The sequence below is a fragment of the Psammomys obesus genome, unplaced genomic scaffold (genome assembly GCF_907164565.1).
Source record: "Psammomys obesus unplaced genomic scaffold, mPsaObe1.curated_primary_1811, whole genome shotgun sequence".
In the NCBI taxonomy this organism is placed as follows: domain Eukaryota; kingdom Metazoa; phylum Chordata; class Mammalia; order Rodentia; family Muridae; genus Psammomys; species Psammomys obesus.
Window position 1 is genome coordinate 256,809 of NW_026590061.1, and position 72,089 is coordinate 328,897.

General features: G+C 42.4%; 1 protein-coding gene across 5 annotated transcripts; it reads right to left on the bottom strand.

The window, feature by feature from the left end:
* Positions 1-1,545: 1,545 nt before the first annotated feature.
* On the bottom strand, positions 1,546-28,169 carry Resf1 (retroelement silencing factor 1). 5 transcript variants are annotated; one of them, XM_055605635.1, is made up of 6 exons: positions 27,947-28,169; positions 27,217-27,276; positions 15,065-15,138; positions 7,356-11,733; positions 5,646-5,729; positions 1,546-2,380 (listed from the first exon to the last, which is right to left on the bottom strand). In XM_055605635.1, the coding sequence occupies exons 4-6, from the start codon at positions 11,674-11,676 to the stop codon at positions 2,223-2,225; spliced, it is 4,563 nt and encodes a 1,520-aa protein (XP_055461610.1). In that variant the 5' UTR covers positions 11,677-11,733; positions 15,065-15,138; positions 27,217-27,276; positions 27,947-28,169; the 3' UTR covers positions 1,546-2,222. The 5 variants fall into 5 exon arrangements, with proteins under 5 accessions (XP_055461610.1, XP_055461609.1, XP_055461606.1 ...); XM_055605634.1 differs by having other exon boundaries at positions 27,698-28,169; XM_055605631.1 differs by having other exon boundaries at positions 27,664-28,169.
* Between the last annotated feature and the right edge of the window lie 43,920 nt (positions 28,170-72,089).

Sequence of the window (72,089 nt, forward strand, 5' to 3'; positions counted from 1 at the left end):
AAACCCAAGGGGTTCCAAAACCTCTTATAACCTCAAGTACCAGGCAAACACATGGTGCACTTACATACAAGCGAGAGTAACACTCAACACACACCTAAATGGAAATATCAACACAATTTAGACCGAGGAACGGTGGAGACTGTTTTTTCATCTCTTCAAGTCTAATAACTTATTTACAACAGCTATTTTCATATCTGCTCGTACTTTTTTTTCTGTGGTTATAGTAAATTGTGAAGAAAATCTGACTCCATAAACACCTTTGCTTTCTCTTGATTTGGGCAAGATTTTACCCCCTAGTCCAGACTATCTTTGAAGTAGCAGTGACCTTCCTGCCTCAGCCTTCCATTTACATAGTGTTGTTTTCATAGAAAAATACATTAAGATTTTCAGATAATCATGTATATTCCTTGAAGAGTAATAAGGAGTTCTGTAAGGAAATAGTTTCAGCGTTCATCATTCAGTAAGGAAATAGTATACAGTAAGTTACTAGCAAACAACCCACATTATAGCTAAATGTTTGCTAGTTACTTACATACACAATTCTTTAAAATCCTTCTGCCTTATCAAAGGGTCAGTTTGATGGGCGCAAAGTGGCATACACAAGTAATCCCAGCACTTGGCAAGGCAAGACAGGCAGATTCTGAGTTCAAGGCCAGCCTGGTCTACAAAGGACAGCTAGGGCTACACAGAGAAGAAACCCTGTCTCAAAAACAAAACAATCAGTTAAAATGGCATCAGATATAAGCCTATTAGTACCAGGATTGTGAATTCAAAGCCAGCATGTTACACAGTGACTCTGATGACCACTTATCCTTGCAGTCTTAAGTTTATACCAGAAGCCCTGTCTCTAAACAAACCATCCAGAGGAAAATAGTTGCTGTGCATGGTGGCACCAAGCACTTGAAAGGTAGGGCAAGCAGATGAGGAGCCATGGGCATCCCAGCTACACAATGGGAAAGTATAAAGCTGCTAAAAAGAACAAGGTCTATCTACACATACTGACATACATCCTAAAATTGTCCTTCAAATGCACTAATGGCATGACATAGGACAAATACACACACACACCAATATTTTTTCTCACAATGTGTACAAGTTTTGAAACAAGACCTCACTGTATAACCAAGGCTGGCATAAAAAGTTGTTAAGTAGGTGTTTCCTGCATGATTGGTGGCAATACGGAAGATGAATGTCCAAGAGACTTTCTGCGTAATTCTATTAAAATCTTGATTACCTTCCACTCAATGTATTCCTTAAGTAAAAGTTATGTATACAACACTAGCATTTAAAGAAAGAACAGGACTGGGGGTAGTTAAGTGGCAGAGCACTTAGCATGCATGAGCTCTAGAATTCCATTTTCACCACTCAAGAGGGAAGGGTTTTCTAAAAATAACCAGTGTTCTAAAAGTAAACATTCTGCATCCACTGTAGCACAGGCTGCTTTAGCCCCCCAGAGTGTGCCACCATGCCTCACTTATCAACATCCATCCATTAGGGAGGGTAAGAAACCAAAGAGAAATGGAACTCTGAAGACTGAAACTGTAGTTCTTTAAAAAATAAATGTTTATTTCAAGTAAAAAAAGTAATGTCAAGACATCTTCCAACAACTCCAGTTTAACAAAAGTATAAAACAAGACTTCTGAAAAACCTTTACAGAAAGGTACAAAATACATAGGAATATACTTTTGACATTCACAGTAGACATTTTCTGAAAAATAAATTTTGCTAATGTGCTTAGAAACAAAAATATATTTACAGCCCCAGTCAAACAACAAAGTCCTCAGCTAATGAAGTTACCCAAGGATAGCAGCATTTCAAAGTTTTTCATTGTTGTTTTTAGAAAGGGTCTCATGGAGCCTCAAATGGCCTCACTATGCTGCTACAGATGATCTTGAATTCTTGATCCTGTTTCCATTTGTCAACTGTTAGGGTAACAAGGACGCACGACTATGACAACAAAATTAAAACCAGTAACATGGTTCAACAATGTGGATCACACTGCACTTCCCAGAGAAATGCAATCTGCTTCTGTTGCCTGCTCAGCAGCAGCTATCCAACATTTTAGTCACACAGCATCAGTGAAAAATGTAACATAAGCTGTGACTGGACTCCTTGGCTGAGAAGTCCAAATGTAATAGTCCTGAGTTATCTCCAGCAAGGGAGCCTGAAAAGAAAAACTAGGGATTTCCTGGTGGTAAAAGCAAAACCACTACATCCTGTGACTATTTTACTGGACTGCTCCCGAGGCTTCTGCTTCTCTTCTCCAGGTACATTTTTTTGTAGGTCCGGAACATGACATTTGAGTCTTTTACTGGGTTTTGTAGCATTTCAAATTCATCTGCACTGAAACTTCTTTTAGAGAGTCTTGAATCAGCATGATCTAAGGAAAAAATAGGGGGGGGGGGGGAGGGACAATGTTCAATACAAAAAAATACACAATAAAAAACGAGACAGGAAATGTAAAGTATCTGCGGGGACAGAAAGCAGATAGCTGAAACTGCAGTAAGTGCCTATAATCTCAGCATTTTTAAGGTTGAGGAAGGAGGATCTTCAGCTCAAGGCCAGGCTGAGTTTCACAGCAAGAGCTTGGCTCAAAAACCAAGAAAGGAGCTGGAGAGATAGTTCAGTGCTGGCTGTCTCAGTCTCAGTTCTTGGGAGGCAGATGCAGGTGAATCTGAATTTGAGGAAAGCCTGGTCTACAAAGAGTTCCAGGCCAGCCAAAACAACATAGTGAGACCTTGTCTCAAAAGAGCAAGAGGTAAGCTTGGTTCCCACACCTACATCATGAGGGTGCACAATTGCCTGTTAAGCCCCAAGGGATCGGATGTCTCCTTCTGGATCTGAGAGCACTGGGCCATATGCACATAACCCCTTCCCAACAACATAAACACAGAATTAAAAATAAAAACAAGCCAGGAAGTGGTGCTGCACACCTTTAATCCCAGCACTCAGGAACCAGAGGCAGGCAGATTGGGTTCCAGGACAGAGAAAATCCTGTCTCTGAAGAATTTTCTCTAAATCCCTGTCTCTACAGAGAAATCCTGTCTCGAAAAGACCAAATACATGTGTGTGTGTGTGTGTGTGTGTGTGTGTGTATACAGCATAAACAAAATGGAGAAAATACACAGAGGTGGTGTGTCAGGGACATGACTGTAACCTAAGTGGAGATAGGATGATCAGAGTTCAAGGTCAGTATCAACTACACATCAAGTTCAAGGCCAGCCTGGGCTATATAAGATACCATGTTTGAAAAAAAAAAAAAAAAAACAGAAAAATGGCCATTTCCAAACAGTGAATCAAAGGGGGTAACTTCTAGTTAATCTTCTAGTTCTGGTTCTCCAGCCTCCAGGCATCTAGCTACAACTCTCTCACTTTAGGGGCCTCCTCTTCGCTACACTTTTGGATCCTACTTTAGCCATTCCGTCAACCGGCTGGCACGGGTGTCAAACCCAGAGCCTCCAGATGTGAAGCAAGCTATTTATCCCAGCCCATTTTTTTGTTCCTTCTTTGCATCCCCTCAAGTATAGAGCTTACGAGCAGGTGGAGTTCCATGAGTCTTGGTCTACAAAGCAAGTTCCAGGACAGTCAGGGCTACAGAGAAACTTTGTCTCAAAAAAACAAAACAAACAAAAGAACCATTCTGGAGCTAGAGAGTGATTTAGAATGTATACCATTCTTGTGGTGCACACAGATCTATTCCCAGCACCCATGTTGGTGGCTCAAAACTGTCTATAAATCCAACTCCACGGGATCTAACACCTTTGATGGCACTCATGTGCACAGACCCAGACACCCACTGTAAAGGCTAAGCAAACTCCACTTTGAATTAAGGTTCCATTTTGTAAAAGGTACTGATCCAAGAATGAGCCTCCACCCACCCAGTTGCAGTAAAAACCACAGGATGTACAAACACGTAACCGCCAAACTGGGCCAGATGTTTCCTATAGATAGGCAACTTCCCTCAGCAACTCTGCCAGATGGCACCCACCAACAGAGTAAAGGTCGCCTTGCTTGCTCAACCCTTATCCAATCCTGTAACACCATGGCCTGGATTCTCCACTTGCGGTTTTTCCCCTTTAAAAACTCCGCTCCCTTAGACTCCGAGCTGCTCTCCTAACAGGCTTTTTCAACAGGCCCAAGCTCCAGCTTGTAACGAAAAGATCCTCATGTGTTTTACAATGGACTCAACTCCTGTTGGTCTTTTGGCGTCTCATGAATGGGGCACAACACCCACCAATTAAAATAATGCACTAATTAAAAATATTTTAAATTTAAATATCTTTTAAAAATATTCTATCATTGCTCCTAATAAAACTGTTCCCTATTTCATGACTCTAAAACTATCTTTGCCTTTTAAACTAAGCAAAACTAAAACACAACTCCTCAGTTCTATCTTCAAATCTCAATGCAGAACCTAGGATATTCCTTCCACTTTAGTTAAACAAATAATGAGGATCCAGTTAACACAGCTCTTGTTTAGCATGTACTGGGTCCTGGATTCTAGTCTCAGCAGCACAAACTTTCAGCATGTGGAGGTGGAAGCAAGAGGATCAAGAGGATAAGAAGTTCACGGAGAGTACAAGGCTAGCCTACCACATAGTTACTGAGCCCAATCTCCAACAAATAAAAGCTACCAGGAGGGCAACCTTTGGGCAGAGTGCAGGGAATCTTATGAAAGAAGTGGGAAAGATCTTATGAAAGAAGTGGGAAAGATCTGGAGAGGACAGGAACTCCACAAGGAGAGCAACAGAACCAAAATATCTGAGCACAGGGGTCTTTCCTGAGACTGATATGCCAACCAAGGACCATGCATGGAGATAACCTAAGACCCCTGCACAGATGTAGCCCATGGCAGTTCAGTATCCAAGTGGGTTCCATTGTAATAGGAACAGGGACTGTCTCTGACATGAACTGATAGGTGAACCACAAGGGGGATACAAAGTGAATAAAGTGTAATTAATAAAGAATTAAAAAAATATATAAATGAATAAATTATAAAAACTAAATTTAAATCACTTTAAAAATGAAAATAAAAGACTATGTAGAAAAAAAAAGCTACCAGGATAACTAGCTCTCTGTCCTTTAAAATATTTATACCACTATCCTCAATGAACTCTGAATAAAGAGACTAGGAGTAAGACCCTATCTGGCAACGTAGTAAGCCAGATGAAAAATAGTAATGTCCTTGCCTACCTTGTTAAGGGAATTGAATGAATGAGGCTGCAAATCACCAAGTGGAAATTGGCAGACATTATAATCCAGCCTGTCACAGATCTTAGTGAAGAGTTTAATTTCAATACTCTCATTTACATATCACCTGATACAATGTTAAAATTGAGGTCAGCTCAGATCCAGAAAACTCAATACTTTATCTATGTCCCAACTCAGGGAAAAGATACAAAACTCCCTTTTCTAATTCAGTGTGATAGTATTATTTTCCTGTTAAAAGGAACTAGATCCTAATGTCCGTCCTACTCCATCCTGACAGAGAAAACAGACCACTATCTTACCTTCAGAAACAAACACCAAGGGACTGAAAAAAAAGAATATGAATTAAACCATGCATTGTGGTAATACTGTAATTATATCCATGTTATACACAAGCTGGCAACTTAAAAACAAAACAATAAGGAAACAATGTTTACCTGTTTCTTGACTTGATTCTGGCATCTTTGTCTTTGTAGGGATGCATTTTAACCAGTCTTCTTTTGTACTTTTTATTCCTGAAACTGTTGGGATATATAACCTTTACTCCTCTATTTTAACATAATGAAGAAATAAAACACCTAAGTCTATATAATACACATCATGGAGCACCTTACTTTTTCTTTTTTGGTTTTTAGAGACAGGATTTCTCTGTGTAGCTTTGACTGTCCTGGACTTGAGTGTTGGGATTACAGGTGTGTGCCACCATGCTCTGATCTATGTAGTATCTTATGATACAGTATATAGACCCTATGTATATAACCTTTTTTAAAGGGCTTGAAAAATTATTTTTCCTGTGTGATAAAACTGAATATTTTACAACAGAAAAATGAATTGTTCTTAATTTTCACACTAGGAAAACATTTTCTCACCTTGGCTGAATCACCAACCTTTCTCAGGGCATTTAGAAGTATAAGAGAGGAAGTTACACCTCTGCTCAATCAAATTTCCAGCTACACTCACTTTCTCAGATGCTAAAAACTTAATAAAAATGCCTACTGAAATCACCCTTTCATTTTATTTGTTTTGAGACAAGGTCTCATTATGTAATTCTAGCTGACCAAGTGCTCACTACGTAAGCCAAGTTGGGTGTCTGAATTTGACACCCACCTGCCTCTGCCTCCTAAGTGTTAGAATAAAATGCCTGGCCTTGAAATCAGCCATTTTAAACAAAATTATTTTTGTATTCTAAACCTAACACCTTACATAAAGAAACACTGTGCTATAGTTTTATTCATCCCAACAGGTAAACAAAAACAACAGCAACAAATCACAGATAAACTAAAATCTTATATTTTTCCAATCTGAGTTTCATTGCCCTCTGTAATAGCAATGGTACCCACAACTTCAAGACCTCAAGACCACAACTACTCATCCATTTTCCCCTCTAATTCTGCAATTCATGGAGGTACTACCTGTGTCTCATGATTGCTATTCTGGCTTTTTCACTGATTTTAGTTTTTCTAATGAGGTCTTATAGCCAAGGCTGGCCTTAAATTCCCTATATTCTTCTGCCTCCAGCATTCCACATGTAACACATGTAACACTCTGCCCAGTCACCATTTAGGCTTTCGTGACTAATTTGAGATTAATTTGTTTCAAGCAATTAGAGTGTCCGCAGGCCTTCTATTTTATAGGTAGACTACATTACCATTTTAACTTTGGCGATAACATCTTCGTCCTCAGTGTCAAAGGTGGTACCAAGCGACCCATTATTAACAAGTACATTAACTCCCAGTTTTGGAACAAAGTTCCACATACAGGCTACTTTGAAATTAATAAGGACAAAGGGAAAGTAAAACCAAGTCTCTGGCTGTGGCTAGGATTTATTGCTAAAGTGTTGGGTTTGACCACCCATACACAAAATCCAAAACTTCTTGAAATAAATGCACACCTGATACTTTTAAATTTTTTACCACAAGCAATCACTCACCCACTCCTAGGAATCATGCCTCTATAGTGCTTCACACATAAAACCTATGGCTGGACCCTGTGCCAACTTTTCTACTACTTGGGAGATGGAGACAATAGGATCAGAGTTAAAACTAAACTTGATATGGTGGTTTAATGGCAGCCTGAACTGTGTAAAATTGTCTCCCCAATATCACCCCTCCCCACAACCACCTCCCAACACAAAAATTCTACTGGACCTTGCAAAGGCACTTGCTCCTTCCCAGGCCCAGGCTTTAGCTCATCCTCCTTGTGGGCAGAGCTTGTATTCCGCAATAACACATCTGGACATAATTTAAACTCCAACATCCCAGGTTTGTCTATGTCTGCTGTTTTGGGTGGATAGGTCCTATTCTTTTCCTCTTCAGTGAGCTTCTTGGATGCACTGTCCAACTTGGTGAGACATATGCTCTCCCCTTCAGTGCATTTGAACGCAACTCGATTCAGGTACTGTTTCTTTTGTTCCTTTACCTGGAGAGCCACCTGGCTGGACTCACTACTTGGCAATCTTTCTAATTTGGTTGTATCAATATAGGTTTTGTCAGGCTGCTTCCCATCAAATTTTCCTTTACTATTACTTGACACACTGCGTGTACTAGATTCCTCAGAATGGTGGATCTTGACATTTTTACCATGGCTGGAAGAATTATGTTCTAGTTCTGAGGTCTCTGCACTGACACTCTGGCTCTCTAACTTTGCCCAGCTTGCTGGTGCGGAATGCTTACTGGACTTCATGTATTCCAAGTCACGTGGCACAGTTTCTACACAAACGTTCTTAGAAGCATTAGTCTCGACTACGTGTTTGTCTTTCTGCCGCTGTAAATACTCCTGCATGGTTATAACTCTGGTATTCTTAGAGGCGCTGCTCTTGGAGTCTGAGGACCCAGAACTTGGCACTGTTTTTTCTTTAACACTGGCTCTTTCATTTGGTTCTTCTATCAGAGTACTGCACAATTTGAGTGTGGACCCAGAATGTTTGTTCTGCTCTTGTTTCTCATATTTCTTCTTTTTTATTTCTACATCTGGAACAATCACAAGGTCTCTCTTTCTTTTTTCAAAGTATTTCAGTCTGGAGCCGCCTGCTTTAAATTTTAATTTTTTCTTTTCTGGTGATACTGATTGTACCAAAGAGTTCTTTCTCCTGCATACATCTTCATTTGGCAAAAGGCCTACACGTACTTTTACTGGGCCTGAGTCCTGGGATATATGCTTTTTCTGTAGGCTTTCCTGAGAAGCTTGTTTAGAAAATGATGGCATATTTTTATCAGAGTTGGATGTTAGCACATGAAATATTTTGGAGGTTGCTATTTTATTGCTTTTTGAAGGATTTGGTTTCTCACATTTAGACGAAACATTTTTTAGTTTCTGCTCCATTTTCAGTGAGCTGACATGCTTCACTTTTAAATTACCTCTTTTATCTTTTTTGTAGCATTTAATTGAAAAATCACAGGCTAATTCCCGTTCCAACCTTGGTGAACTGCTGCCTTCTGTTTTGGATGTTTTTATCTTTTTACCATGTATCTCAGAGGAATGGCCTTTCTCAGGTGTTTGGGTCAGAGGAGTATCTGGGTCATTAGAAATAGGATTGATTTCAAAAATAGTAATTCCACTATTGCAGGACTGTTCTCCTTGTGTGCAACTGTTGTTCTCCGAAGAACACTGGTCCTTCCCTTTCTCCTCTGTAGAACTGCAATGACACTGTGGCACACCTTCATAAACCATTGAGAGCCAACCCAAGGCACAGCAATGGATTCTGTCTTTCTCCAAGTCCAACATTCCAGAGTCATGATTTCCTTCTCTGGGGACCAGGGAGTCACATGGGCTCTTTACTTCTGCAATTTTATTCTCCGGTTCTTCCAATTTATTTAAGTCGCAGGGCTGATCCTCTTCAGGAAATAATTCTTTGATTTGTTCGGAGCTTAATACTGTAATTTTTATTTGGTCTGTGCTATCCCCAGACGCATTACCAGCTTTATTACCAGTCTGACTTTCTAAGATTTCATGTGTCTTTTGTTGGTCCACAGAAACTTCATGTCTGGTAACAGATTCAATGCCATAAGGGAACTCTTTTAAAAGTTCTGACAGCTGGTCATGTAGGTATGAGACAGACTCATTTTCATCATTAATCTCACTTATTGCAGAAAGACTCTGGGCTGACTTACTGCTGAATGTATCAGTTTCCCGAGGGTGAGGATCCTGCTGAACAGCAGCTGATGAACACACATCCTTAGTCGTACTTTCCTCTCCAGTGGGCTCCGTACTGCTTTCATCTAGAACTTCTCTCTTTGCTTCAACATATTCACAAGATGCTGGCTCTAGAGGCTGTAGCGGCTCTGGCTGCTCAGGTACTTCATGAGAAGGATCTGTAGACTGTAGAACATCTGAAGTTTTCTGAAAACTAAAGTCTTTACTTTCAGTGGTGTCGCCTACTTGTTCTTGTTGACTGTTAATTACCTGATTCGGTGAAGATTTCTGAGGCTCATTTTGTACATAGTTGAATATCTCTGCTATCTGGGAATTGTAAGATACATCACCTTCTGCAAGAGAACAGATACTTTCGATCTGTAACATGGGTCCACTCACAATGGTGCTGTCCCTAGGGTTAGGCAGAGCTTCAGTGCTTAGGGAAGAGTGTTTTCCTAGGATGCTATCAGCTGTGTCTGGATTACCCTGTGTTAGTTTGTGCTGCTTTTCCTTATCAGCAGGCAGAGAAATCTCAGCTGATGCGGTACTACCTGCTAGTGTTCCCATAACATCAAAAGGCAAAGCAGTTTCTGCCTGTTGGTTTTGTAAGCTACAAACACTGCCTTCCTTAACAACTGGATATACAGTTTCAGGTAAAACTTGAGCTGCTAACTCTTTTCCAGGTAAGGTATTGGTGCCTGAAAGAACTAAGGGTGACACCACAGCAATCTGAAGCTCTGTTCCTTTTCCAACAGCTGAAGACTCACAACTTGGTGTGAGAACTGTTTGTGAGGAGCTCATCATTTTCTGAGAATTTCCAACCAAACAAAAATTCTTAACATGAACTTCATTTGTGGGATTTGAACTGCCAACTGCTGCTGTACTAGCTCTTGATGTGTTATACTGTTTTTCTTCTAGAGGTTTTGGAACATTTTCTTCTGTGGTTTTTGAAGGTTGGTTTTTCCAAAGAGAAAGACATGTTGCTAGTAATTCCATGGAGCACTGATTGTCACTTTTAGCAGACTTTTCTTTTGCTGAGAATTCTGAAGGCTGAGTTGGTTCAGTGTAAGAAGTATTGGCTGTTTTACTACAACCAGCTGCCATCAAAAGACTTTTATTAATTTTAATTTTTCTTGCAAGTTCTGAAAACTTCTTTTTGATTTCTACAAGTGATTTAATATCCCTCACTAGCTTTTCTTTTGTGGCATTTGTGTCTATTACTTGATTTGTATTTGGATTATAGGAATACTTTCTTTTCTCTTCATTATTCTGAACAGGAGTCTGAATACTATCACCAGAAGATCTAACAGATTCATTATAAGACTGTTTGGTGTTTATTTTCAACTCACAGAATTTTCCAATGGTGCTGACGTTCTCACTAGAGTTCTGCCACTGCTGTTTAAAGCCTCTGTAGGCATCTTTCTTTTCGGATGAGTGCATTTCTGAACTCTGAGGCACTTCTATAGGCAAGTGTTTAGAAACAGGCTGAGAATTCTGCATGTGCGGGCTTCCATATCTACAGCTGAAGGGAAGGGCAGAGAGTCCCTTGCTGGTTTCTGTAGCATACTGATATGATGACACAGATGCTGATTCTAAGGCCTGTGTATAAGTTGGAAGCTGATTATTTTTGACTTGTAATGATGTAGTAGATGGCACAAAGCCTTGTTGTAAGTAAGGGTATTGCTTTGGAGGTGGCCTGCATTCTGGGAAAGGAAGTTCACTGGATGTGTACTGCGTCCAGTCAACCAGCTGATCTGGTATCGAATGATTAAGTCCCTGATTTTCTTGATAATTTCCTTGACGCGGTATAGGAACTTTTAGAGAATTTGAAGGAGCCATCTGTAGTTGCAAAGAATAGGTACCTGATGGGACAAGCTGACTCTGTGGTGCATGTATGAAAGGCACATTAGTCCCTCCACCAGGATTATGGGACATGGCTCCCTCTGTATGAGAAGGTAGAAGATTCCTCACTGATGACTTCAACCAGACATTCTGCACAGCTCCTGAAGACACTGTTTGCAAATTGTGGCTTGGCTGTTGAAGTCCTTTAACAGTTGTACATATGACTCTTTCTACTGAAGACTGTGGGGCCACAATTGTCCTATTATGCAGATTAGAAACAGGAATCTGAGGAGATATATAATTTCTGCCATTCAAAAGTGGCTGTGAAACTAAATTTGAATTACTGGAATACATGCATGCTTCTTGATTGATGGCAGGATAGCTAAAAGAACTTTGAGCAGTTGTGGAAGTCATTAAAAACTGCTGCAATAAAGACGGGCTTTTGGAATATGGTGGGGGGTTGGCACCGCTCTCTGGTTTTGCATTCCAATTCATAGTTGATATGACTTAGTAGTAGTGCTATAAAAATCTGTGGTCTTGAATGTCACAAATCTGTAACAAATACAAATAAAGATCTTTTATTAGAACTTTTTTCTCCACCCCATACTTTTTGTTAGTTTTTGAGTTTTTTCTGGCCTAGAACTTCTATAGATCAGATTGGCTTCAAACTTGTGGTAATCATTCTGCATAAACAGAAATTCGAAGAAAAATAGAAGCAAGCAGAAGAACCTCATATTAATAAACTGCACTCTTAATCTGGAAAGAGAATTAGTAATGGAAGCTGCCACAATAATCGAGGCAATTGTCACTATCAATGGAATGTGTGAGGATCAACTCTGAACAAAGCAGCTGTCACTTGTTACACTTGAGTGGCACTTTTCTGATCTTACTTATTTTGGGAGGTGTAGGTGATGGACTGCAGAGTTTCAAGTATGCTAAGCATTCACTCTACCACTAATATATGTATGTATACACACATACACACACACGTGTATCTATACATACACATACAGATATATGTATGTGTCTGTACATACATACATATATCCATAGCCTGTTTTTACTTATTTTTATGATTTATGTATTCTATGCAATCCATGCTAGTTGTAAATCAAAGCTTACGGAAAAAGTTCTTATTGTACATCCTCAACACATAATTCTTTTGGAATGCACAATATTATTTTTTCATAAAATCCATAAGCATAAACAAAAGTTCATAAAGCTTCCCATTCTGCCTTCAACTACTCAAGAAGCTCAATGAGATTGTGAAAATATCTGGACAACGTGAAGAGACCCTACCTGAAAAATGAAACAAAATCTAAAACATCTTGTAAGACAAATAGAATCTCCTACCAAACACAATCTATTGGTTTACTTTCATTATCATACACAAGCAGGTTATTATATTTCACTAAAAACTTTATCTACCTGCAAGGCATTCCACTTACGGCTGTATCACTCCTAATATACAAAATTTATTTTCAGCCAGAACTAGTTGTGTATGTTTATAATCCCAGCACTCAAAAAGCTGAAATAAGCAAGTTTAAGGCCTATCTAAGCCATACAGTAAATTCAAAGCCTACCTAGGCAACTAAATAAAGGCCTTGTCTCAAAATGAAAAGTTAAAACTGTGAGCGTCAAGATGGTCTGTCATTTTTCTCAAGAAGAAAGCCTGACTGAGGTATGACTACATGACTTCATTCTTGAAGTGAAGCCACAGTCATAGTCCTTCCTGTGTCTCTGCCTATCACTGACTGCCCTCCTTTCCAGGACCCTGCTAGCCTACCCCTTAAAACAAAAAAGAAAAAAATTTTGATCTTTGTCCCTAGCACAAAACATTACATCACTTGTGATGCCCTGAGCAACAGGAGCACCTTTTCCTTCTTATGCCCAATTTGACTTTATACTACTGAGATAACAGGAAGAACACAGCACACATTCAGCACCAATGGGATAGAACTTCCAACCACACCCACAGTTTCAGAAAGGGCAGGAGGAGCCAGAACAGCACTCCACAAACAGCAGCACTGAGATTTGATACACAGTAGTGCTAAAAGGGTAGTATGCTCTGACTTGAGGTGGAGACCCTGCCTACTCCTTAAAAAAGGCTTGCCATATACATCTCATTCTCCAGGTTTTGTTGAGTATAGCAAAAAAAAAAAAAAAAAGGGGGGGGGGGGCTGTCAACAATGAGCCCTTTAATTTGATGACACAGGATTGAATGGGAGGGCAGGAAACCCAGAAGGAATGCACAGACTAGAGAATAAGCTGGCAGGAAGAAAATTCCCTGTTGTCACAAGTGTTTTGTGAATGTGGGAATATAGCATTAAAACCATGTGGGTTATGGAGACACACTGGAGTTGCTGGCAAACCAAAGGACAGTGCAAGGAACAGACCGTGAGGACAAAACTTTGGGAAAAGATACACACTTTAATTTTGAACTTCCAGGCTGCAGAGATGAGAATGCTGGCTGAGCATTTCACTGTGTCATATATTGTATAGTACAACAATTGTATCAGTATTTAACAACTGCCTCAGTTCTGGACAGAGCTCCCCATATACCTACAGACTTGAGATAGGATCTCACTCACTCTTTAGTCTTTTCTAACCTTAAACTTGTTATCCTCTGTACTCAGTGTAGGAATTACAAAGCATGTTCAACCATGCCCAACTAAAAACACAGCTATACATCCTGGTAACCCCATGTTGGAAGTTGGAGGATGGAAACCACTGGATCTGGGACTCCTCTAGCCAGGTAGCCTATCTGGGCGTGGCTTCTGAAACCACACCCTTCCCAGTTAGCTCTCTCTGCCTCACATTTATGGGCCAAGATACAAGCTCTCAGCTACTGTTCCAGCACCAAGCCTGCCTGCCTACTGCCACGTTCCCTGCCAAGATGGTCAGACTCATCCTCTGAAACTATAAACCCTCTATAAACTGTTATTTCTTTAAACTGTCTTTGCCATGACAGTTTAAAGAAAAGTTCTAAGACAGCATAAATTGGCTTTTAAAGTCAAAATATTTTACATGTTCAGGGATATAGTATAATTTGATGCATGTTATCAATGCACAATGGCTAAAAGTTAAATGAAGCAGGAAGCCCTTCCACCTGTTTAAATATTAATTATTATTTTGGAGGGAGCTTTTGTTCTTGTTATTTTTAAATTTTCACAAAAAAATTCTAAAAGATTAACTATCAGATACTGTTATATTTAAAAATTACTCTACTATGTTATGCTCTTATCAGTAATAAGGTAGGCATAGTGGAGCTGCCTGAACTCATAGCGCCTGGAAGGACGGCTAAGGCAAGTGCATCAGGAATTCCAGGCCAATGTGGGCTACACCTCACTATCTGGACCCAGCACACTCCTGCTGTCTCTGCCCTAGGACAAATCCTGAATTCCTAGCAGTAGCATTCAGAGGCCCTTGCACATGCTCCCTTAACTCCTAGCCCAGAACATTAAGCTTTTCCTGCATTACCACATTTTTTGACTTCCTAGCCTCTTTCCTTAACAAGCTTTCATTTTACAAATATGAGGTTTGTACAGGCAACACACCAATGTGGTTAAAATGAAAGCCATTTCTAATTTGCAATTAAAACACCAAAAATTTTAAAAATACATACAATTTCCAATCAAAATCAAAATTACAAATGCCAATAATTCAAGGTAATATCACTTTTCAGGTATTCCAAAAATATGATTTATTCCATCTACAGTATCTCTGGCCTTCTATACCCTTAATCACAGGGAAAAAAAATAGTCTTTGTATAATCAATTTTATGGAATTTTATATTTGTACTACAACTCTAGTCTGTAATGAACAGTTACCCTTTCACAGTTTTATATGTACTAACAACTGTATGTGGCAAAATAGTGCACACCTGTAGTCCCAGCATAAGAGGCTGCAGAAAGAAGGTCAGAGCTTTGAGGCCAGTTTTGCCTATGCAGCAAGATCCTGTCAGGAAAAAGACAGATAAATAAAAGAACTTAAATGCTTTCGCTATATTCCCTTTTTAACATATTCACAAAGGTAAGGAGTTCCCCACCGACAGTAGCACTTGGTTAATGTGGCTGGAGGTCTCTGCATTAACCTAATCATAATTAGAGAACAAAATACAAGTGTATAGAAACTGCAAATTTAAAGGATTAAAAACAAGAGAAACTGTGTCATGTTCCTACTCCCTAAACACCACAGCATAGAACTGTCTGCAAAGCACTTACTTTGTATTAAGCATTTTAAATAACCTAGAAATGAGGTGAAGTTCACAGAAGGATATGCAGAATTTCACACAACTATAAGTGTAAGCATCCTCTGGTTTTGGTACCTCAAGGAGTTGTAGACCACAGCTGAGAATGGAGCTCAATGGTAGAACACAAAAGGCATAGTTCCACAATAATCCAGGAGTGAGGACTAAACAGTCAAAACAAGGGCTACTGAAAAGTCAACTTAGGATTGAGCCGTTCTTATACCTGGGATGAAGTGGAGGCTTTAAGTCCCGTCAGCTGGAACTAGGGAGGCGGAAGAACAACCTGTGGCTGTTTCTCCAAGTCTTATTCTTGTGGTTCTAATAAGCTCAGGGACCCCATAATCCCCACAATGCATGAAGAACATGACCTACACTGGGCTGACCAACAGTAAGAGTAAATCACTATCACAACTCTTACCTCAAAAAGAATCCAACTACAATACAAATTCTATTCAGAAGTATGGACCACTTAACCACATAACGTCATAGACAATACCTCAGTTAACAACATTTCAGACTACATAGATCCCAGGCTGTGTGGTTTTACTCAACGTTGTACCTATCTATTACGGCTGTAATACTATCCTACCACTGGAATTAAACTTTACAGAGAACACATACAGAAATAAGACATCATTCTTAGAATTTTGCCCAATGTCTTCTTTTGGCATCCATCCCAAGGACAATGACCCACTAGAGAGGCAGAGATCTTTTAGAAAGACATTTATTGTTTATTTGTGTTTGTGTCTATGCAATGGATGTGCAGGTAGCCTCAGGCCAGAGGAAGGTATGAAAATTGCCTGCAATTTGAATTGCAGGAGCTTGCAAAGCTGCCCAATATGGACGCTAGGAACCAAACTCAGGCCCTCTAGAAGTACAGCAACTGCTCTTAACTAGTGGACTATCTCTCCAGCCCTAAAGAACTTTTTTTCTTTTGAGAGAAGGTCTCATTCTATAGTTGAGGCTAGCCTCAACTCAAAGAAATCCTCCTATCCAAGAACTGGAATCCTCCCTAGGATGCTGGGGTCAAAGACATGCACCACCATGCCAAATAAGCTGGTGGCCTTAAATATCTTTTAAGTCTTAACAGTTACGTCCAAATATACAGTAAGTTGCGGTATAGAGGGGAAATACAAGCCTTCAGAAACAACATTCCTGCCAGACCTGTAGCCCCAGCACCTGGTAAAATAGAGGCAAGAGAGCCAAAGCTAGAGACCACCCTGAATTACCCTTTCTCAAAAATGCAAGACAAGACAGACACAGTCAACTGACGGATGGAATACAAAACTGAGTTAGACATACAAAATTTTAGGTTATCAATCCTTATAATGAAAAAGCCGTCTGTGCCTCTTAGGGTAGATAGAACTCCTTGTGCAGAACTGAATAATTGCTGCTAGTAGGTCCAAATGGTTTCAAAGAGACATCTAATGGGATTGTTTTCCCTGTCATTTATAGGTCACTCCAGCCCACACTCCAGGGTCTCCAGGTAATTCGGATTCTGTTCAGTTAGCTGGTTACAAGAATGTCAGCACAGGCTTTCTGGAGCCTAGGAAGGAAAGGGACTGTAAGTATCTCAATGGTCCCACTAGCCAGAGTCTACCTTCTTGTCAGCACAGTAAACAGGGTAAGACAAACCCAGCCACACTGGGTGACACTGTAATCCAGAAGTCATACAGGGTACTTTCTTGGCACCAGAGACCATGGGAAACCATGACTAATAAAGCAAAGATAAGATTTTTTTTTTCCTTCACCTTACACCCATCAGAATGGCCAAGATGAAAAACTCGAGTGATAACACATGCTGGAGAGGCTGTGGAGAAAGGGGAACCCTCCTCCACTGCTGATGGCAATGTAAACTTGTACAACACTCTGGAAATCAATCTGGCGCTTTCTCAGACAACTAGGAATAGCACTTCCTCAAGATCCAGCCATACCACTCCTAGGCATATGTCCAAAAGAGGCTCAAGTACACAATAAGGACATTTGCTCAACCATGTTTGCAGCAGCTTTATTTGTAATAGCCAGAAGCTGGAAACAGCCCAGATGCCCCTCAATTGAGGAATGGATGCAGAAATTGTGGTACATCTACACAATGGAGTATTACTCAGCAATGAAAAATAAGGAAATCATGAAATTTGCAGGTAAATGGTGGGACCTGGAAAGGATCATCCTGAGTGAGCTGTCCCAGAAGCAGGACACACACGGTATATACTCACTCATATAGACATGTAATATAGGATACACCTACTAAAATCTGTACATCTAAAGAAACTAATCAAGAGAGAGGACCCTGACTAAATGCTCAATCCCCATCCCAAAAGGGAAAGAGGAAGGACATCAGAAGAAGAAAACAGGAAACAACCTAGGAACCTGCCACAGAGGGCCTCTGAAAGGCTCTGCCCTGCAGACTATCAAAGCAGATGCTGAGACTTATGGCCAACTGTTGGGCAGTGTGCATGGAATCTTATGTAAGAAGTGGGAAATAGTAAGATCTGGAGAGGACAGGAACTCCACAGGAGAGCAACAGAACCACAAATTTGAATACAGGGGTCTTCCCAGAGACTCATACTCCAACCACGTACCATGCATGGAGATAACCTAGAACCCCTGCACAGATGTAGCACATGACAGTTCAGTGTCCAAGTGGGTTACATAGTAATGGGAAGAGGGACTGCCTCTGGCATAAACTGATTGGCCTGCTCTTTGATCACCTCCCCCTGAGGGGGGAGCAGCCTTACCAAGCCACAAAAGATGACAATGCAGCCACTCCTGATGAGATCTGGTAGACTAAGATCAGAAGGAAGGAGAGGAGGACCTCCCCTACCAGTGGACTTGGGGAGGGGCATGCATGAAGAAGAGGGAGGGAGGGATCGGGTGGGGAGGAGGGAGGGGCTTATGGGGGGATAGAAAGTGAATAAAGTGTAATTAATAAAAAAAAATAAAAAAGATTTCTTTTTCTTTCTTTTTATTTATTTATTTCCTAGGTATACAGTGTTCTGCCTGCACATACACCTGAATGCCAGAAAGGTACACCAGATCTCATTATTGATGGTTGTGAGCCACCATATGGTTGCTGGAAATTGAACTTAGGACCTCTGAAAGAACAAGCAGTACTCTTAACCTCTGAGCCATCTCTCTAGGCCCAAAGTTGATATTTCTATTCATTACTAGGTTACCAAGTGCTTAGTAATCAACAAGAACTTGGAGTAGCTAATGAATGATAGGAATAGCCCGCAGAATGTTCCTACCAGCCAAGCACAATGATACTGAGTTCAATCCATAGGACTAATATGTTAAGACAAAAAAAAAGAAACCTCCAGCAAGTTGTGATCTGACCTGTGGATGCTCAATTTTGGTATTCAGATGTGCATCTCGCTTTTACATACACAATAGAAATACAGGTATTTAAAAAAACGTTTTAAGGGGCTCAAGAGATGGCTCAGGGGTTAAGAGGGTTCTTCCAGAGGATCCAGGTTCAATTCTCAGCACCCACATGGCAGTTCACAACTGTCTGTAACAGTTCCAGGGATCTGACTCCCTCACAGTGACACGTGAGGCAAAACACCAATGCACATAAAATAAAAAAACTTTTAAAAAATGTCTTAAGATTATTTGAAGGGCTGAAGAGATGGCTCAGAGGTTAAGAGCACTACTGTTCTTCCAAACATCCTGAGTTCAATTCCCAGCAAACACATTGTGGCTCACAACCATTTATAAGATCTGGTGCCCTCTTCTGGTGTGCAGGTGTACATGCAGGCAGAATAATGTATCTATAAATAAACCTTAAAAAAATTATTTGGAGGACTAAGGTAGGCATGGTGATAATACCCATTTGTAGAATGAGGCAGGAGATTTTCACAAGTTTGAGACTATAGTAATAGGCTATATAGTAATTTTCAGGCCAGTTGAGAAAGTGATAGAGGAGAGGAAGGAGAGAGGCTGGGATTGGAGGGAAGGGAAAGATATGAAGAACTGAAAACCTAAGTCACCCCACAACTAGGTAATGAGGATCAGATGGGTAAACACCCACATCTGAATATAAAGATACACAGTGTGAGGACATCCATTACTCTACATAAACTACCCAAACAGAGCTTCTCAGCAAGACAAATTCTATGATTATCTCAGGCATTGTTTTGTGGCAAAAGACACCCTGACCACAGCAAATCTTATAAAGGGAAGCATTTAACTGGGGCTTGATTACAGTTTCAGAGGGTTAGTCCATTGTCATCACGGCAGGGAGCATGTTGGGAAGGATGGCCCTAGAACAGAAGCTGAGAGCTACACATCCCGATCTGAAAGCAGAGAGGTAGAGATGAGGAGGAAAGGAGCGCCAGAGACAGGACCTGGCCTGGGCTTTCGAAACCTCAAAGCCATTGGCAAGGTCCTCCAAGGGCCTATCTTCCTAATCCTTCTCAGAGAGTGCCACTCCCTGGTGATATTCAAATGTATGAGCCTGTGGGAGCCACTCTTATTCAAACCATAAGGACAGAGTTGTCCATCTTCTCACCGTACTAGTGTTCTGAATAGTCACATTTTGCCAAAATGCCTAGTCTCTTAATTTAAGTAGCCTGTTCTGGGGTAGAGAAACAATTAAAAAAAAAAAAAAAAGTTATTCAAGGGCATCCTTCTCACAGCTAGTACCCAATGGGAGTTCCTGGAATCTTTCCATCAACCAATTCTGTTCACATAAGGGAACCATGCAAGTTTGCCAACTCATTCCAAATTTTAAGCCAGCCTAATCACAGTCCACTGTTACAAGTTGTGTGCCAGAAGCCCTGATGAAAAGCCAAAGGGAACTAGTTCTGTGTGCTTGCCCAGTGGCAGACTTGACAAAAGTCTGGTCCAGAATAGGGCCAGTGGGCCTCAAAGGAGTTCCCGTTTCAGTTCCTGGAACATGACTTCTCCCACTGAATAAGACTAGCTATCAGTCTCAAGGATGCCGAGTGCTCAGTCTGTAATGCACTTAGATATCCTAAGTCTTTGTGCAACACTGCTCAATTAGCTCTTGGATGACTTCATTCCACTGTATGATAGCTTTCTGCTGACTTTGTCCCATTTTCCCCATGTAAACCATATAGAAGATGTTGCTCTTCTTAATAAACTTGCTGGGCATAAACCTCCGAACTCAGTCTTCCTGTCTTTTTTACTTCTCATCCCCACATACTCCCTCTCAGGAACCTGTCACTGAAAACGACTTGCTGATCCAGGTCAGACATGCAGAGTTTAAATACACACACTTGTCCTGATTTATAGTAAATTTCAATCATGATGCTTATCCCAAGCTGGTCTAGAACTCATTACACGCCTCAGTCTAAGATCCTGGTATTATTGGCCCATGTCAACATGGTCAACTAAAACAAAAAACAAAAAACAAAAAAAAAAACAGGGTGTGTGTGTGTGTTTTGAGACAAGGTCTTATTATGTGTAGCTCTGGTTAGCCTGGAACTTACATTAAAGATCAGGCTAACCTCAAACTCAGAGCTCAACCTAACTCTGCCTCCCAAGTATTGGGATTAAAGGTGTGCACCATCATATGGTGGGCCAACATATCACATTCAAACATAACAATTAGCCAAAAAACTACCCACAAAGAAATGTTTGGGCTCAGATGGCTTTAGCAGTCACATTAAACCCTTAAAAGTTAAAGTAAACGCTAAAAAAGGATGTCCTAAAACACAGGGAAAAACCACCCAACTAAATTCTTTGAAGCCAGTACTATCATGTACAAAATGAAGACTGTCTCTCACAAATACAGATATAAAACCTCCTCAAGAGAAGTAAGTATCAATGCAGCCAGGCACAGTAATCCCAGCACAAAGGGAGGCAGAGGCAGGCAGATCTTTTTAACTGTGAGGCCAGCCTGGTCTACAAAGTCAACTGGAGTTTATATAGCCAAGGCTACACAGAGAAAACAAACAAACAAACAAACAACATGGTGGCTCAAACTTAGAAGGTAGAGGCAGGAGGATCACCCTTTACTTTATAGTGAGTTTAAGGCCAGCCCTGAATACATGACACCTTGTCTCAAAAATAAGCAAGTAAACTACTTTGGCTAGGTTACAAACACAAGATTAATCATGAAACTAAACAGGTATGGTAGCATATGCCTGTATTCCTACCACTCTAAAGAGAGAATCTGAAAGCTCTCTTTTGAGGATAGTCTGTACTATATAGTAAGACATTATGTCAAGGAAAGAATGAAAGAAAAAGGAAAAAAGTAAATGCATTTCATCAAGTCAGAAACTAGAAAGTTATTCCATTTACAGCAACATCTGTTAACACTGCAGAGACCACCACTCACATATGCAACTGGCAAGTTCTTTTTATTTAGCAAAAACAAGAAGCCTACCTGCATGGTTCAGCTACTTATTAAAAAAAAAAAAAAAAAAAAAAAAAAAAACAGCAACCCCAGAAAAAGGCGCCCAGCTCTATAGGAAACTAGGGAGATGCTAGCAAGGGTTAGGTAATTCAAAACCTCACAGGTCGGTGCCGGATGGGTCAATTCCCTGATTGGCTTGCCTCCAGGTGGTCAGTAGACTGTATTCCTGTGCCATAAATGTTTAACTATAGAATGAAATAAGGCTGCCCGGCACAGATGCCCCACCCCGAGACAAGATACTTTCCCATTCTTGTGGTTCTCTCCAGGCTGTTCCTTGGGTAGGGGGATTTATGGCTTGTTTCTGGAACTTATGGTCTGTTTCTAGAACTGGTGATCTATGGCCTAGTCCCTGGGACTGATGACTTATGGCCTGGTCCTAAAATGGAGACAAATTGGAGTTTAGGTCATCGTCTCACATCAAAGACAATGTTAAAGAGCCAGAAATGGTGGCACACACTTTCAATCCTAGCACCCAGGAAGCAGAGACCAGCCTGATCTTCATAGTGAGTTCCAGGACAGCCAGACACTCTTATCTCAAAAACAAACAAAGAAAAACCACCAACAAACAAGTATCACAGAAGGCAACTCATAACTACCTTTAATTCAACTCCGAGGGACCTGACCCCTCTTCCAGACTCCAAGGGCACCTATACCCACACGCACACACTCTTCCTCATACTTTAAGCCTTACTGAATTACTAAAAATTGAAACAACCAATCACATTGACCTAAGTGTTTGAGCAGACTGCCTGTGCCAATCTAAATAACTAGCAAGGCCAATCAGAATTGCTGAAAATTTTAACTTATTGTTCTTCTTTTAAAAAAATCATTTCCTTTGAAGCAACGTGTTTGATTTCTAATTTAACCTGATTCTCCCAATTTATATATTTTATTTTATATGAAAATAAAAACTTTCCCTCTTCTGTGATTTCTTGGTCTAAAACTGGCTAAGAACACAAGGCAGAAAATAGCACAGCTCAAAGACAGTTTTCACATCTTTAGATTTGTTTGTTGGGTAGTTCTAACCTCCCCTGAGATGTGTTCCTCACTAGGCCAGCTCTAACTACACCCTTCATTTACAAGTTCACTTAGCACACTGTTAGCACTCACTGTTTCTCCCTACACATTAGCATAAGCATGGCCATTTTAAAAGATTTATTAGTGTTCTGCCTGCATTTATGCCTGAACACCAGAAGAGGGCACCGTATTTCACTATAAATAGTTGTGAGTCACCATGTGGTTGCTGGGAATTGAACTGAGGACCTTTCGAAGGACAGCCAGTGCGAGCCATCTCTTGCCCCCCTTAAAGATTTACTTATACATAGAGCACTCTATTTGCACATATGCCTGAATGACAGAAGAGAGCATCAGATCCCATTATAGAAGGTTGTGAGCCTAAGAGATGAAGACTAACACCATTTTGTTTTTCAAACACCATTTTGAGCCACCCTGTCCTTTAGGTGACCCAATTTCCCCCACCTCAGTTCCAGGAACTTGGCAAGTGAAAAATCACAGGAGGAACTTGGCAAGAATAATTAGGCCCTGCACCTGGGGCCAACCAATGACATAAAAGTACACCCACTCACCCAGGTCAAACTGTTTTTCTGCTGCATCAGGGTTGATTAACGACCTGAGCTCAAGCTTGAATAAAGACCCTCATGTTTGCATTAGACTTATGTTCCTGGTGGTCTCTTGGGGCTCTCTCGATCTGGGACAAGACACCATGTGGTTGCTGGGAACTGAACTCGGGACCTCTGGAAGAGCAGACAGTGCTTAACCACTGAGCCATCTCTCCAGCCCAAATGTGGCCATTTTTGTTTCAGGACCAGCAGGAATAGCTGTCAACAGAAAAATCTCTAAGGTTGTGCTGACCACAAACTGTTTATATTGAGGGATTTGTTATTCTCACACTCTGTAGCCTTGTTGTGCCTAGAAATTCCTCAACTATAAACACAGGTGGCCCTAACCAAAGGCCCCACTTGGGACCAACCAAATTAAAGATCAGCTAGAACTGCTTTGTCTAGTTAGCAAAAGTAACCTGAGGTACAGCCGACCACCCTGTAACACTTTCCACCCCCATGTATGAGCCAATTATAGTTTTTGCCTTTAATAAACTGACTCAGTAAAGCATTCAGGGTTGCACTCAGTCTTAGGGTGTGTGTTCAATAAACCATTCATATCTGAGATCAAGTGTCTGAGTGGACTGTTAGGCTATTCCTGGACCGAAACAATACTAAGAATTTTAATCACTGCATACTTACCTCAGAAAAAAAAAAAAAAATCACCATGTATGGATATAACCTAGAACCTCTGCTTAGATGTAGCCCATGGTAGCTCAGTATCCAAATGTGTTCCCTAGTAAGGGGAACAGGGACAATTTCTGACATGAACTCAATGTTGGGCTCTTTGACCCCAGGGAGGACCAGCCTTGCTAGGCCACAGAGGAGGACTTTGCAGCCAGTCCTGAAGATACCTGATAAACCAGGGTCTGATGAAAGGGGAGGAGGTCCTCCCCTATCAGTGGACTTGGAAAGGTGCTGGGAGGAAATGAGGGAGGGAGGGTGGGATTGGGAGGGAATGAGGGTGCAGGATACAGCTGGGATACAAAGTTAATAAACTGTAACTAATATTAAAAAAAACTTTTAAAAAATAACTCAAGGTCTCAAGGTTGTTTTTAGTTTATTATCTACTTTGCATTTCTATAGTCAGGGCTGGTACAAGTTCTTGCCTTACCTCAAAATGAATGCTTCCTACATTTTAAATGACTTAGTTTCCAAAGAAGTAAACAGCTAAATTCCTAAAATTAAAGCACTGATAACGAACAAGATTTTCAGAAACTAAGCAGGCATATTGCCCCACACCAATAATCCCAGCACTAGGGAGGCAGAGGCAGGTGGATCTCCAAGTTCAAGACCAGCCTGATCTACAAAGCCCAGGAAAGCCAAGGCTACACTGAGAAATCCTGTCTCAAAAAAAATAAATAAATTTTTTTTTCTAAGAAACTAATTAAACAGGGAAAAAATTAAGACCAAGCTTCCTGTATCCAAGGAATTCACTGGGTGGTTTTGACTTCAAACAAGCCCTAGTGAGCAGGTCCAAATCTAATCCCAGCATTCAGGGGGAAGACCAGAATTAAAGGATCAGGAATGAAGGTTATCCCCAGCTGGATGGAAAGTTGAAGGCTAGGCTGTAAGACATGGATTTAAAATAAGTCCATTAATTTACTTTGAATTTAAGTTAGCAAATTAGACTGCCTATGAGACAGTGTAGCTTTATAACGTGTAAGGCCATAAAAAATATACTTCCTCTATCTTAAACTGGACTAAGCAAGTACTATGTGCCAGAAGCTATTTTAAGAGTCTTCTAAGTGGTTGGCTGGCTGGTTGTTTGTTTTTTAGACAGGGTCTCAAAATACAGACTGGGCTGGCCTGGAAGTAAGAGTTCTGCCTTTGTGTCCTACACTGGGATTAAGGGTGTGCACTATCACACACAGCCTAGTTACAAAGCTTGTAACCTACCACAATTCCACACTGTAGGTACATATGAGCAGGCTCAAACAGAAAAGTAAAATTCTGAGATTTTACAGTGAGGGGTGGAGCCAAGGGGAGGCAAGACCTGACCTGTAACATAACTGCAGGACCCACAGGCCCATCAGCAGAAGAGGCTTTCTAACAAGCTTTGTAGTCATGAACTGGGACCCCAGAGATCACTGTTCACTCCGCAGATATGACTCAACAGTCGTGGTCCTAAAAGAAGACCTGTGTTGCGGTCCTAGCACCAACATGGTAGATGCACCTGCCTTCGATTCCAGAGCGGGGAATCCACACCTTCTTCTGGGCTCCACACATCAAGCACACACAGATCACACTTACATATGTTCATAAAATAAAGAAAATCTTCAAAAAACATTTAAAAATAAGAAATGTTGTGCCTACATCGCCGAGACCCCAAGAGATCACCAGGAGTCAAGTCTGTTGCAAAACACACAGGGTTTATTTGGGCACCGACGTCTACGAGAACAGGGTTTTAAAGGGCTCCAAGCTTTGGGTAGAGGGTCTACTTTAGGCACCAAAACCATCCATTTGGAGAGTACTTGATCATGAGCAATGCCTGGAATGTGCTGATTAGTTGTTGCTAGGGAAGAGCAATTAGCACACTCTTAAGTTCGGGAAGGAATATGGTCCAGCCCGATTACTCCCTGTAGCGGGATGGACACGTCGTAATTAACCCGGTCCTTTGTCTAAACTTTTATCCAGAACTTTAGTCATGCTGCCCTAAGACTCCAAGTTTTAACTCTAACCCTCTCAGAAACAGTCCCTGGTACTCCATGCCCACCAACAGCCTCTGGTAACTTTAATTCACCACCTAACATTGAAAGACCCCCGCCTCACCCTAAGTTAAACATAGCTAACGCCATTTTGTGAGACACCACTGTATTGAGAAACTCTGTAGGCTAGGTGGGGAACTGGAAAATTACTGAGAAACCCAGCTGTGTCGCCCACTTGGGATATCTGCGGTCAGGCTGCCCCAGTTGAGCCAAAAACAACTTGTGTTAATCACCCTCATGGATATCTGTGGGACTGTTCCAGCTGAGATAGGAATCCTAAGGAAAACAACATGTGGCGGCCCAAGTTAAGGGGTCATCATGACCGTTTCGACCACCCAGTTCCTGGTATCCTGGTGTCCCTGCCAAACTCTGACTCAAATTGTGGTCTCATTTAAATGCACCAATCAGCTCCCTGTAACCATGCTTCTTGCTTCTGTACCCGCGCTTCTGCTCTAAAACCCTATAAAAAAAACCCAGCTTTCCACCCAGAGGGCGCGCAAGTCCTCCGAGAGACTTTGTCGCCCCGGGTACCCATGTACTGAATAAAGCCTCTAGCTGTTTGCAGCCGAACAACTGGTCTCGCTGATCCTTGGGAGGGGGGGTCTCCCTGACGGAAGATACCCCTCGGGGGTCTTTCAACATAACCTCTCAGGGCAACAATCTGGCCCAGACTTCCATCTCCAACACTGCCAAAATCCTCTACCCCGATTTCATTAAAGCAAAAATAAATAAATAAATAAACTGTTAAGTTCCATAACAGCAACCTTCTTTCTTACTCTTTGTCATCAAATCCACTGTGTCCCATCTGTTGTTTGGGGAGTTTTTGAGTCTTTCATTATATAGTCATGGCGAAACTGGATTTTGCTATGTCGCCCAGGCTAGCCTTGAACTCAAGAGATTTGCCTGCCTTGCTTGGCCTTCCACATGCTGAAATTAAAAGTGTGCAAACCATGCTAGGCCAAGTTCTGTAGGTTTTAACCAGTGTTAATTAGATGATATTCCTTTTTCCAAAACAAATCACTCCACAGTATAATGTGAAATCATCCAGTAGAATCACTTTATAAAGGGCAGACTTACCTGTAAATACAATTTTACCTTTTAGTCTCTTCCACAAGGAGTATGTTCACACCTTTGATCCTAAGAAAAGCAAGAAACATTTTTTAAGATTAAAGGCCAAATCTATTTTCCTTAAAGTGGTACTAAGTTTAATGAATTAGTATTAGGTGTGCTAAAAACAAAACTACTGAACCAGGCTAGTCTCAAAATATTTTCTGCAAGTAGAATTCAAGTGCACTCCTCCAAGTCCACTACTGCCCTGTAATTCCAAAGCAAAAGTACTTCTTTTGCAAATTTATTGGACTGGGGTGGGGGGTGGGGGGCCGTAACTGAGACCTTAGCATACGTGCATTTAACAAGAAACAAACTTAGGCTTTTTACACGTAACATATTTAGCAGACAACTTAAACTCCCAAGAAAGTTCTGTAGTTGGCCTACTGAAATGCACACCAAGCTCACACATTTCACCTGTTTTCATCTTTCTAGGAAGGACTCAAAGTACCACAAATGCAAACTGCTTCCGAGATGCTGCGGGCCGCGGCGCTCACCCAGGCCCGGGCGCTTGAGGGCGGAGCGCCAGGCAACACTGGGTCGCAGGGGCGGCGCGCGGAAGCCGAGCCAGAAAGAAACCGAAAAGCGAAACAAAGCTCGGCTTCCCCTTCCTAAACAGGAAGGGGCGCGAAGCTGCAACCCGCCTGCAACCCCCGGCCAGCAACCGCAGCCGCCGCCGCCCCGCGCGCCGCGACCCTACCGAGGTGTGAGGACGCGGGCGGCGCCCCTCGCCGGGACGGAGGAGCAGGAGCCCCGCACCCCGGGCGCGGGACAAAGGGCCCCCGCCGCACACCGTCGCCGCGGCGGGGCTCACTCGCGGGCAGCGCGGACCGAGGCCTCCGCCGAGCGCACCGCGCCGAGCTCCGCTGGCCGCCTCGGTCGGGGCGGATCCGGCGGGCTCCGCGCTCCGCCCCCGGCGCCTGCGCCGCGCCCGGGTCCTAGTGCCCGGCAGATGCCCTTGCGGTCTGACTGGAGAGGAAGCCGCTCCCTGCACGTGGAATTTGCCGGAGACTCACCTGCAGGGCTCCTGGAGTAAATACCGGATTCTTTCGGTTGGGATGGGGCTGAAACTGCATTTCAGAGAAGTTGCAATTTCTGTGAAGATAAGCTGATGATGATCTCATAAATCACTGATCCGCCAGATGTAACCATCTGGAATAACTATGTTGGTAACCATAATGACAACATATAATTGTTTTAGTAACCGCAAGGACAGCGGTCATTTTGACCTCTTTTCTGATTGGCTGGTTTCAGGGTTGGCAGATTTGGGGGTCATTCTCAGAAATGTTGTGGTTTCCTGCAAGTATAAACATGTTTTTCTGAAGCTGGGGACTTCGGTGTGCACACAAGGAAACACTCTGGTGTCACAGGCCCACCAGTCATCTTCAGGGGATGTAGGATAACCTTGCTATTTAGGGGTCTGAGTAGCAGAAACAGTATATAAGTGCTGAAGATGAGGAGTAACCTGTCCTATACATAGACCTGTGCCCAATATTGACTGATGGGCGACACAGGGCCTCTTGATGTCCGCAAGCAGTTACTCCTGTAGATAGGGAATAGTTTCCTTCCATAGCTCGTCTAGACATAACCAAAGGAATCGTAAAATCTGGTCTAGAGGCATTTAAAACTTGGTAAATTCTGGCAAGTAGATTCCAGGTCAGGTTAGGCTCTCCCTGGACGAAGTAGTGACTGAAGGAGCGCAGCCTGACTTAATCCTGGATTTTTAACCATGTTAGTTGCCTGGGGTGGGGGGAGGGTAATACTTTTTTGGGCCCAACTGCTTTAGGTCCAAAATTTTTTATTTTTAAGGAGTAATGATTTTAATCGGATTGTGAACAATCCTCCAGGGTCCCTTCCTGGTCGTGGTTTTTCATATATGTGAGTTCCCCAAGTTTTTCCTAATTCCCACCCTGTGGCTCTTTTTCCCTTAGGAGTGAAGCCTATCCCTACGGGATTGCATTTTGTTCCCGATCTCGTGCAGTCACAATCACAAACAGCTACAGTGATTAAATCATCCTTCTTTGGGGCAGCCCGCCAAATATTTCCGGTAGACACACAGGACTAGGAGACACAAAAATAAGACTCCCCTCCCCTACAAGTTTTATCGAAGTTTTTCGTATGCCCAAGGCAAACATAAAAGTGTTTTTGCAAAACACTGGCTGGTTCAGGGCAGCAGGTACCTGAAAGGTAATTCTAGCAGGATTAAGTAGCAACACTGATATTCGTTATTCAGGCATTAATGAGCCAGTGGTCAGGCTGCTTTAGTGCTCCCTCAATGGCGTGTGGAGTAGTGATGGTCAGATCTTTACCCAGAGACAACATGTCTTCGTCCTTGAGCAGGAGAGCCTCTGTGGATGTGATTCCAAGGCACAGGGGCCATCCTGCAGCCACCAGGTCCAGTTTCTTAGACAAATAGGCCACAGGGTGGCAGCATGGGCCAAGCAGTTGAGTCAGGACCCCTTTCGAAACACTCTTTATTTTCAGGTGAAAAGGCTTAGTCATATCAGGTAGTCCAAGAGCAGAGGCCTAACAACAGGGCCTGTTTTAATGCCTCAAAGGACTGCTGGTGAGCCTCAGTCCAGAGGTATTCTGGTCTCTCACAGAGGGACTTGGCAATCTCTGAAAATCCTGGTATCCATGGCCTGCAGAACCTGGCAGGCCCCAAGAACTCCCATACTTGGAGGGGACTCTTTGGGGTTGGGATCCTGAGCACAGTTAGTTCTCTTGTAAGAATGAATGAGCCAGCACTTACCTCCTTTGAGTATGTAGCCCAGGAACTGAACTTGTTGCTTGCACAGCCTTTTCAGCAGAGGCTCCATATCCTAGATCTCCTAACACCTGCAGCAGATGTTCTTTGCTGATCATGATCATGAGGCTTCTGACTGTGCCACCACAAACAGATCATCTACGTACTGCAAGAGAGTGAGGTGAGGATGCCAGGCATGGTACTCACCAAAGTCCTCATGTAAAGGCTCATCGAAGATGGTCGGCAAATTCTTGAATCCTCGTGAAAGTCTAGTCTGCCATTCCAAGGCAAAATAATCTTGGCGTTTCAGGGTCTGGGTGGGGTGGGGGAGCTGAAGAAGGCATCTTTTAGATCTCAAACTGTGTACCAGGTGTGCTTGGGAGGGAGTGTACTCAACAAGGTTAGGGTTAGGTACCATTTGTTCATCTCCCATATATCTTGCACCAGTCTATAGTCATTGGAATGGGGCTTCTTTACTGGTAGTAGGGGGGTGTCCCAGGCCGACTGGCATGGACTTAAGACCCCCAAGTCCAGCAACCTTCGGGTGTTGGGAGTGATGCCTAGCTGCTGGCCAGATCAACTCCTGGTTTGAGCTCCACAAAAACTGGGTGCCAATGTTTGGCCATCCCTCATCCTCCATGAGACTCCAAAAGATCACCAACACCACCAGGAGTCAGAAATCATATGCAAAAGCAAAGAGCCTTTATTCGGGCTTAAGCTTGGGCTCCCAGCATGAACTGACACAGCAGTCAGAGCTGGAAAGAAGCTAGGTTTTATAGGGTTTTTAGCAAGGGGAAGGCGTTTCCAGACTTGGCAGTTACAAGATTGGGTGACATCCAGCAAGAGCAAGCTTGTTACATAGTGACTGGTTAGAGACAAGCTGTGACCATCTGGAGTAACTATTTTGTAACCATAATGATAACATGTAATTGTTTTAGTATCCACAGGACAACCGTCATTTTTGACCTGTTTTCTGATTGGCTGGTTTCAGGGTCATTCTCACATTTTGGGGTCATTCTCAGAAATGTTGTGGTTTTCTGCAAATATAAACGTGGTTTTCTGCAAATATAAACGTGTTTTTCTGAAGCTGGGGTAAGTTTTAGGTCATGTGTAAGATGGAGGGTAGTGACAAAATGGGGTCAGTTTTGTTAAGGCTCTTCAATGGCACACACCTTTAATCCTAGCACCTGGGAGGGAGAAACAGGTGGACCTTTTTGTGAATGAATGAGTCCAGCCTAGCTATATAGGGTTATACAGAAAGACCCTAGCTCAGCCAAAGGAAAAAATAAATAGAAGATGCTGAAGGGCTCTGACAGACCCAAACGTGGCACAGGTCCTGCCCTTTTCCCCCTTCTCTTTTGCTAAACAACTAGACTCATTTGGCTACTCCCTTGTGACTGACTCATTCTGAGGCTGACTACCAGGGTCTGGCTATCAACATTTATTATTTGGCTAAACTGACTAACATGTCCAATCAGGACTTGCCAACTTGCCCTGTCACAGACTTCCCCTATTTTCTCCTTAAAAGCCACTCTTGCAGAGCCACCTGCTGATGTTTCTGCCCAATTCAGATTTGGTTTAAAAAATGGATGGAGCAGAGGTCTTAGTTACAAGTTATCATATATGGTAGTACTTTCTTGTGTCTTTGAACCTTGATTCTAAACTATGCTGCTCATTAGCATAGCTCATTAGGGGTAAATCACAAGATTGTGACTAGCCGAATGAATTAAACACATATACTTCTTTTGGAACAGCTGCTGCAACACAGTTGTAGCACACCAGCTAGAGAAATAACTGTAGGGTAAAAGGGCCAGGGAAAGAATACCCTGACCCTGACCCTGACCCCAAGCCCAAGACATAGACCGAAGGAAAACTACCCAGGCCCTGGTTTGACCCAGAAATCCAGAGACTTGGAAATCCCCAACCCCTTGTGACTCTTCTAAGATACTTTGCAACCAAGGTCACGTCTCATGCTCCAAAAAACCATATAAAAGCCTTCCCCAAAATTTAAACCTCTGCTGTCTTTCTTTCTGTTCAGAGGTAGCAATCATTCTCTTCTCCCCTAATAAATCTCTTATGTGAAGTTTATTCCATGCTATGACTTTGTGGTATTCCTTGGCTCCTGACTGCCAAGATGCCCTTGTGGCAGAAAAACCTTTACATTGATATCATAACAGGCCCTCCCAGTGTCCTCCCTCTCCCAGTGTGAATCACGCAGGGCCTAACCCTTATCGTCAGCCCCACACAGCACTCACCTTCCAGCTTGCCTATCTGTCAGCACCTCATCCACAGGGGTAATTCAGTAAGTTTCCCCTTTGGTCAGTGTGAATGCTTCCTTAAGTCTGAGAAAGTGACCATTGAGTGTCTGCACTCCTTTGGTACCCACGGAGGTGAGGGTAGCCCCAGCCATGGTCCTTACGGCTGCCGCTGGCTCTCTTCACTGAACACCCCTCCCCGCACACACACATATACACAGACACCCTCAGAGCTGCAATCCTACAGTTCCCTTAGGCCAGCCTGGACTCTTGTGACTCCTTCCCTTTTATGCCTCCCCTTCAACAGCTGCGTAATGCCACAGCTTCTCTATGCCCTCGTGGCTTCTATGATGCTATAGGATGAGTTCTCAGTTCCTTTCCTATGGGTGAGACCTCATTCCTGAGCTTGGTTTTTTGTTGCCTTTTGGCAAGCCTTCAGGCCTCATCAAAAGCCCTGATAGCAAATGCAGAGTCTCCTTGAGCACTTACATCTGACCCTGTTGAGTGCCGTGACAACCCAGAGAATGGCTTGGTCCTCTTTTGATCCTCCCTGAGGACATCCTCAACTATAAGCTGATGTGATACCACTCCCATCCGTGGGAATAGTAATATCTTCCATACCTTCTCAATATCCCCTTGGGATATCCCTTAGAAAACCTCCAGCCTCTTCACCTAGCACCTGACCTAAAGGATCCCAAAATTACTCACTTTTGCAATCAAATCAATTATCCTTTAGATAACCAATCAAAATGACCACCTAACTGCACACTAGATGCCAGTATTATTCAGATCAGGGACATGGAAAGAGATTTCCTGTTTCCTATGCTCCAGCTTTCTCTGATCTCTACTACAAGCCCTCTTTTTATACTTTTTTTCTCCCACCTAACTCATCCTAGCTATGAAGCAGGAACCACTTCCAGTCCAGCTGAGAAGCCTGGTGTTTATTGGCCTCAATTCTCATCTCCTTCACTTCTTCTGGCCCCTCCAGTGATTCCTTCTTCCTCTCCAGTGAGAGGCCATCCTAATCCTCCCTCTTTGGCTCCCACTTTTAGAGCACTGGCATCCTTTAGTCCTCCCACTTCTTGCTTCCACTCCACCATAGGACCTCCTCAGACAGCCTCTACCTGACCTAACCCAGCCCTGTAATATTCATGTTGGGTCTGGAGTTCTGCAAATGAGATACCAGGGACACCCTATGAGCAAAAAGATTATTTATTTATTTATTTATTTATTTACGGCAAAAAGAAGAACTGGCAGCCAGGGACTCAGTTTCAGTAGCCAAATTGAAAACTGAGACAAAGGGCAAGCTCATTTACAGCCTTTTAAAAAGAGAACTCATTAGTAGAAAGGTATGTGCAGGAATGGGGGAGGTTAGTCTTACCTGGTCAATACCAGGTGAACCTGATGGGTCCTAGCTTGAGAACACCTAAGAAACTGGGAATTTTTCACTGATTACCAAATGCAGAGTACACCCTCTTCCCTCTGCCCCCCACCCCCAGGACTCAAACCTTACAGAAAGTTGCCGGAAACACCCCAAGGACATATATGCAGGCAGTCCTTGGAGCATCCACACAGACAGATGCTGGAAAAACCCCAAGGACACAGGTGGGGGCAGGCAGCCCCTGGAAAAACTGCAATGCGGGTGGCTTGACCCAGACCACACTGGCCACCCACCCCACTGGAATGTCTCTAGCACGTAGATATCTAAACCCCAGATATCCACCAATGAAAAACTGCCCTGTTGCTATTTTTCAAAGTTTGCCTATGCCTAAATGTATAAAACCCCAAAGCTTTTGTTCCTTGGGGTCACCTCTCCTCATGGTGCAGGATGACCCCATGTTGGTTTCAATAAACCTCTTGCTGTTTGCATGGATCCTGGTCTCCATGCCTCACTAGAGGGCCTTCCTGACAGGGTAGGACTCCCCGGAGTCTTACAAACTCATTATTTCTAACAAGGTTGGGAGTGGGCAGGATGTGATAAGAAACAGGGAGTTAACAATGTGTGGAGTCAGCAACTTGGGACTGGGAACATGTCTGTCCTTGACAAATAGATGGTCCTTTTGTTCTGGTGGATTTTCCAGAACTGAAGGCCTGTGTATGTTAGGCCTAAGATGAAGTCTGGTTTGTTAGTTCTTTCATTTATCTTTCTAAATTAATCTAATATTTGTACCAATAAAGACACAGGAGGTATAAACTGAGGTTAAAAACCTGCTAGCTCAGCAAGGTAACTTTATTTTCTGAACTATATACAAAATATTTGCAAGCCTGATTCTACAACTAAACTGCCAGCTCATTAGAAATCTTTCTGTGTTCTTTTTACCTAGCTAGTCTATCTTTCTCTTGAACTCCTCCAAAGCCAAGAGGGCTCCTGTTGGTATAATGTTCTTTTGGAATGTATACATTTTACCCTTGTTCATTCAAATGCTGGTTTCTCTCCCCTACTCTCTGGTTTCAATCCCGACATTGCATTGTGATATTTATTCTAAGCATCACCTGTCCCAACTTTGGGTAAATATGCCAAAATAAAGCAACTAGCCACAATGTTGAGCTAGGGAAAGGAAGCAGGAAGAGAGGGAGGAGCCAGAGGACAGGAAGGTGGGAGGCAGAGGAGGGGAGAAGGGCAAGAGGCAGAGCTGGGAGGAACAGAGGCAGGAGGAGAGGTCTGGGAACTATGTGGAGAGATATACTGGACCTAATATATCACTAAAAGCAAGTATAATGTGGGAAATCTAAATGCTAGGAAACTATGAGGGCTTGGAAGTTTAGGATGGAACAACTATTGCCCAGCATTGTGTTCTAGGTTAACTAAATAACCCAGTCTCTGCATGGTGATTTGGTTATACAGCTGTTTAGGATTAACAGCAGCTTTGCCAGAAGATATATCAATAGTATTACTAATTGACACAACAGGCTTCTTAGCTCTCTTTCTTAGAATACTGTTTTACCTCTTGTAAGGGTCCGAGAATCACTGAAGAAAGACCCCAGACTCAAGTAGTATGCAAAAGCAGAGGGGGTTTATTCTGCAGAATTCCAGCATGCAGGGATCACCACCTTTTTAAAAATGGTGACCCGGAAGTGAGCACATAGGCTCTGTTTAAAGGCAATTAGGTTTTTTTTTCAGAGGAGATGAGGGTGGGCAGAGGGATTTAGAATTGGCTAAATACTTAGAGAGTTTTCCTCAGAGTTGCTGAATCACTGCTTGGCTCAATTTCATGTGTTAACCTTTAAGCTGATTGGCTGCTCTCACACTTCAGCTTTCCAGGAACTATTTTTCTCTATTCCAAGAAACAGAAACTCAGGCCTGGTCAGGCAAAGTTGAAAGTGAAGCCTGCATGGAGTCAGGTTAGCCAAACAGCTTAGAGCCTTCTGGGTGGGGAAAACTCTCAGGGGCTTTGGGGTTACTAGACCTCCATTGTATCCTGCCAGCTGCTTCTCTGTTGTTCCTGTAAGCCCAGAGAGAAAATCTCTCTTATCCAGAGCTCCTTCCATGAGGGCTCTGGCAAGCCAAAAGGGGGAGTTCTCAAAGGACCAGTTGCCATATAAGAAGTCTCTAGCTCTTCCCCTACACTCTTGGCAGGCTGACCCATGTCATCTTCATGGGGTGGGGGGCTCCAATCAAGTCAGTAGGGCCTGAACTATTTCACCTTTAAGGTGGGGCAGCTCAAGGCCTGCCAGATGAATTTGCCTCTGGTTATAGAATGAAAATCACAGGAACTCTCCCAAAAAACTTGCCTTAAAATAGACAGAAACTTTCTTTAGAATTCTTATCTATGGAGGCTTTCAGAGGCATACCCAAAATGCATCTTTTCACTTCACACCTAACTGCGTCTATGCTTTTATATGTTGCTGATAATTAGGTTTTCTATGTGCAATAATCAAATATCCTGCAATGTAGCCCCAGTTTTCCCTTTGTGGGCCCCCTTTCAGGAAGTTGGGATCTTATATCACTAATCTATCAACCTTCATTAAAGAGTTCCAATATATCACCCAATCTTACAACCTCATTTTCCACGACATTAAATGTGTAAGACCTGGAGTCTCACAGCTCAGGATCATGCCCTTCCCAGGAACCCTTACAGACCATGACTCGATGCAAAAGCAAGAGGTTTTATTCCGATCACAATGGGGTCACCCCTCCAAAAGCAGGAGATGGCCCCGAACATGCAAAGCACAGGGTTTTTATACCTAAAAATCAGACCACATTTGCTCTTTACATTGATTGGTCAGCAAGAATAGCGTAGAGACAGTTCAGCAGCTGGCTGTTTGTGGGTTTTGGCCGTTTGTGGTTTTTCTCGGAACAGTCCACCCTCCCCTCCGAGAACTATCTGCACCTGGCTTCAGTTCAAGGGTGGGAATAGTTACACTTGTTTTTCTTTTACAGTTGTTTTTCTCATTCCCGGGTGGGCTCTCAAATGATTCTCACCAACAACGTTCTCTCCAAGGAGCACAGGCAAGTCTGGTACCAGCACGTGCAAATGAAATTCACCAAACTAAGGCTGCTCGCACACTCAGAGCTGAGGCAGTCCCCAACTGACTGGGACCTCAGGAGGAATCACAGTACTCCTGGTGTACCATGGGTGATTCTAAAGGGCCTCAAAACAACAATACCTGATGTTGGCTAAGGCTTTTCAACTGGCCATAGCAGCTGCCCAGGCTGTCTTAACTCCCAAAGCCCAAAACCTCTGAGTGTCTCTTCACGTGTAGTCAGAAAGGTGCCTGGACCCAGGCCTGCCCGAGCCTCATACGCCAAATAGAGGGACTTTAATCCAGCCGCTGTGACCATATTTAAAGACCTTCTAGATCTGTTTGAGCTGGCTGGAATGCAGATCCTCTACACATCTTTAATCCCTTTGGCTGGAATTCAGACATGCCCCTAGTACACACCTTTAATTCCAAACAGTGACATCTAATTGAGGGACAGACAAAGTGACACATCAGAGAAAGATTTGACAGAATAGGGTATGCCCAACTCTCAAGAGAGCAGCACAGGAAAGAGAGATGATTTAAAAGAGTACAGGGAGAGGCACTGGAGTTCAGTTTGTCAATTGAATCAGTCAGTTAGGAGTAGGTTGAGAGGCAGTGCACTGGAGTTGAGTCCATGGCAATTCAGTTCGTGGAGTTCAGAGGCAGTTTTTACCTGGAGAGTTTTACAGTTCTACAGACACAGGTTGCAGAGAGAACAAGCTATACACAGGTGAAGACAGAACAAACCAGAGAATGAGAAGAAGCCAGGAGATTAGAACAGATTGTTAGAGTTAGGTTGAGGCCAAGCAGAGCAATTCAATCAGAAGATAAGAGAAGCTGGTTTGAATCAGTCAGCTTGGAGAGGAGTTTGAGCCAGAACAGCTGAATTGAACCAGCTAGCTAGAGTTCAGAAAGAGCTAGAAAAAGTGAGCTAATTCAGCAGTAAGCCTCTGAGATGACTATTATATCTGGAGAATAAAAGTTACTTTTATAAACCACCTCTGCTGTGTCTGTCTGTCTTAGGATTTCTGTTGCTGTGAAGAGACACCTTGACCACAGCAACTTTTATAACATTTAATTGGAGCTGGCTTAAAATTCAGAGGTTTAGTCCATTATCATGGTGTAGAACATGATGGCATGCAGGTGGACATGGTGCTATAAAAGTACTTGAGAAGAGACAGTGACACAGGGCCTGGCTTCAACATCTGAAACTTCAAAGTCCCACCCTCCCCCCAGTGACACACTTCTTCCAAGGCCACACTTCTAGTAGTGTTGAGGACCACCAACACTGAGACATGTCCAGACATGTCCAGGTCAGCCGGAGCATGCTGGCAGAGTCGAACAGTTCCTGAGTGGGGAGTGAAGATTGAAATAATTAAAGCAAGTCACAATACACATGGGTCCAGCTTGAGAGGGCTGTCAGTAAGACTGCAGTGTGAGTTTATTCCACAATTCCTTTTTACAGGCACTGTAAGACCTGGGGTCTCACAGCTCAGGAGTTCAAGATCGAGCCCTTCCCAGAAACTCCCCCAGACCACGACTCATTGCAAAAGCAAGAGGTTTATTAACCATTGCACAATGGGGTCACCCCTGCCGGTCAGCAAAGAGTGGCACCCGGAGACAAAGGCCTTTTGGTTTTTTAAAGAAAAATTGCAGGAGATTTGAAGTTGTAGTTTTGGCAATTTAGGATTGGATGAGGAAATTATAAAGTAAGATAATTGGTTAGTCTTAGGTGCTCAAGCTTGGCCAGTCCTGCCAAGTGTGGATGCAGCTGCAATTGAAGGTTGGGGTGGTTGGCTCATCCTTGAAGATTAGGGGCTGCAGACTTTTGGCTGCAGGTCAAAAGCTACTCAGAAGAAGTCTAGGTTCGTTGCTAAGAAATGCTATCTCAAAGACAGGAGTTTTTCTTTTTGCTGAGTGAAGGTCATTGCTTGCTTGCCTTTTTTCTATCTGTTCTCATAGATAGGGTCACGTTTTTCCATTCTCTGGAAAGGTACTAAGAGGCTTTAGCTTAACCTGAACCTAAAACTCAAAACTATAGGCTTTAGAAGACATACAGGTTACAAAGTTGGTCTAACCCTTTCAGCACAGCAAAAACAAGTCACAGCAATACAAGAAAGAAGTTTGTGGAACTGCCAAACTTGTTTTCTAAAACTACTTCCCTATATCAGATATGGTCCAAGATCACACAAACAAGCTTTAAGGAACTCGGCAAAACTTCTTTTCTCTGTCTCAAGGTGAAGGCTAGGGTGAAAACATGTTTTTCGCTAAATAACAAAGCAGCTTGACAAACAAGCAGCTCTCCACACAGGTCTTCCTTTTTTATACTTTAAAAGACCATAGCTTAAGAGCTATGAAGTAGAAGATTGTGCCTGTCTTAGGTTGTCTCTCTTGAAAGATATATTCTTACCTGCCATTGGTACAAGAATTCCACCCTTCCTGCCCTGTCTTAGGTTGAATATTCCTCAGAGAGATATTTGACTACCAACCTCTGCTAGGGTAGACACTGGAGTTTAATCTTATACAGATCAGCTGTAACATTCCTGAAGGCCTTGATGAAGGTTTTAATTATCCCTGGTAGGAGACATGCTGCTAATAAGAGTAATAAGCCAAGTACTATAAAAGTGACGTTAAAAAAAAATGACTACGAGGGCCATAATACCTGAAATAATTAAGCCAACAATTCCTTTAGGTCTGCTTCTAACATGTATAAGCTTATCTAGCACTTATTCTAGCACTTATCAGAATACCAAGCCTGAGATACACTCACAAGAACCATAATAAAAGAAGGCTGTTGAACAACCAGAACCTGCTGTCCATTTGAAAGCTTAGAAATACAGTTTGTTAGTTTACATTGATGACAAGAAACATTAAAGGTTGGATCTTGTATAAAAACGTTAACAAGCCAAACAACAAAGCATAAGGAGGAATTACACAGGCAGTTACAGGGCCTCCTGAGAGTTTTTGAAGCAAGTTTCCAAATATAGGTCTGCTGAAAACAGAATCAGACCAAAGTCCCATAGTCAGTCCTCTTTCCCAGTCTTCCCAATTTTGTTGAGAATTATCCTGATTACCAGACCAATCAAGTCCAGTCACATTGTATCTAAAAGGTTTCTCTGCACAATATCTTCTCCCAGAATGTAACAAAGGTGAGTCAGGAGCATAAGCACAATACAGCTCTCCATTCACCATCAGGACAAAAGCCATTATTGTCAGCAGCAGGAGTATCCTCCTTCTGGGGAACTTCTTCCGAAAATCACACCAAACTTTCTGGGATCCACTGGAATCCTGCAGCATCCTAAAAAAAAGAAAAAAAAGAAAAAAAGAAAAACCACAAACATGTCCTCTTCCCCATATTAATACAGGGTAGGGGCCCTGCTATATTTCAGTAATCGTATCTTTCCTTTTCACTTGGGCATAATTAACTTTGGTATTAGGGTGCCACAATCAATAAGCTGCAGAACGGCCTTGTATATTCACATTCAAAAAATTTTAAATAAAGAGAGCATTATTAAGCTAATTCTGTGGTGTTTGGGGATATAACTCTCCCTTTTTTATTTTTTGCAATTGGTTCTTAACAGAGCCATGGGCACGCTCAACAGTTCCTTGGCCTTGATTATATAGAATACCTGTTTTGTGACTTATATTCCTTTCCACACAAAAACGCTGAAAAGCTTGACTCATATATCCCGAACCATTACCAGTCTTTATAATGGAAGGAATACCAATTGTAGCAAAACATTTTAAGCAATGATTTATAATATGTTTGGTGGCTTCTCTTGTTAAGGAGTTGCCATGATATATCCTGAAAAAGTATCAATTGTTACATGAACATATTTTAGTTTTCCAAATTCTGGGATATGAGTTACATTCATTTGCCACAAATGATTGGGAGTCAAGCCTCTAGGACTGACACCGTATTGAGGTACATTAAAATGTTCAGGACAAGAAGAACATAATTTTACAATTTGTCTAGCAGCTTCTCTGGTAATATTAAACTGCCTTCTTAAGTTCTGACTATTTTGATGATGTAAGGCATGAGATTGTTGAGCCAGTTTTTGTTGGGTTAGTCCGACCAAACATGTGGCTTGATCTGCTAAATCATTCCCTAAAGTTGGAGGTCCAGAAAGCCATGAATGAGCTTTAATATGCCCTATATAACAAGGCTGCACATGGCTCTGGATACTTTGTTGAATCTCTCTAAATAGATCTTGTATTTGTTTATTAGCTGTATCAACGTATGTTACAGTCTCTAGGACTTGCAAAGCCTTAGCAATATAATGACTATCAGTGCATAAGTTAAAAGAAGTAAAAGCCATATTTTTAAAGACTGCAGCTACAGCTCATAATTTTATAACTTGAGCTGAGGCTGATAATTTTGCAAAACAAAAGTCTGTCCCTGCACTATATACACAGCTTTCCAATTTGAAGATCCATCTGTGAATACTGTTGGAACTTAGGGTAATGGTTTTTGTTTAATTATTTTAGGAAACACAAAAGCATGCTCATTGACAAAGTGAAGTAATTTCTCTTTTGGATAATGATTGTCAATACATTCTAAATAATGAGCAAAGCTATGGCCCAACAATCTGCATTTTGAAATTATTAATCTACTTGCTGTTTGGTAAAAGGCACTCCAATTAAGGAGGGCTCTCATACCAAGATTCTATGCAAGCCATTTGAACTAAATTAGCCACTGCTTCATAATACAGCAGTAGAACTCACACAGGAGAAACAGGCAAGTACAACCATAATAATGGTCCTTCTTGCCACAATACAGCAGTGGAAGTATGAACAGTAGCAAAAATGTATGCACCCCATTCTTTTAAATAACGTATATATTGAATATGTTGTTTTTCAAAAGCTAATTCTATCTTTTGCAGAGCATCATGAGCTTCTTTGGTAAATTCTCTTTTGACAAAGGATCAGCCTCTCCTTTTAAAATGTCAAAAAGTGGTTTCAGCTCTCCTGTAGTTAACTTCAAATGAGGTCTAAACCAATTAATATCACCTAACAACTTTTGAAAACCATTTCAAGTTTTTAGGTTGTCTTTCCTTAATTTAATTTTTTGAGGCATAATAGTCTGAGGGTATAATTTATGTCCCAAATACAAATAAAGTGGCTCTGTTTGCACCTTTTCTGGTGTAACTACTAAACCTTGATCCTTCAAGGCTTATTAGTGTGCGAAAGCACTCAATAATATTCCTCCATTTTTATGAGCCAATAAAACATCATCTATATAATGAATAATATACACAGAAGAATATGCTTTTCTAGTTTTAAAAACAGCTTGAGCCACAAATATTTGACATAAGGTTGGACTGTTTGCCATACCTTGAGTAATACAAGCCAATGATACCTCTTCATAGGTTCTTTAAATTTTACTGAACTACGCTAAAAGAAAATCATTTACAATCTTGAGGAGCAAGAGGAATAGTATAAAAACAATCTTTTAAGTCTAGTATAATCTTTTTTTTTAAATTTATTTATTATGTATACAGTTTTCTGCCTACATATAACACCTGCATGCCAGAAGAGGGCACCAAACCTTATTATAGATGGTTTTGAGCCACCATGTGGTTGCTGGTAATTGAACTCTGGACCCCTGGAAGAGCAGCCAGTGCTCTTCACCTCTGAGCCATCTCTCCAGCCCGTCTAGTATAATCTTAAAAGTATCTTTGGGTATAGCAGAAGGGACAGGTAGTCCAGGTTGTAAGGCTACCATTAACTCCATGGTCTCATTTACTTTTCTGAGATCTTGTAAAAGTCTCCATTTTCCTGCTTTCTTTTTTTTATAACAAAAATAGGGGAGTTTGATGAAGCAATATGGCCACTATCAACTGCTAACTGCACTACTAACTGCTCAGTGGCTTTAATTTTCTCAAGGGAAAGAGGCCACTGATCCACCCACACAGAAATATCAGCTTTCCACGTTATTGGATCTGCATAGGGTACAGGTCATTCAGTGACACCCCCTAGTGACACCTCAACCTCTTTTTACAATTTCTTGGGGTAGGCATTAATGATTGAGTTATGCCTTGTCTGAATTTTCCTAATCCTGAATTTGGCAAATATCCTGGATGAAGCATCTGATTGGTAACTACATTACTAGGACTGTGAAGATACACTTCCATGTTGCTCATCACACCTCTACCCCACAGATTAACAGGAAGGCCAGGAACAATATATGGTTTAGAAGTACCCTCATGTCCTTCCTCATCCTTTCAAGTTAATTCATCACTACTTTGTTCAGGACATTGGTTTTGTCCTGTCCCTTGTAATTGTGTAATAGAGAAATGTTTAGGCCACTGCATAGGCCACTGATCAGCACTTAGGACAGAGACATCAGCTCCTAACCCTAACCCTGTAAATTTTCTTCCATTAATTTGTAACACTAGTTCAGGTCGATTGGGGCCAATAGTTTGTATCCAATAAGTATCAGAGGATCCAAAGCCTACATCTCCACTCCTATCCTTCTTACTTGCATTTTTTGTCTGAACTTGGGGAAGCAATATTAATTGAGCTAATCTTTGACCTTTTGGAGAGTGCGTCATAATTTTTATCTCCCCTTCAAAATCAGCATCAATTATCCCAGGAGCTTCTAAAATTCCCTGCATAGTAGTACTACTTCTTCCTAGTAATAATCCTACAGTCCCCCTAGGTAATGGACCATAAACTCCGTAGGTAGGGCCTGCATCCCCATTTCAGGAGTTAATACTGTGTAGGCTGAGGAACTGAGGTCCAGTCCTGCATTACCTGCGGTTGCTCTACAGAGGTCCCGAATGGATTTCCTTGCTGAGGGATGGAGGTCTGTAGTACCCCATACCATTGTTGCAGGGCCTGGGGCTGACCCCTTTTTCAGTTTCCCGGCATTAAAGGGTTCCCTGCAGCATCTCTTTCAGACTTACATCCATTAGGCCACTGCTTTTCTCTTTTGCATCGTGGGCATAGACCAGGTTCCTTTTGGCTCCCTTCTTTCTTACTAGCGTTAGGATATTTTTTTTTTTGATGTCCCATTTGCCCACAACCATAACAACTTCCACATACTTCAGTCTTTGTGCCTTTCTGTTGCTGAAGTAATACCTCTTTAATCTTTTCTTGTAGGGTGGCAGCCATAGCTACTCCCTTATACTCAGAACCTTATACTTTTTGAGTATAAGATGGCCTGATGTCCAAGCAAAACCTGATATTTCCTTTCTTCCTAAAGGGTCTCAAAGCTGCTTGGCAGGCACTGTTAGCATTTTCATAAGCCAGCTGTTTTTACTAATAATAATCCAGAATTTGCATCACCTGTAAATCTGCTTGCTGCTTGCATTAACCTTGCTACAAAATCTTGAAATAACTCATCAGGTCCCTGACAGATTTTAGACAAATCCTCCACATGTCTACCTGTTTGTGGAAGTTTATTCCAGCTTGGCAAACAAGCAGCTCTCCACCCAGGTCTTACTTCCTAACATAAGAATAGCCATTTTGTCTTTATTCTTCATCTTTTATAAGAGTTACCATGGTCGTAGTGTCTCTTCGCAGCAGTGGAAACCCTAACTAAGGCAATAGTCCTATTATATACATGTAAAGAGGACTTGCTAGAATGACTGGGAAGCGAAAGTTCTTCCTCAAGCTGTGGACAGCTACTTGCCTGGCAAGCTGGCTTTGTTATAATTTCAGTGAAAAAATATGCTTTAGCCTTTACCTTGAGACAGAAATAAGCAGAAAGTTTTGCCAAGTTTCTTTAACTTGTCTGTGAGACCTTGGACCATGTCTGCCATACAGGAATTCGATCTTTGAAAACAAGTTTAACTGTTTCATGAACTCTGTCCTTGGACCAATGTGAACTGTGTTTGCTTTGTATTTAAAAAACAATTGGAAAATAAACTTCGGACTGAAAGGGTTAGACTAACTTTGTAACATGTATGTCTTCTAAAGCCTATAGTTTTGAGTTTTAGGTCCAGGTTAAGCTAAAGCCTCTTAGTACCTTTCCAGAGAAGGGAGAAATGTGACCCTATCTGTGAGGACAGATAAAAAAAAAAAAAAAGTAAGCAAGCAATGACCTTCACTCAGTAAAAAGAATAGTGTTTCTTAGCAACGAACCCAGACTTCTTCTGAGTAGCTTTTGACCTGCAGCCCCTAATCTTCAAGGATGAGCCAACCACCCCCACCTTAAATTGCAGCTGCATCCACACTTGGCAGGACTGGCCAAGCTTGAGCACCTAAGACTAACCAATTATCTTACTTTATAACTTTCTCATCCAATCCTAAATTGCCAAAACTACAACTTCAAATCTCCTGCAATTTTTCTTTTAAAAACCAAAAGGCCTTTGTCTCCAGGTGCTGACCGGCAGGGGTGACCCCATTGCACAATGGTTAATAAACCTCTTGCTTTTGCAATGAGTCGTGGTCTGGGGGAGTTTCTGGGAAGGGCTCGATCTTGAACTCCTGAGCTGTGAGACCCCAGGTCTTACAGGACTTTTTTCAATATTGACGGATAACCCTCTCAAAACTATCCTAAATTTTCTGTCTCTTTCTCTTAATCTGTAATTTCTCAATCCCAACTCTCTCTGTCATGACCCAAATTACCTACGGCAGGTTCCACCAATTTACAGGTTGAGGTCTAACTAATCCAACAATGGTTGACTATAAACAGGAAGTTCAAGAATCCAGTAGTTGTTCAGTCCACAAGGCTGAATGTCTTATCTGGTCTTCAGCATATGCTGGAATCCTGAAGAAGTAGGCTGTGATTCCAGTAAAGGAATGGACTTTCTAGAAAAGCAAGAAGAAGCAGACAGAGTAAAAGCTTTCTTCTTCTGTGTCCTTATATAGGTTTTCAGCAGAAAGTGTAGCCCAGATTAGAAATGGGTATTCCCAGCTCAACTGATCTGGATTAAAGGCTGTCTTCCTACCTCAAAGATGCAGATTAGAAGGGGATCTTCCCACTTTAAATTAAGCAAAAATCCTTCATAGGTCTGCACTCCATTTTGGGTTTCCATTCTAGATATAGACAAGTTGACAACCATGGCTAGCCATCACAGCCTCCTTATCACAGTGCATTAAAAAACCCAAAATATGCAAAAATAGTGAGGTCAAGATGACTTCTGCAAAGAGCCCATATATTTCAGTTGTTTAGCTTCCCTGAATTGCTTTTCAAAAGATCTCCATTTCAGTTACTGGCACTTTACTCAGAAAGACAAAGTTCATCTCAGGTACCCAAATGGAATTACCAGAGTCAACTTACAGCCCATGTCATATTCTCCCCTGGTTCTATAGGCATGTAAATCACAGACTCATCCTGGGAAAGAGGATTGATTATATTGTTTTCTTATAACAAGTTTTAACAAACTGTTTCTTTTTCTAATATAGATAATCATAACATTAAGGATATAAGGGGCAACTGTTAGGGCTAGGAGGGAAAGGATTAAGGGGCCAGTGATGGCAGAGATCAGCATGGTCAACCAAGGCAACCAGGAAAATAGGGGTTGATACTGATTATGGGACTCAACATCTTTTCTTTCTCCTCTCCTTTAGATTATTTCTGACCATTGCTAGGCTTTCCCTGCCTATTCCTGACTGATTAGCATAAAAGCAACAAGTTTCTCCTAAGGCCATGAAAAGACTTCACTGTTTCATGAAAAGGTCTAGCCCTCCTTGGTTTTGTAAGACTACCTCTGAGAGGGAGTCAACTTGGCTCTTTTGCCTGGAAATACAATTCTCTAAATGGTCTGAAGAGTTTAAGTTAGCCTGGGTGACTCCATTTTGAAATGAGAAACCATCTTGACCTGGAGCTGAACTCAGGTACCAGGAAATATCACAGAATGTGCACTTGGCAGAAAACAAAGTTAACTCTCCTAGTAGCAGTCTCCAGGAAATATCACACAATAAATACTTGATAAAAAATAGAGACAATCTCCCTGGCAATAATCAATGAGAATCAGTTGGGAAAATTCTCCCCAATGTTCCAGATGTAGTTTAGAAGAATGGCAATTGTGATTATGTAGAAGGTCACTTTGCCCCTATGGCTTTTACCCAATCCCATAATGTCAATGCATGAACCCCCTGCTTGATGCCATGGAAATCCCCTGCTTGCAGTTTTTCCCTTTAAAAACCCTGTTCACCCAAGGCTCAGAGTCCACTTCTCTACTGCTGCATCAGTGAGACTTGGGTCCCAAATTTGATCATTCTCGTAATAAAACACTCTTGCATCAAGTCGTCTTCTGGTGGTCTCTGAGGGTCTTGTGATCCTGGCACAACAGCTGTTCTCATTTAGGTAGCAAGGCCTGGATATGTCTGGACATATCTCAGTGTTAATGGGTCTCAACAATAATGTAAATATTTTTGGAGATAGAGGTTTGCCAAAGGGGTTTTGACCCTCAGGTTGAGAACTACTGGTTTAACATATGCCCCCCCACAAACTAAACAAACAAACAAACAAAACCCATGCATTTCAACCCCAAGTTTCTAGAACAGGGTTGGGTACTTTCCCATGGGACTTTTCACCGTAGAGGTAGAAAATACAGTGTCAATTGAGACAAGATGAAGGAACCTTTGCACTGTCACATCATGTAGAAAGTGGAAGCAGCAGGACCAGAAGTTCAAGCTCATTCTGAGCTACAATAGGATTTGAGGGTGCAACTGTAAAAGATCCTGTCTCAAAACAACTACAATAATCAAGGTCACTATCAGATTCAATTTTTCAATATCATAGTATTTAACCATAAGACTTGCTATCTACCGGTGGTGGTGGTGCATGCCTTTAATCCTAGCACTTGGGAGGCAGAGGCAGGTAGATGTCTGTGAGTTCAAGACTAGCCTGGTCTAGAAAGCCAGTCCAGGACAGCAAAAAAAGACTAACCATCTTGTATTAGATAACCAGTTAGTTTGCTCTTCCTTGCAGGAGACTATTTCTTACACTGGAGTATTCCTCAGTTGCCTATAGTTCTTTGCATAGGGTTGAGGTCTCAGAGGTCACCTTCTCTACCACACCCCCATGCCCTCCCCATTAATGCCTATTGTCTTTGTTCAGCTCAAGTTAAGCAGTAATTTTATGGGTTTAGCTTATGACATCCCAAGAGACACAAACTCATAACTGTTGGGGTCCAAAAATAGCTGTGCACAGACCACTGAGACACAGATCTCTGGTAAGATGAAAGTTTATTGAACACTTAATTCAAAAGCTGATCAATCAGGGACAGAGTATGGACTCACGAGTCAACTATGATCCAGAGCCATTTTCAGGGTAGGCTTTTTAAAGGAAAATACCACAACCAGATGCAGGAAGTAAGGGGAGGGCAGTATTACATTCCAAGCTCATTTTGACCAGCTAGGCAAAGCATTATCAACTGACCTTTAAGCTGATTGACTAGGATTTAGTGTGAGGAATTCTAGGAACTTTCCAGTCTCCCCGGAGTCCTATCTGACCTTTAGTTTGATTGTTCCTAAGTGGAGTTTCCGTTGGGAGTTTTCTAGAATGCCAAGATAATAGAGTATGAGTAATGGAACCATTGAGTCATAGCAAGATATGAGGTTAATCTAACCTTACAAAAAGGATTTTTCAGTGTCAGCATATTAATAACATTTGGGAGGCAAAACCTGGAAACCTGAACTTAATTTCACCTCATTATCAAAATGGAGACTAAAGACAAAATGGCTACAGTTATGTTAAAGGAGAAGGCCTCACTATAAAAACCTTGTGGATCCTCTGGCTCTTAGAATCTTTCTTTCCAGTCCTTCTGTCACAGCCCATCCTCCAATGATCTCTGAGCCTTAGATGTAAGAGTTGTATTGTAGCTGTATCCTTTGGGACTGGGCTCCGAAATTCTGCATTTTTGTTTTGTTTGTTTTTGAGAAAAGGTCTCAATATGTAGCTTTGGCTATCTTGGAACTGAAAAGGATTGACCTGCCTCTGCTTTCCCAAATGTTGGGATTAAGTTGTCTGCCATCATGCCTAGACACAATTCTAGATTCTCGGTAATAATCACCATCTGTTACAAAACAAAAACAAACAAAAAATTTATTTTATGAGTGTGAGAACTATACTTAGATACGGGTGTACCTGCCTGCGGGACTAGTAATTCGTGGGGTCTTCGAAGAGGACCAGGCCTGAAAGAAAAATGGGCGAGAGAGAAGAACGGACTCAAGCAAATGTGCACTTGTAAAGAGTCAAATTTTATTGAACCGGAGCAGGCTTTTAAGGCCAACCTTAGATAGGGGCGGGGCGAGGGAGGAGTACAGTGTAGAATCCTTTTTACTCAGGGAGGGGTAGGTTGGAAAAGCACACTTTAAAGCTTCTGAACTCAGGGAGGGGCAGGGTGGAAGTTACAAAATCTTCTTGGCCCAGGGCCTGGAACACTTTGCAGTTATTTCGGGAAGTCATGGTACAGTTAGCACATTTCTGCAACTGTCAAGCAGGATGTTGGTCAACCAGGTGCAGCAGGGTGGGGGGAATGAGAAAAGGTCAGAAGTTTCTCAGGACTTGTCTCCAACATACGGGTATTAGGACACATATTTATAATGTACTTAGGGATTATGCTGGTTTAATAAAGTGGTGGATGTAGGCTCTCCTCCAAGATCTACGACTTTTTGAACCCTAGGTAGTTGGCTAGGTTTCTGTTACCAGGCAAAAGTTCTCTTTTCTTGAGCAGGTCTTGAGTCCAAGGTATGCATACCGGTATTAGAGTGCCATGTTGGTCATTGATATGGTTCCTAGGCAGCATAGCTGGGTAGTACTTTTGCTTGTTTACTTGCTTTGGAACCTTGCATAGTGCCTTCTGGTACCACAAAAGCTTGTTGTCAGGGAGGAGCCTTTCAAATCACTTCCAGCTCAGAGGCCTCTGGGCTCTGTGTCTGAAATGCATGATTTCTTCAGCAACTTATTGTCCACCTGGGGGAAGGGAGGGACAACCAAGGACAATAGAAATAGCCTGCAATGTTTTGAGTCTTTTGGATAATCTTGACCAGCCACTCAAAAGCGGCCTTCTCATGCCTGGTATAGGTTAGTCTTTGGCTCTTAGGGGGACCATTGTCAACCCATATAGAAAAATTTCACTTAAACTATGTATGTATATTTATACATAGACTTATGTGTATTATAGGTTTATTTGTCTAGTTTTTCTGGTAGCTAGTTAATAGTATAATTCCTTATAATTTTTTCAGGCATCAGTACTGTTATTTACCCTACTCTCTCTGTCTGCTGTATTTATTTCCCTTGCCCTAATTAGAATCTCCATTGTTAGGTTTAAAGTGGTCCCCCAAAATGGCAGTTGTTGGATTAGTACCATGCATGCAGATAACCTAGGACTCCTGCACAGATGTAGCCCATGGCAGTTCAGTGTCCAAGTGGGTTCCATAGTAATGGGAACAGGAACTCTCTTTGACATGAACTGATTGGTCTGCTCCTTTGTCATCTCCCCCTGAGGGGTGAGCAGCCTTACCAGGCCACAGAGGAAGACAATGCAGCCACTCCTGATGACACCTAATAGACTAGGATCAGAAGGAAGGAAAAGAAGACCTCCCCTATCAGTGGTCTTGGGGAGGGGCATATGTGCAGAAGGAGGAGGAAGGGAGAGATTGGGAGGGGAGGAGAGAGGGAATCACAGGGGTGGATCAAAGTGAATAAAGTGTACTTAATAAAGATTTTTTTAAGTACATGCTAATAATGTATGTTATTAGCCCAATAATTATAATGGTGGTATTATCTAACTCACTATCATAATCAATAAAGACACCAATACCTGTTGTATTTTACATTTGCCTTATTTTCACCTTGGGCTGGGCAGATAATTCCATCTATGCTATCTCATTATCTTCCAGCCTCCAGCCCGTGCCATCTGCTTTAACCATTTCTATATAGACCACTTTTCATTCATAATTGACTGAACCTGCTCAGTCAGGTAACAGGAGCTGCGAAGGAGGGAGTGAGGATTGAAAGAAAGAGACAAAATGAGGTAGATGTAAGGTGGACTTCAGTAAGAACTGAAGCAAGTTTATTTTTCTCTCAAGCCCTTTTATAGTCTAAAATGCTTACATAAGCAAAAACATATTTCCTCTATCACATGAGTCAGAAAATAATCAAATATTTGCTCAAAGTTCATGAGCCATGTCCTTCTTCCTCATTTCTCACAAGCCTTCCCTATGACGAATTTCAAGAGTTCATGAAACATTCACTCTGAGCAGTTTCTTTGTAAAAATATTCCAGTTGTAGAATTTAACTTGGCCAAAGGTAAAGCAGAATACAATATAGACTTAATGGGCTGTAGAGATTGCACAGTGGTTTAGAGCACTTGCTGCTTGTTGCAGGATATTTGATCACATTATGGTCTCCCAGACTGTGAACTGTAAAAAAAACAAAACAAAACAAAAACCTGTTTCCTATTGTGGTGTGGCTTAACCCTAGCACACACCTTCAGCCCAGGAGCTTTCTGTAACTCAAGAGCTTTCTGTTTATTGTAAATAAGTACTTGTGGTGTGGCTCAGCCCTATCATACACCTTTAACCCAAGAGCTTTCTGTAAACGAGATTAAATGAAGTTAACCATAGGATGTAGGCAGAGCAATCAACCAGTGCAGCAACTGTGAACACAAGAAAACACAGGAAGGAGGGATACTGAGTTGAAGGGATTTAAGGCACTGTGGAAATGGAAAAAGGGCTGTTTCTTTCTGGGACAAGAGCTGAGAAGGAAAATCAGCTGGGTGCTTTGTCTGCCTCTCTAAGTTAGCAGGTTTTCTTCCCAGCATCTGGCTCCTGAGTCTTCATTGGTAAACTCAAATGACTGGGATTTTGTTTAAAACGAACAACTGGTCTTGCAGAGGACCTTACTTAGGTTCATTTTCCAGAACCCGTATGGCAGCATACAACTGACTATAACACTTCCAGGACATTCAATGCTTCTCACTTCCAAGGGCTCCTACACACATATGGCACACATCATACGCTTGGGCACACTTTTTTTAAAAAAAATATTTTAAGGAAAGCTGAACACCAAAGTAACATTTCTAGTGAAACACACCAGGAGTACTTACCCACTAAACAAATACAGGTACTAAATGCTGGGTTTGAGAGGACAGAGCGATTCCATTTCGAATAAAAACTCCACTTTGTACTAGGCTGACCTAGCCCTGAACTCTTGTTCCAGGAAAACCACAGAATGTACACTTGGCACAAATATAGAGCAACTTCCCTAGCAACGGCCAATCAGTAGGAGGCAGGAAAGTACTAGAGTTTCAGATGTTCTTTTAGATTTCCTGAAGTTAGCCCTATGTGGTTTTAACATCTGACTTGGACCAATCAGTTTAAAGGACAACATTCCTCTGCAAATGTTAACCAATCAGACACTTGCCAGACTGGAAACCCCCTGCTTGCTGGCTACAACCCATAAAAACCCCTCACCCCTTGAGTTTGAGGCCTCACTCTAGATCCACTGCTGGAGAAAGTGAGGCTCCAAGCTTGAGCTTATATTAAAGATCCTTGTGTGTTTGCATCAGAATTGGCTCCTTGGCAGTCTTTGGGGTCTCATGTATTGGGCACAACAGGTTCACCTCCCAAACCCAAATCTGTTTCAGGCTGAGTATAACCACATAACCAATTAAAGGCAGATGAACATGTCACAGGGCCTTGAAGCTCTTCTGCCCTTGACAAGAATTCAAACTAATCCAACATGACACGAAGAAAGAAAGAGAAAGCAGGTTTAGTAACTAACAGTACACATGCCAAAGATCTGCCAACAAAATCTGTGCTTCAGTTCAGTTGGCTTGATTTTGACATAGGGTCTCACTATACAGATCAGGCTAGCCACTCTGGTTTTTTAAGACAGCGTTTCTCTTTGTGTAACCTTGGCTGTTCCAGAATTTACTCTCTAGTCCAGGCTGGTCTCCAACTCAAAGAAATTCACCTACCTTGGCCTCTTGAGAGCTGCGATTAAAGGGGTGCACCACCTGGCCTACCCACTCTTTTCACATCATTCTCTGCCTCTTGATTGGTAGATTTAAAATATTTCCTGCCCTCTGATGGGTGCTGTGGCACATACCTTTAATCCCAGCACTCAGGGAGGCAGAGGCAGATGAAACTCTGTGAGTTTGAGGCCAGTTTGGTGTACAATGTGAGTCTAAGACAGCCAGGGCTATACAGAGAAACCCTGTCTTGAAAATCAGGGTGTGTGTGTGTGTGTGTGTGTGTGTATATATGTTCTGCCCTCTGAAGGTTGACTTATTTGCACTAGAAGTTGTTTACTACTTTTTGAGATTGCTGAAGTTCTTGTGGTTGATCTCTTGATTGTCTGTGGGCTCACATCCTGTTGTTTCAAGATAAAACTTCTGATACTTTAAAATTGAGGCCTTACTATGAAAGCTGAGGCCAGGGTTTGGCAATCGCTTATCAGTGTAAATGCAATAGAGCTTGCACTGTGTTGAAGGCTCTTCTCTCAGTTCTGTGCTCATGTCTCACTGCTACTTAGTAAGAAAACAAAAATGGCCAGGTACAGTGGTTCTTGCTATAATCCTTACACTTGGAGGTAGAAGCAGGAGGACCTGGAGTTCAAGGTCATTATCTGCTACAGAGTATTTTCCAAGGCAGCCTGGGCTACAGCAGACCTTGTTAAAAAAAATAATAATAATAGAATAAATAAATAAATATTAATTTATATTTATTTATTTATTTTAAATTTATCTATATTTAAATATATACATATATGGGCCAGCAAGATGGCTCCAAGGGTAAAAGAGCTTCTAAGCCTGACAAGCTGAGTTCAGTCCCTCGGACCCACATGACAGAAGAGAACTAACTCCCCCAAGCTGTCCTCTGACCTCCATTCACATGGTTGCATGGGTACATCTCTTCCATCTAAATAAACAAACAAACAAACGGATTAATAAATAAACAATATAGAAACAAACAAAAAGACCCATTGTTTAAAAAATAAATAATTAAAAAAACATGAGTCAATAAGCTGGTTTAGTGAAAAAAGATGCCTTGTTGCCAAGCCTAAAAATCTGAGTTTGATACCTGAGAACCACAAAGTAATAGAGAATCAACTTCTGCAAGTTGCCTCCTGACCTCTATGTGCACCATTTCACGCACAGAAATAAAATCAATCAGTAAAAACAAAAGCCAGGTGTGATAACATATGTCTTTAGCCCAGTGGTTCTCAGCCTGCGGGGTGAGACTCCTTTAGCAAACTTCTATCTCCAGAAATATTTATAGTATGATTCATAATGGAAGCAAAATTACAGTTATGAAATAGCAATGAAAATAATTTTATGGTTGGGGGTTGCCACAACATGAAGAACAGCATTAGGAAGGTTGCGAATGTTAGGCCCCGCCTGAGCCTGTCAGTCCCGGCAGGTACCTAGCTACCTGGGAGGCAACTGAAGAAAACTCCTGGAGACCACCATATATCGATAAAAATGCAAGAGGTTTATTTTAACCATCGCACGATAGGGTCACCCCTGCTGGTCAGCAAAGACAAAGGGAGACAAAGGACTTGGGTTTTTAAAGGACAAAGCTCAGGAATTCTCAGGGGTTGCAGTCTTGGCAGTTCAGGATTGGATGAGGTAGTTGTTTTTCAAAATAATTACTTGGTTCTGGGCCCCCTCAGGTCCGGTCAGTCCCTGTCATAAATATCTGGGGAATATCTGATCTTCAAGTCAGTCTGGAATTTCCTGCCATATGGGATATACCCGAAGTTAAAGGTGGGAGAATGATTAACTCATCCTGTGTCCGTTCTGAGGAATGGGGGCTGCAGGCTTTTGGTCAAAGGTCAGGGGCTATTCAGGAGAAGGATTGGGACCATCTGGTTTAGTTTCTAAATGCCGTTATCTCACAGGCGCTGGCTCGGTCATTTTCTTTGCTTAGTAGGAATCTTTGCCTGCTCACTTCCTTATTGCTGCCCTCTCAGCTGGCCAGGGTCAGGGACTCTTACATTCCTCTGTTCTCTGGAAAAGCATTAAGAGGTTTTAATTAACATGGGCCTAAAACTTGAAAATATAGGTTATAAGAAAATTAAAAGAAATATAGGTTACAAAGTTAGTCTGATTCTTTTAAGAACCACTGCTTTATCACACATTGGAGATGCAGAGGCAGGCAGATTTCTTTGAGTTTGGTTTCCTCTAGGCTACATAGTAAGACTCTGTCAAAATAAAACAAAACAAAACAACACCCCAAAACCGTGGAAGGAAACTGTGTTGGCTATCGTCTTAGTCAGGGTTACTATCTCTTTGATGAAACTCCATGACCAAAAGCAAGTTGAGGAAAGGGTTTCTTTTGCTTACATCATAGTCCATCACTGAAGGAAGTCAAGATAGGAACTCAAACAAGGGCAGGAATCTGGTTGCAGTAGCTGATGCCTGATGGAGGGATGATGCTTATGGGCTTGCTTCTTTTGGCTTATCCTGCCAGGACCACCAGCCCAGGGTTGGCACCACCCACAATGCCAACATCAATCACTAAGAAATACCCTACAGGCTTGCCTATAGCCAGACTTTATGAAGGTATTTTCTCAATTGAGCTTTCTTCTCCAATAATTAGTTTGTGTCAAACTGACATAAAACTAGCAGCACAGGTTTTTTTGTTTGTTTGTTTTGTTGTTGTTGTTTGCCAACATGAGAGAGGCTGGAGTCATCTGAGCAAAGAGAGTCTCAATTGAGAAAATGTCCCATCAGGTTGGCCTGTAGACAAGCCTGTGGGGCATTTTCTTAATTAACAATTGTTATGGAAGGGCCCAGCCCACTATTGGCAGTGCAACTCCTGGGCTGGTGGTCCTGGAGTAAGAACAAATTAAGCAGAAACTAGTACTTAAGAGATGTAGCTCAATCCTGGACCAGGATTACTGATATGTAAATTTCTTTTTTCAAGGTTGAGTATCTCTCTGGATATGAAATAGCTTGTACAGAATTGTTGAGAGTAGAAAAGGGTCCTGGCCTGCATGGAAAGCTAAAATCCCTGTTCTGCTGGTTCAGTCACTTTGTCTAGGGACTTATTCCTATAAAGGCAGACTCACCTGAGGAAGCATAGTCCTCTAGGACTAGTGGGTTCACTAGTCCTTTAAGGAGATACCATTTTTTTTCCTTCCCCAAATCCCTACCTCTAGGGCAAAAGCTTATTTTGATCTTAAGTCTGCCAGCTTTTCTGAATTTCCTTTCCTTCATTTCTGTTTTATAAGCATGGTTTCCTTAAATATTGGTTTCCCCCACCCCCAATATTTTGAGCTTTCTTCTTTTTTTTTTTAATTTAATTTTTTTTTTTGGAGGGGGCTTTCTTACTCTTTCTCTAAACCCTCCCTGCCTGTCATGTTGCTGCTTATTTACCATACTTTTCCCTTTTGTCCTTCATCTTCCTCTAGGCACCTACTGAGGTTTTACAGCTTGCCTGCTCTGTGGTTTTTCTTTTAAATTCTGATAAAATCATCTTTGTGTTTCCATTCAAGTCCATTCTTAATTTCGTTCATTAATAAGACTAAGAGCCACAAAAGGGTCCCTGATTTCTCCTGCATTATATGAAACACACCAGAGATGGCCACTCAGATACAGTTTATGCCAGCCAGTGGGGACTATGCTCAGGTATTGGACCTAAGTATAGCACCAAGTGGCAGCTGCAAGGGGGAGGGGCATAAGCAAGCAATTTAATAGAAGATAACACAAATGGTTAGCTGGAGGGGACTCTGGACAAGCAGGCAGTTTAGCTAGGGCATCTTGACCTTGGGATCCTAGAATAGAGTTGGGTGACTTTCTTCATCTAGATCAAATTCTAGCCAAACCTGAAATGGCCTCAGCAAGAAAACAAGATAGAGGAACTTCTGCACTGTCTTGCTTTGTCACAGTGTAAAAACAAAAAGAGATCACAGATCAAGTCTTGAAATTTTCCTATGTTGGATAGCAAAGGAGAAGGCTTAAAGACACTAGAACTGCCAGGGAGGTTGAAGAATAACACCATAAAAGGCAAAGAAAGAGAACAGTACACCTGAGCAAAAATTGTCCACTTTTGTTAGAGTCATGTAAGTAGCTGGAAAGCATTCTTTGTGTTAAGATTGTACATAAGTGGTTACAGGTGGGTTCACAGATCACGCCACGGAACTTGTTCCATGTGGGAGGGTTATTAAGGGAAGGGGGAAGGGGTCACAGAGACCATCTCTGGGTAGGAAGAAGGAGAGAGAGGGAGGGAGACAGGGGGGAGGAAATGGAGGGAGAGTGTCACAAGCGCTTGATTATGTGGAGGACTTTAACCGAGACACCACAAAGGGCGGCAAGGTATTGATAAAAGTCAATGCCAGAATGATTTTTGAATGCTGCTTAAATGACACAAATCACACAGATATCTAAGAACTGCATAGCACATTATACATCTTTTGGGGAATACAACCTGGCCACAGGTACGGGCTCGGACACTTTTGTCTCTGGAATCAGTGTCTTCTAGGTCCTGGAACTTCAAAGTTCCAGCTGGACCTCAGACGCATCTTCTGATAACTTGATGGGCCTCAGATGCAAAGGAAGCTGCAGTTGCTTGGGAGCCTTCCAGAGCCGGTCCGATAAGGTGGTCTTTTCAGGGCTGGTTTGCTAAAGGTGGTGTGGGATTTCCAAACAGCCGTTCGGGAATAGGCTGGGTATGGGCGGTCTTGCGGCTTCCTCACCGAGAGTCTAGCCTGCCGCGCCTGCGTAGGCTCAGGCTGCAGTTTTATACACTTCGGGGGCATGGCTTAGCTTATCGCTCTTTCACACGCACCGGCTGCTAACCAGCTGACATTACCTAATTTCATTACTTTCACAGGTGACAGCTGCCTTAAGGGAGTTACTTAGTTACTGTCATTAAGAATATCTTATCTATTCTTGACAGCTCTGCTGTCTTACAAGCTCTTACAACGCCTTAAGGGCATTGCCAGTCACTGTCACCAAAAATATCTCTTTCTTACAGGCTCATTACAGAGAGAGAGAGAGAGAGAGAGAGAGAGAGAGAGAGAGAGAGAGAGAGGAAGTGGTGCGAGTTCTCTTATAAGTGACTCAGAGCATTCATAGGTTGTTTCAGGTAGTCTGCAGGTGGTCCGTAGGTGGCCTCACAGATGCCAGATTATCCAGTTTTTCAGGTCTCTCGGGCTGGCTGCGGAGATGCCTGCTTACAGATCCCAACACTTTGTATTTAATAAAAAAGGGTTAATTGGAGACATAAGCCTAGAAGTACACAAGACCATGGATAATGAATATAATTCTGAAAATAAGGTTGAAAGAGTTTCACAGCATAATTTCATTTACTACATCCAAAAGGGTGGTACTAGGGACGTAGAAGAAATTTTTTACGTTATAGAATTAATGTTATATAGAATTTACTAGTAGATTTGCTTAGGAGACATTAAATCACAGAAAGCAGGTTGGTTTGGTTTGGTTTGGTTTGGTTTGGTTTGGTTTGGTTTGGTTTGGTTTGGTTTGGTTTGGTTTGGTTTTGAGACAGGGTTTCTCTTGTAGCCTTGGGTGTCCTGGATCAGGCTGGCCTTGAAGTTACAGAGATCTCTCTGCCTCTGCCTCCCAAGTGCTGGGATTAGAGGCATGCACCATCACGCCCAGCTTCAGAAAGTAGAATTTAAATAAAGGAGTGCTACCTACAAAACACATCAAAGATAAGTAATATGCTAACAAGGCCTGTTAGAGATAAGTAAAAATTAAATGTTCACCAGGACTGATGAGATATTGAGTTCATTTCCAAAGAACATGCCTCTAACAGGAAGTACAGCCTGGGCTGCCGTAAAGCCCTTAGTTCTCTCTTTGAGTAATTCTGCTAGATATGGAAGATGGCCCCAGGCAACAACTACTCAAACCAAACAAACAACACAAAAAAAAAAAAAAAAAAAAAAACAATACTGGCAATATATTTGATGTATAAGTTTCAGGCTTGTAGTCTCCTGTCTCTTTTTAAATTGTTCAAAAATGACCTGGGGTTTGGAACTAAAAGAGATTTAAGGATAATAGCATATGTAAAATGTATAGGCCTATGGTGTATATCAGTGCATAAAGTCTTCTGTTAGGTACTAACTCTTCCTTGAGCACTAGCCTAGACCAGACAGGCACTATTAAAGGGCTTTCTCTTTGTTAATCTCTAAATGTGTGAAGTGATTTCTCATTGGGAAAGCATGTTATTTCTGTAACACTAGGAGGTTATCTCATGGTAGACAGACACACACACATACACATACTATGGTATATATGCAAAATAACCCCCCTAATTTATCCAAATCCATATCTATTTTCATATTCATTTAGCAATATAGTAATAAAATGTAGAGAAAATTTAACACCATTAAATCATACGTGGCTTACTACTATGATTTTTGCTTTGCTCAACAAGTCACAGAAATTTCTTCAAAACAGAAACTGCTGCAATAAGTTCTTACAGTGGATTTAACCAACAAACTCCATTTAACGGGACAAGACAACCATGTACCACCTGCAGCTTGATGGAGGAAGATGGTGTCTTAGTCAAAATTCTATTGCTGTGAAGAGACACCATGACCATGGTAACTCTTATACAGAAAAACATTTAATTGGGGCTGGTTTACAGTTTCAGAAGTTTAGTCTATTATCTTCATGGCTTGAAGCATGGCAGCATGCAAACAGACATGGTGCTAAAGAAGGAGCTTGAGAGTTCGGCATTCAGATCCACAAGCAGCAGGAAGAGAAAGACACTGGGCCTGGCTTGAGCATTTGAAACTCCGACACCCCCCCCACCCCTCCCCACTCCCCACCCCTGGGACATGCTTCCTCCAAGGCCACACCTAATCCCTCTCAAATAGTGTCCAGCTTGTATAGATCAAAGGGGAAAACTAAGGCAGGTAGAGAGCAGGCAAGGTAGCCTTTGCTTGTAGCAACAAGCAATTTAACTCTTTAGGGGCCAGTACTTTAGAACTGGCAAGAAACTCTGAAACTAAAAAACTCTTGGAACCTTGCTAGGATGTTTTACAGGCTAAGCTTTTTATGTTCTTTTGCTCCTCTGCAGTCCTGGCTGCTTTCTCTGGCTAGTGCTTCCTGCTGGGCAACAGCAGGCTGTAAAAGCAACTTAGGCCAAAGGGAAAAAAAAAATTTTAAATTCACTTTACATCCTTGTAGCCTCATCCCTCCTCCCCTCCCAGTCTTACCTCCCTCCATACCCCTCCCCTTTTGCTCAGAAAAGGGAGCTCCTTTTCCCATCCACCCCAGCTAATCAAGTTGTATTATCTGGACTGAGCACGTCCTCTTTCCCTATGGTCTGGCAAGGCAGTCCTGTCAGGGAATAATGATCAGGAAGCCAGCAAGTGAGTCCATGTCCGATGCAGTCCCCACTTCCCTTCCTAGAGGACCCTCAGGAGGCCTAAGCTGCCCATCTGCTGCATCTTTGTAGGGGGCCTAGGTGCAGTTCCTGCGTGGTCCTTGGCTGATGCTTCCATCTCAGCAGGCCCCTCTGGGCCCTGGTTAGTTGGCTTTGTGGGGCTTTTGTAGAGCTCCTGTCACCTCCAGGTCCTTTTCTCTTTCCTCCCATTTTTCCACAAGATTTCCTAAGCATCACCCAATGTTTGGCTATGAGCATCAGGTTCTGTTTTGAGGTATTGTGCCCAAGTATCCCAGACCCAAAGACCACAAAGGAGCTGATTCTGATGCAAATGCAAGAGGGTCTTTTATTACAAGCTGGAGCTCAGGTCCATACTGTCACCTCCAGCCCAGGGAGAGAGGGGGTTTATTTAGGGTTACATCAAGGTTCAGGGAATTCCAGCTTGGCAGCTCTATGATTGATTGACATTTAGGAAAAATTGGGTGTCAGGAGGAAACTGTTTGCCAGGAGGGCCAAGCCAAACCATAATTGTTTTGCTCATCCTATCATAAAGAACATCTGGGTAAATTCCAAGTATGTACTGATTAGCTGTTGCTAGGGTGATGGTTAAATATTACTGGGTTTTCTCCAGCTAATTTCTTGAGTAGGGGACTCTATTGTCTTCTTCCAGGAATTGGTGACCTATGGCCTAGCTCCTGGGACTGGTGACTTTTGGGGAGAGGCCTGGTTCTCTGAGAGGCACTGCTGGGTAGTGCTTCAGAGGCTAACTCTGTCATGCTCCTGTCTGCAAGTTTAGCAGAGACCCACCCTATCGGAGAGTGCCAACCCCAGACACTATAAGGAAAAATTATTGACTCTTTTACTTCAAAGAGGCAGTAGCCAGAACTTATTAGTCTTCCATGAGCCAGTGGGAAAGAGAAAGGCAATAGAAAATTCTCATTCATTCACATATTCATTCAACAAATAAGACAAGGGCCCCCATCACTCATGCACATTCATGCATACATGTATATATGTACATAATGTATACAGACAAGCAGACATACAGATACATACACATCTGGATGGAGTAGATCCCAAAGGGTCCCAACCTCCAAACATACATATCTACAAACATACATATCTACATATATACAACTGGCTTGATGGAGAAAGCCAATGACTTCATTGACCTCCAACATGTATTTTTTTGTTTTTAGCCCCTATTTTTACCATCTTGAGATAAAGTCTTTTCATCAGTAACAAGGTTACTTTTATAGCCATAAAAGCAATTATCATAAAATTTGTTATACAGCAGGATTATAGATTACATATTTCTCTAGTTAAAACTAAACATCTCTTATTTATGTCTTTATATGTAGTTTTATAGTTAGGTCAGATTAACAGTTATTTATGATATAGGTTGACATGGTTTTAGATTAACAGGTTCCAAGGGGTTATAGCAGGGCTATTGTATCCAATTTACCCATTAGGACTGTATTAAAAAACATTTTTTTCAGGAGGTTTATTAAGGGAAGGGGGAAGGAGTCACAGAGACCATCTCTGGGCAGGGCAGGGCAGGAGAGAGGGAGAAGGAGGGAGAGAGGGAGAGAAATTGGAGGTGGTATCTCTTATAAGGTGGCCCAGAGCATGCACAAGTGGTTTCAGGTGGTCTATAGGTGGCTTCACATATGCCTGATATCCGGTTTGTCAGGTCCCTTTGAGCTGGCTATAGAGATGCCTGCTAACTGATCCCAAAATTTCTCCCTTTTTGTTTTATTAAAAAGTGAGGAGTTAGAAAGGGGGTGATGTGGGAGAGGGCATAGGGGCAACCTTTGCTCTTCAAGCTACTTCCTGCTAATTATGAGCATTGTTATTCTCAGGGTACACCTGGTCCCCACCATCAGGGTCGATTGAAAGGTCATTGTCATCTGGCACTGTGGGCAGAGGTTGATAATGTTGTAAGAGTAACTGATTAATGGTTTGGTTAGAGAATTTTTGCATTTGTTGTTGGAGAAATGTAGAGAGGAAATTAACAAAGCAGGGGGTAAAAAGCAAAAGCAGAAAGACAGCAGAAGAGGTGTGAGGAAGGGCAGAATCCATTTCCATATGTAGTTCTCGAAGGCCCAAGAGCTAGAGGCCTCGAGCTGTTCCCTTTGCTTTTGTAGATTTGTCTGGAGTTGTTGGATTTTGTCTTTTATTATACCCAACTGGCTGACATAAAGTTGGCATTCCTCCTGGAGGAAGATGCAAAGGTCACCATCTTTAGCTGTGAGGAGATTCAATCCCCGTCAGTTTTGAAGTACTACTGCTACCAGCAAGCTGCCAGCAAGTTCATCCTGCCCTTGGAGAGTTAGTACTGTCTGAGCCACTTGCTGGAGGTCCTGGATGAACTGGGAAGAAGCTGATAACACAAAGTTAGTGAGATGGCTGGTCCTGCTGTTCCGGTCCCAACAGCTGCTGTGATTCCTGCAACAGCCAGGAGGGGCAAGATTTGAATTGCCCTCTTATCCTGCTGGGCAGCTAGTGAGTCCGAGACTGGGATTGGCAGGGACCCCTTTTCATTCATCACCCCTGGGAGGAGCACCAGGGTACAAACTCCTGACCAACCACCAGGCAGACAATGGTAGACCTGAGTACCACAAAAAAAATCAAGGTTTTATTAGAAGTAGGACATTGGGGTTGAGATGAGGTATCAAGGATTATAGTTTTATTACAATCTAAGGAATTTAGCATTCCTACAGAGAGTGTCCCGATTGCCACGCCAAAGAGGGTGATATGAAAAAGGTAGGGGGTTATGGCAACATCAGAGTCAGGGCAGTTAGTGAATAGTAAAGTAAGGTTACTTGACAGAGTCACCGGAGAAGCTGTCAGAGATAGTTCTGAGTTGGTCCCAGGTGGGACACACAGCCAGCAAGCTTTAAAACAGCCCCTTTGGGTCACATTAAGGAGCTTGTCGGCCAAGGTCAGAGTCTGAAGTAGGAGATGAAATGACAGGTTTCTTTATTTAGGAGGGGGACGTCAGAGAGGCAATGACCTCTGCTTCTCCCATCCCCAGGATTGGGTAATTGGGGCATGTTTTCCCTGGACATGGATGGTACTGATTGGCAAATCAGTGTGTTGCAGCAGTAGAGTTTCCCATCTGGAACCTCAGGGGTCTCGGATGTGAAAGTACAGAGTCTTTTTGTACAGGAGCTTCTTCTGTGCTGGTGTGTAGATTTGGCAAGACCAATATGGGCAGCCTCCATATCTGTCTGGCCATTTTTTACAATAATCTTTTGTTTGATCAAAGAAGAAGCAAACAAAAATTCTATCAAATAAGAGAGGAGGGATAGAGGTGGGGGTGATGGCTATTTCAATCGGCTCCTGACAGCCTCCCATAGAGCAAATTCCTGACCCTATTTGGAGAGACTGTTTATTATTAATGATGATTTCTTGAACCTCAAATCTCTATACGTAGGGATTATCTTGGACAGAAATAGGCAAGAGGGAGAGGAGGAAAAATATACATTCTATCCAGTAGAGTTGAACACAGCTCCTGTAGTGAGGCCTCATTTCTCTGGAACCGAAGACAAGGTGGTTGATCTTGGCATCTTCTAGAGCTTGAAGGAACAGGGTCCTATTGGAGTTGATATATAGGAAGGGGCATTATCTTGAGGAGAGGAGGTGAAAGGCTTGAGGTGAGATAGATGAATCCAGTGAAGGAAGCCCTCAAACTTAGCAGCTGTGGGGGTCACAAGAATCACCTTGAAAGGGCCCTGCCATTTAGGAGAAAAAGATAGGGACTTTGGTCTGGAGGGGAGAGAAGGACCCAGTCCCCAGTGTTAATAGGAGATGGACAGGGGTTAGTGTATGGTCATGGTAAACAGTGGTCACTAAAAACCCATAGAAGAGGATGCAGATGACAGAGTAAGGGAGTAAGTAGGTGGTCAGGGAGAGGCAAGGATTTAGCTGAAAGACCAGGAGTTAGAACCAGTCTTCCATACATGAGCTCAAAGGGCAAGATAGATAAAGGTTTTTTGAGAGCTGGTAGCCTGAAAAGGGCCAGCAGGAGGAGTTTTACCCAATCAAGGTGAAGCCCTTGTGATAGTTTAACAAGAGTATTTTTTTAAGGATCAGTTAGTTCATTCTATTTTTCCTCAGGACTGGGGATGGTATAGGATATGAAAATACCAAGGAATGTTAAGAGCTTTAGATATAAGGTCTGGTAAACCTGAGATGTGAACTCAGGACCATTGTCTGACTGGAGGAAGGTAGGGATTCCAAAACGTGGAATAATCTCATGGAGAAGGAGATCAGAAACTGTCTGAGCTCTTTTGTTAGTAGCAGGGAAAGCCTCCACCCATTCTGAGAATGTATCCACCAAGACCAGGAGGTACCAAACACATTTGACTGTTGACATGTGGGTGAAATCAAGTTGCCAGTCAGTCCTGGGGAGAGAACCTCTAGCTTGGTGGGTAGGGAAAGAGGGGCTACGGTATCCTGAGTTAGGATCTGAAGTCCGACAAATTTTACAAGAGGCAGTAATAGTCTTTAGAAACACAAATCCTCAGGGGTGGGCTGCAGGTGAGTCTTGACAAAGTTAGACAAGGCTCAACTGTTAGGATGAAAGAGCTGGTATAGATAGGATAGAATCTGATAAGTGTCAGGAGATGACAGGGGAGATATGGGTTGTAGTTTAAGGATGTCCTGTGTGGATAGGACGAGTCTAGGCCTTTAAGGGCCACAGCCTTAGCTACCTTGTCAGCCCGGTTATTTCCATTGGAAATGATGGAACTGTCCATAGCAGTGGACTATTCCAATGGCTATGGGAAGATGGGAAGCTTCTAGCATGGCCATAATTTGGTTGGCATTGGTTATAGATCCTTCCTTTGCTTTAAGTAACCCAAGCTCTCTCCAGATGGCAGCATGGGAGAGAATATGAAAGGCATATTTAGGGTCTGTATAGATGTTAAGGGATTATCCCTGGGCCAATTGTAAGGCGCAGGTAAGAACTATTAGTTTGGCCTGTTGATTAGTGGTGTGGGCAGGAAGGACTTGTGCCTCAACCACCTCAGTATCCAACACTATGGCACAGCCTGCTTTTTTAGCTCCCTTGTATACGAAGGAGCTGCCATCTGTATACCAGGTATAGATGGCCTGAGGTAATGTGCCCTCTTGTATGTGTGAGGGGTGGGGCAATAGTTTCTCTAAAGTTTCAGTACAAGAATGAGATGGGGAGTAGTCAGAATTAGGTAGAGGAAGAAGGTTTGAAATATTAAGAGGTGGGCATGGTTGGAAAATAAGAGTAGAGTCTTCTATTAGCGACACCTGGAGGGAAAGGACCCTGAAGGAATTAAAGTTTGTAAGCCTTTATATGTTAAAAAGTGAGACAGATTGTGAGATGAGAAGACAGTAATAGGTGACCCAAAAGTTAGTTTTTTGGACTCTCTAATACGGAGTTCCACAGCCATTAAGGCACGAATGAAGGGTGCCCATCCCTTGATTGTCAGGTCTAATTTTTTTTATAGGTATGCTACAGGTACAAAGGAGGATCACAGTTGGTGACCCAGGGCTCCAAGGGCATATCCCTCTTTTTCTACATTGAGAGAGAAGGGACTGGTTAGTTCTGGAAGATGTAGGGCTGGGGCCTCAAGTAGAGCCTGTTGGAGCCTCCAAAAGGGCTTAGTAATGGGTTTAAGAAGGGGTTCATGCAAGGGGCCTAAGGCTGCCTCATATAAGGGGTGGGCAAGAAGGGAAAAGGAAGGGACCCAGGACTGTAAGAAAACAGCCAATCCCAGAAACAATAAAATTTCTTTTTCATAGAGGGAACTGCCAGAGACCTCTGTAGGTCTTTTCTATCTAGCATGATACCCTTGTGGGTTGGGGTTATTGTTAGTCCCAGGTAAGTAGCCTCAGAGGTGGACAATTGGACCTTCGAGGGTGAGACCTGATAGCCCTACTGGACAGAAAATTTAGAAGAGCAGAGGTGTTAGTTTGACTAACTTGTAGGGATGGGCTACAGAAGAGAAGGTCATCTACATACTGTATAAGTTTAGATTTAGGGAGAGACAAGGAGAGTAGATCAGAGGCTAGGGCTTGGCTAAAAAAGTGTGGGCTGTCCCAGAATCTCTGGGGTAGGACAGTCCAGGTAATCTGGGTAGAAACAAGGGTGTCAGGGTCAGTTCAGGTGAAAGCAAAGGTATTTTGTGACTGGGTGTCTACAGGAATAGAGAAAAATGTATCCTTGAGATCCAGACTGAGAAATGGGAGGTACCTGAGGAGATAGTGGAGAGGAGAGAATAAGAGTTAGCTACAACAGGGTGAAGGGGGACAATTGCAGAATTGAGAAGACGGAGGTCTTGAACTAGGTGATAGGTTCCACTGGGTTTTGTAACCGTGAGTATAGGGGTGTTAAAAGGAGAGGAAGTGGAGCAAAGGGGTTTTTTTCTTAGAAGGTCAGCGATAATAGGCTTAAGTCCCCTGAGGCTCTTGAGAGGAGTGGGTATTAAGCTTGGGTGATATAGCGCATAGGATCCTGTAGCTGAATGACCACAGAGGAAGGATACTTAGCAACAGAGGGGTTTTGGACATCTCAGATTTGGGGGTCCACTTGAGAGGCTGGTAAAGGAACTGGTAGGTAGAGTAGCTAGGAGAAGGAGGAGAGAGGACGCTGGTGAGCTTGGAGTCAAGAGAATGGGTGGAGTAAAGGAGATAGAAGCTCCCACTTTGGCTAAAAAGTAACTTTTCAGTAAGGGAACTGGACAGGTTGGCATCACTAAAAAGAAATGAGTCAAGGAAACAGACCTGAAAATACAATTAAGTGGTAGAGTCCAGCAAGGCTGGCAAGGTCTGTCCCCACACCCCAACAATAGGGGAACTAGAAGGAGAGGTTGGTCCCCAATACTTTGTCAGGACTGAGTAAGTAGCTCTGGTGTCCACAAGGAAGGAGAAGGGCTGCCCCGATAACATGATAATTACCCGTGGCTTCCTGCTAGTGATGGCAGTGGTCAGGTCAAGGGAACATGGGCACCTTCAGTCATCTGTAGCCAGGCCTAGGATATCTTCTGGAGGGCAATCTGGAGTGATGCCTGCATATCATGGGAAAAATGGTTGCAGTCAACACCCCAATGTCCCTCTTGGTGGCATTTTGGACATGGCCCAGGTGCCTTGTCAGGGTTAGGACAAAACCAGGCCCAGTAACCTTCTCGACCACATTTGAAGCAGGGACCCAGTGGCGCTCATGTCTTAGGAGGCAATGGAGGCTGTGTAGTGGCTGAGGTTGGTCAGATGGCCTTGGCCAGCATTTGGTATTTTTGTTTGAGTTTTTTCTCATCGCTCCCATGGTACACCTTAAAGGCCAGTGCTAAGACTTCTGCCTGTGGAATCAGAGGTCCTCTCTCCAAACATTTAAACTTAGCTCTGATGTTGGGGTAACTCTGGGAGAAAAAAATAGGTCATCAGATGTTGCGTACCCTCTGTACTTTCGCGGTCTAGATTAGTAAGTTGTAAGAGGGCCTTTGTAAGGTGCTCTAAGAATTGAGGTCATTCTTTTCCTGAATGACCTCCTGGAGCTTTTTATAATTAACTGGATTAAGGGCAGCCTTTCAGAGACTAGCCATGAGGCAGGTCGTGAACTGATCTCTGGCTAAAATGCCTTCTGGGGTATTATAATCCCATTGTGGATTCTGGTTGGGCACCACCTCAGCCCCAACCAGTTATGCTGCATTTGTTTGGTGAACCTCATCTGCAGGCATTCTAGCCTGTTCCCAAACTCGCCTGCATTCCTCAGGTAATAGGTTATTGGTAAGAATCATGTATATATACATATATATACATATATATATATATATATATATATATATATATATAGTAAGACTGTAAGATTGAGTGAGATGTTGACATTCTTTAATGAAAGTAGAAGGATTAGAGGTATAGGATCCTAGTCTCATTTCTATTTGAGAAAGTTCAGTTAATGAGAAGGGAACATGCACTCTAACTAAGCCATCCACGATGGCCACCTGCCTCAAGGAAAGAATTGAGACTGGTTTATGCTGAGTAAAAGAAGGGGGCTTTGCTATAGAGTGAGAGTAGGTAGCAGGGGGGCTAAAAGCTGTCGGTGGGGTGAAAGTGGGTGCCAAAGTAGAACAACTAGGACAGCCTGTTGCTGGGGAGGGGGGGGTGAGTGTTCTGGAGAAGCCAAAGAGGAAGAGAAGGAAGGAAAAGAAGCCAGAGGTTGAGAACAGGATGGTGAGGTGGAGGTCATCCGCAGGGTCAAAGGTAGAGAACTCTTAAGGTTGAGACTTTATAGCTCAAAGTTGGGTAGGAGAACAGGAAGAACAGAGAGAAGGTTTAGAGCAGAGAAGAGACAAAGCTTGAACATAGGATACTTCCTTCTATTTACCAGATCATTGACAGTAATTTAAAAGATCCCATAAAATATTGAGATTTAATGTGTTGTTAATAGGCCAATTTGAACCATTATCTAAGGAATACATAGGCCAAGTTTTATTACAGAGGCATACGACTTAAGAGGCCTTTAAGATCAGGCTCCATGTTTAGGGTTTTAAAATTCTTCAGAAGACATCCCATTGGGAGGGTAGGAGTCAGTGACCTGCCAGAGGCATCCAAAGGCAAGGTTTGACTCAGTAGAGTATGGTCCTACCTGATACAACAGCTCATGAGCATTGGCCAGAGACCAAGGGCACAGCTGCCCATAGGAGATGCAGTTTACCTAGCTCTAGGATTTTTGTAGGCAAGCATGAGAGGGGGAAAAAACCGTGCATGTAGAAGGGGAAAAAAATCTCTCCCAAGGGAAAGGGGAAGCCCTAAATGGAGGTCAGCAAAAAGGGTCAACTGTAGCCAGTGAAGCCCACAGTTGGGGGTTCCTCCATCTCAAAGGGTAGTGGAAAGTTGCCTGATACTCAATGGTCAATTTTTTCCTACCAAGAGAGACCTTTATGCTAACCGATGAGGGAAACTCACCAATCCAGCTGGTGTTGCTTGCAGCAGATAGCAATCTGGTTGCGGGGAAAGTGGGTTGTGGGCAGATTTGGAATGAAATAGGTTTCCAGCAGCTCCAGTGGGGCACAGGTGCCAAAGAATCACCACAGGGCATGGCCACTAGAGGCACCTATTCCAATAGCACCAAGTGGCTTCACAGATGCTTAATATCAGGTTTGTCAGGTCCCTTGGGGCTGGCCGTAGATGGCCAGCTTATGGATCCCAACAGAGGTCAGAGGACAACTTGTAGGAGCCAGTTCTTTCCTTCCACCATGTGGATGTTTAGTTTTGACAGCAAGCACCTGTACCCACTGAACTACCTTGCCAGTCCAATCTGTCCTATTCTTTCTTTTCAACCAAGGTAATTGTCACAACTAACTTGCTTATGGAGAGCTACTTGTTTGCCAAGCTGCTTTGTTATGTTTTCACCCTTTCCTTTACCTTGAGACAGAAAAAAGAGGAAGTTACGCTAAGTTCCTTAAAACTTGTTCCAAGTTCCTTAAAGCTTGTCTGTGTGACCATATCTGCTATAGGGAAGTAGTTTTAGAAAAGGACCATATCTGCTATAGGGAAGTAGTTTTAGAAAAGTTTGGTGGTTCCACAAACTTTTCTTTTTGTATTGATGTGACTTGTTTTTGCTTTGCCTATAAAAAATAATTTGTGAAAAAAACCCACACTGTAGTCATTACTGACAGCCCTCTCAAGCCAATCCCATGTGTAGTGATTTGTTTTAATTATTTTAATCCTCACTTCCTACTCAGGTATTGTTTGACTCAGCCAGCAAGATCCCGCACTTGCTTTAATGTAACTCAAACTCTTTATAAGCCCAGTCCCACAGGCACCATTTTGGAGCACTTATTCTATACAACAGAAGGCATGATTCTCAAGCAGTCATCCTCATCCTGCAGATGGAAGAAACTCTTTGTTTGTAATCTGTGTGCTTCAACTTACCTTTTGTCACTTGTCACTTGAACCCTTCCAAAAAAGCCTTAACCTTTTGCTTGGGTGCAATGGCAACAACCACAGGAGCCAAGTTCTCTGCCATTATCACCAATCAACCTCATGGTTGGTGATGCCACCCAAATGAAAATACCACAAAACTGACTTTCCAAAAAACACTCTCCTCTCCTTTCAAAATTTTATACATTATAAAAACAGGCTAGACCCCATTCACACTCCTTGACACAAAAGGTGCAGTTGAGATCTGTGACCTCTTTCCTACTAAAAGGTCCCCTAAATGCTGCCTAGAACAAAAAGACAGTCTGATCCATATGTTTGTTGACAAGTTGTCCTATGCTATTTAAGCTCACTGAAAACCTGGGTGTTTAGATGGGGCTGACCATCTTACTTCAGACTCAAACATGTTTGTCTCAAAATGTCCTCCAAACCCTGTTGTGGGTCAGTCTGGCCTCCTGACTCTATGACAGGGAAAAGAAAAACAAAACAGGTTGGTAAGACAATACATGGTGGGGCTGGAGAGATGGCTTAGAGGTTAAGAGCACTGTCTGCTCTTCCAGAGGTCCTGAGTTCAATTCCCAGCAACTACATGGTGGCTTACAACCGTCTATAATAAGTTCTGGCGCCCTCTTCTGTCATGCAGATATACATGCAAAATAGAGCACTCATATGTAAAATAAAGAAATAAATATTTAAAAAAAAAGAAAATACATGGTGCCCTTAAAGTCAACTAACGGGCAAAGTTATTTCCAGCAGAGGTTACTATTGTAATGCCAGGTTCAGGGAACCCTCACAGACCACCAGGAGACAACTCGATGCAATAGCAAGAGAGCTTTGTTATGAGAGCGATCGAACTCAGGACCCAAGTCTCACTGATGCAGCAGTAGAGAAGTGGGACCTCGAGCTCTGAGTGATCAGGGTTTTTAAAGGGAAAGTCTGTGATCAGGGGGTTTCCATGAAGCAAGCAGAGGGGCATATGTTTCCATGACAGCAAGGGGCGGGGGGGGGGGGGAGCATGTCTTGACATTACAGGATTGGGTAAAAGTTAGAGGGGTGAGATGACCTTCTCTGAGGCACATAATCACAATGGCTAAGGCATATAATCACAATGGCTATTTTTCTAAATTATATCTGAAACATTGGGGAGAATTTTCCCACCCGATTCTCAACCGATTTCCATTGATTATTGCCAGGGAGATTGTCTCTATTTTCTATGAAGCATTTATTCTGTATTATTTTCTGGAGGCTGTTGCTAGGAGAGTTAACTTTGTTTTCTGCCAGGTGTACATTCTGTGATATTTCCTGGTACCTGACTTCAGCTACCAGTCAAGATGGCTCTTTATTAAAATGGAGTTATACTCAGGCTAACTATACCCAGGCTAATTTAAACTCTTCATTTCCCCCTTTCCACATACCTGAAGAGGCAAGTCGTGGGCTCTTACAATTTAAGGTCATCTCCAAGCTGACGGTATTGGGTTCTCATTACCATTAATTGTATAGTCCCTAGTCTTTGCCTAATATATCCTAACAACTTGTTAAGCAAGCATGATCCAAAAATGACCAAAAGAAAAAGATTCTGCCTTTGAGCTGTTATAATTCTGGCTTTGTACATTCAGTATTGCAATACCGTTTTCTGCTCTCGCTAAGCAGGTCCCCAAGATAATAGTTAATGTCAGGGATCCCCCTTTGACTTAGCATTTCAGCCTGTTAGGTGGGATTTGGGGCCGATGGTCTCGTCTTCTGAAATAGTTTCAGTTTGACAATAGGACCATTGGCATCAGGGGCTAGGAAGGCTGAAATGCCAGCCAAAGGCTGGGCAGTGGGGTAGTCCTCAGAAGCGTCTGGTTAGGTGGTCCACCTAGGGAGGCAGTGAGAAATCATGTCAGCTTCCAGCAAGTTCAGATCTCAGCCTGCAGTCTCAACCAGGTGAAAATCTGCTGAGACAAATTTAAACTAGAAACAGAAATTAAAATTTGTCTAATAAATGGGAAAAATTAGAACTCCCAAAACCAAGGAAATAACTCATCTGGGGTCTGTTTGAATTAAGTCATATTCAGGTCTCATGACTTTTTGATTTCCTGAAACTTATTAAATTTTTATTTTACATAAGGAGATACGTAAACGTAACAAATCAGCAAATCTAAGATAACATTCTGAAAGTAACAGGTAAAACTACATTTAATGGAATGAACATC

Coding starts and splice junctions, on each gene's coding strand:
- Resf1 (XM_055605635.1), bottom strand. CDS start 11,676: ATGAATTGGAATGCAAAACCAGAGAGCGGTGCCAACCCCCCACCATAT. Junction 5,730..7,355: donor GGAGCAAGTGCCTTTGCAAG/GTCCAGTAGAAT, acceptor ATATCCCAACAG/TTTCAGGAATAAAAAGTACA. Junction 2,381..5,645: donor AGAATCAAGTCAAGAAACAG/GTAAACATTGTT, acceptor TTTTTTCCTTAG/ATCATGCTGATTCAAGACTC.